The 68,629-nt window shown below is 41.3% G+C and overlaps 7 protein-coding genes and 3 non-coding genes across 11 annotated transcripts; 9 read left to right on the top strand and 1 right to left on the bottom strand.

The window, feature by feature from the left end:
- Positions 1–1,311: 1,311 nt before the first annotated feature.
- Positions 1,312–2,715, top strand: limd1b (LIM domains containing 1b). Its single transcript, XM_030742009.1, has 7 exons — positions 1,312–1,427; positions 1,549–1,650; positions 1,859–1,926; positions 2,021–2,083; positions 2,159–2,289; positions 2,438–2,489; positions 2,585–2,715. Exons 1-7 carry the CDS (start codon positions 1,394–1,396, stop codon positions 2,666–2,668), a joined length of 534 nt encoding a protein of 177 aa, XP_030597869.1. The 5' UTR covers positions 1,312–1,393; the 3' UTR covers positions 2,669–2,715.
- Positions 2,716–2,924: 209 nt separating this feature from the next.
- On the top strand, positions 2,925–7,906 carry nrm (nurim). The gene is made up of 4 exons (XM_030741527.1): positions 2,925–3,089; positions 3,945–4,138; positions 4,621–4,797; positions 6,883–7,906. The coding sequence occupies exons 1-4, from the start codon at positions 2,939–2,941 to the stop codon at positions 7,201–7,203; spliced, it is 843 nt and encodes a 280-aa protein (XP_030597387.1). The 5' UTR covers positions 2,925–2,938; the 3' UTR covers positions 7,204–7,906.
- On the top strand, positions 3,328–3,400 carry trnak-cuu (transfer RNA lysine (anticodon CUU)). Its single transcript has one exon. It is a non-coding gene; the product is annotated as a tRNA-Lys (tRNA).
- Positions 7,907–9,480: 1,574 nt separating the features above from the next.
- On the top strand, positions 9,481–20,636 carry ppp1r18 (protein phosphatase 1, regulatory subunit 18). 2 transcript variants are annotated; one of them, XM_030740965.1, is made up of 4 exons: positions 9,481–9,704; positions 9,991–14,064; positions 16,703–16,912; positions 19,676–20,636. In XM_030740965.1, the coding sequence occupies exons 2-4, from the start codon at positions 10,051–10,053 to the stop codon at positions 19,727–19,729; spliced, it is 4,278 nt and encodes a 1,425-aa protein (XP_030596825.1). In that variant the 5' UTR covers positions 9,481–9,704; positions 9,991–10,050; the 3' UTR covers positions 19,730–20,636. The 2 variants fall into 2 exon arrangements, with proteins under 2 accessions (XP_030596825.1, XP_030596826.1); XM_030740966.1 differs by having other exon boundaries at positions 16,703–16,916.
- A 3,327-nt stretch (positions 20,637–23,963) lies between these two features.
- cratb (carnitine O-acetyltransferase b) lies at positions 23,964–41,563 on the top strand. Its single transcript, XM_030741378.1, has 15 exons — positions 23,964–24,343; positions 24,650–24,874; positions 25,562–25,680; positions 26,293–26,346; positions 30,566–30,731; positions 33,414–33,588; positions 36,068–36,158; positions 36,392–36,479; positions 36,565–36,665; positions 36,794–36,913; positions 37,417–37,539; positions 38,479–38,614; positions 38,730–38,792; positions 38,883–39,020; positions 39,804–41,563. Exons 1-15 carry the CDS (start codon positions 24,041–24,043, stop codon positions 40,008–40,010), a joined length of 2,109 nt encoding a protein of 702 aa, XP_030597238.1. The 5' UTR covers positions 23,964–24,040; the 3' UTR covers positions 40,011–41,563.
- A 496-nt stretch (positions 41,564–42,059) lies between these two features.
- On the top strand, positions 42,060–50,101 carry ppt2b (palmitoyl-protein thioesterase 2b). The gene is made up of 8 exons (XM_030741796.1): positions 42,060–42,492; positions 43,559–43,712; positions 44,439–44,534; positions 45,070–45,177; positions 45,311–45,394; positions 46,824–46,908; positions 47,230–47,284; positions 48,391–50,101. Exons 1-8 carry the CDS (start codon positions 42,310–42,312, stop codon positions 48,532–48,534), a joined length of 909 nt encoding a protein of 302 aa, XP_030597656.1. The 5' UTR covers positions 42,060–42,309; the 3' UTR covers positions 48,535–50,101.
- Positions 50,102–53,092: 2,991 nt separating this feature from the next.
- Positions 53,093–56,670, top strand: rps5 (ribosomal protein S5). The gene is made up of 6 exons (XM_030740913.1): positions 53,093–53,194; positions 54,032–54,135; positions 54,754–54,963; positions 55,491–55,619; positions 56,323–56,421; positions 56,567–56,670. Coding segments are annotated over exons 1-6 (612 nt in total). The 5' UTR covers positions 53,093–53,193; the 3' UTR covers positions 56,636–56,670.
- Positions 54,541–54,672, top strand: LOC115788844 (small nucleolar RNA SNORA3/SNORA45 family). Its single transcript, XR_004020635.1, has one exon. It is a non-coding gene; the product is annotated as a small nucleolar RNA SNORA3/SNORA45 family (small nucleolar RNA).
- LOC115788842 (small nucleolar RNA SNORA3/SNORA45 family) lies at positions 56,113–56,244 on the top strand. The gene has a single exon (XR_004020633.1). It is a non-coding gene; the product is annotated as a small nucleolar RNA SNORA3/SNORA45 family (small nucleolar RNA).
- Positions 56,671–57,256: 586 nt separating the features above from the next.
- On the bottom strand, positions 57,257–67,038 carry ddah2 (DDAH family member 2, ADMA-independent). The gene is made up of 6 exons (XM_030740912.1): positions 66,917–67,038; positions 65,606–66,205; positions 63,198–63,386; positions 61,272–61,391; positions 59,538–59,681; positions 57,257–58,060 (listed from the first exon to the last, which is right to left on the bottom strand). Exons 2-6 carry the CDS (start codon positions 65,903–65,905, stop codon positions 57,941–57,943), a joined length of 873 nt encoding a protein of 290 aa, XP_030596772.1. The 5' UTR covers positions 65,906–66,205; positions 66,917–67,038; the 3' UTR covers positions 57,257–57,940.
- Between the last annotated feature and the right edge of the window lie 1,591 nt (positions 67,039–68,629).

The following is a 68,629-nucleotide window of genomic DNA, read 5'->3' as shown; positions in this document are numbered from 1 at the left end:
CTTAAGTTAAATGGAGGGAGGGGATTAAGGTCCTCATATTAAAGGTCAAAACTGTAAACAACCACTTAAAAAAAAATAATAAAACTCCTTAGTTGTTTGCTTACAGTCCGTCAGTGTTTACCTGGTGCAGGTATTTACTGTAAGACTGTCTGGGCGTGTCTGGTTTTAGTCACTGACTTATGAGAAAAAGGGCCCCAGGAGTCCACATGGGGGCGGTATCACATGACAGATGATCACTGAAACGGTTTCACAGCTCCTCTTCAATATTTTGAAAATCAGCATGTATGCTGAATATTATTAACACCAAATATTAAATTCACTTGAAAGTTGAGCTTGCTCTGAAGTTGCTTCTGAAGACATTTGTATTATTTTTCCTGGTTGTAAGTGAGAGCTCACATAAAAATTTTGATTCATTTATTCATTTTAAAAGTTCTAATTTAAGGAAGTTTTACCTTTTTATTAAGAAGGAAATATGAAACTCTTCACTTTCCTTTTATCAAAATCTTATTCAAGTAAAAATTGATATTTTTTTAACCAAGAGGTTAATAAGGGGGGCTCCTGTGGGTGTTAAATTATTATTAATAAGGCTGATGGATTGTTAGTCACAGTGGACCATATGCCTCCATCTCACCCTCTCCCCAACATCCTCCTTCACTACATCACTGAATCTTCTCTTCTCTTCCTCTTTTCCTCCTCAATGGCAGCTCCATATTCAACATCCTTTGTCGAGCATTAATGGATTGTTAGTACCCATATAATAACAGCTTTCTTTTCTTGTGGCTGATTAATTTGTCACTAACGTTTCTTTATTCTATCTCGTTTACTGGATGGTTTTCTGTCTGTAATTTGAATCTTCTGATATGATGATGTAGCCTGAGTTGTAAAGTATTTTTCTGCAGTGGAGTCAAATGTTTAAACCAATATCTGCAAAATGTAAGTGCTTTAGTAGGCTGAATGTGCTGCAGGTTCTTTTGCATCATTTCTTAGACATCTTTAGACTGTTTCCTCTGCTACTCTGACACATTTCATCTATCAGCTTACCCTAAAATACAGCTTATAAATAGAGAGCTGCTTGGAGCTGAGTGTCATCTGCACTAGTATGCTTTTTTTTTTTTTTAAAGATGCACTTTCTAGAAACAATCTTTCACTATTTCACAGCTACCACACTGATGAAAAAATAATATAATCTGATTGCAGATGCAGACCAGTAGTAGCCACCTCAGAGGAGTTGGAAAGTCTGAAGATTTGCTGCCTTCAGAGAGCAAAAGCAGCAAATAAAACACCCCTAAACCCAGAGAGCAGCTCCCCTTACAGCTGTCTGCACTACACATAAAATTAGACCCCCAGACAGCCATACTGAAGGCTCAGAGCACTGGGCAAACTGGTGTGGGAGATGGACCCCAGTTACAGTGACAGTGTTTACTTTGGTAAGAACATATTTTTTTAGTGATATAGTGTAGACCTTGATTATTATTCAAGTGTACTGCCAGTTGTTCCTGTGGGTTCACCTTTCACAGTTCTGTGCATTTATTCTTTGTGCTTTTTCAGGAACTTGTACAAGATGCAGTCAAGCAGTATACGGGGCAGGGAGAGCCTGTCAGGCCATGGGACATTTATTCCACAGCGCGTGCTTCACCTGCAGCGTTTGCAGTGAGTTCTCCGAATGTGAATATGGGCTCAGGGCTCTGCCACGGACAGACCTCCTGCTGTTCATCTTGTTCTATGATTCTGGCTGCACATTTGGGCTCATTGTCCTGCAGCAGAATGAATCATTTTGGACCCATCAGATACCTCTCTGATAGGTGTATAATGTATAATGGTCTACATGCTGTATTTAAGCTTTTGCGTATGTTTTCAGGTAAAACGCTCAGTGGCAAGCCTTTTTATACAGTGTCAGGACTGATATATTGTGAGGACGACTTTTTGGTAAGTATTTGATCTTTTCAAAGGTTGTAAAATGACAGAAAATCATGTTTTTTGTCCATATATTTGAGTGAATTGTTTCTATTATTTGCTGCAGTTCTCTGGTGTTCATCCATCCCCTGAAGTGTGTAACAGTTGTGGGTTTTTAATCACAGATGTGGTAAATATTCATTCATTTACATATGTGTATGTGTGGTGTCACATGCATGAAAGTAAAGTTACTTTGGATGATCAGGTCCTGCAGGCTCGTGGGAAACCGTACCACCCGTCCTGCTTTTGCTGTGTCGTCTGCAGACAGAGCCTGGAGGGTCAGCCTTTTGCTGTCGACGCACACTGCAGGGTCTACTGTGTCAGTGACTACCACAGGTGTGTGTCTTAGAACGACAATGGTCCTTATCAAGAGAAAAGGGGGGAAAATCCCTGCCAGACAGGCTGAACAGGAGAAAACTCACACCTTTGTTGACTTCGTGTTTCAGTTTCTGTGAACTTTCAGTGAAACCTTTTCTGGTTTCAGGGTCCAGGCCCCCCGCTGTGATGCCTGCAGGCTGCCGATACTCCCAACAGAAGTGAGCTTCACAAAAAATTCAACAAAAGGAATTAAAGTCTCTCCCGGAGTGGCTCTCTGAGAAATGTGTGTAAACCTATTTCTTTGTTATTTCAGGGGTCCACAGAGTCTATTCGAGTGACATCCTGTAACAGAAACTTCCATGTAGATTGCTACACTGCTGATGTTAACCTCATTTAAAAAGGACAGATACTGTGACACTTGCGCATATCTTAGTCTAATAAAGCCAATCAGTCCTAAATATTGCACTGTACTTTTATGTCTCCTCAGTTTTGCGTGATGAAGTGAGGTAATGGATTTTAAACTCATGCACTCATGCACAGGATTTCCCACCTCTGTCGCGCTTCTTCCTGAATGTAGCAGTGCCGCACAGTAGCACCTCCTTGTGCCTTAATCAGGCACTACAACCACTCCCCCAGCTCCCGGAACTGTTCGCGATAAGCGCTGATAATGGCGTCAGTCACAGTACGTGGCTTCGCTCTCTGCACCACGTCTTTGCTAAACTTTGCGTTTGTTTTCATATCCGGTGCAGACTTAATTCGGTTTGTCTCGTTTCGAGCCATTTACCACAACATCACGGGGGAGACGACACTCTGTCAAGGTAAGGTCCCGTACGTGGCAAGCGGCCAGGAGAGGTTCCCTAACATTGGTGAAGGAGTTTAATATAAAAGTTAGAAATACTTAACACACATTTTCACTATGGAAAAGTATCCTTAAAGGTTACTGTGTGTAAATATTTGGAATGTTTATCCCACACAATTAAGTGTAACTAAATAACTAAATATGAGCATTGTTTGGGTTACGCATTATATAATATTCAGCAGCTTTGCACCTTCAGCGCCCGGCTAGCTCAGTCGGTAGAGCATGAGACTCTTAATCTCAGGGTCGTGGGTTCGAGCCCCACGTTGGGCGAAAAATGTTTTTACTTTTTTTTTTCGGGGCAGTATTTATTTATCTTTTAAATCGTATTTCCTTTATTAACTAAAAAGAACACTATAACACAGGATTAAATGATCAGTTGTCAATCAGCAATCAACATGCTGGCTTATATTGCGTTTGTGTGGGGGTCATAGCTTGGTTTGAGCCCCATGTTTCTACAGTTTGACTTCCATCTGAGGACCATTTTTTGCTGTTGCATGTTCGATTGTGATTAGTAATTATAGTATTATGATTGCCCCATCACTACATTATTATCAGTACAGTATTTTTTTCCTTTGGGGATATAATGTATTGATACCCCTCTATTGTATAAGTGGGGTTGGTTTTGTGGGACACATTAGAAATGTAAGAAGGTTGTCTCAAGTCTTTACAGACCGCCTAATATCTTCTAATGTGGTTTTTAGGTATTATATCAATTATAAAACTCAAATGACCACTTCATAGAAGTCTAATAGCAAGAACTGACAACAGCCAATTTTAAAGTGACTTTTTTTCCCCTGATTTGCTCATGCCTAAGACTCCATTCCATGGACAGTGGCTCTGCGGGATGGCTCTGTCCTGGGGGCGCTTGCTGTGGATCTGGGGTTGCTGGCCCTCTTCATCGTGCAGCACAGTCTGCTGGCCTGGCTGCCTGTAAAACAGGCACTGCAGTCAGTGCTGGGGTCCCTCAACAGGACGGCATACAGCTTCACCACGGCACTCGCTCTGCAGGTACAGCAGCACACTTTCTCAAAGTATTAATTTGTCACAGAGAAGCTTAAAGACTCTTCTCACTGGAGTCACACACTGTATAACCTCCTGCCCTCTAGGAGGAGATACAGGAGTACCCGTGCCAGAACCACTCATCCCAGGAATAGCTTTTTCCCATTATCTGTTAGGCTACTGAAATCCTCAGTAACTACCCACTACACCGCACTACATCAGGACAATTACCGTCCACATTACACACACTGGACTAACTTCACACTCTGTTCACTGGACATTGTAAATATTATAACTTATTTAACCATCCTACATATTCTGCATTTATAAATATCCATAGACCACACACACACACACACACACACACACACACACACTCTTATTTACAATAATGTGATGCATAACTTATCATTCCCTCAGTGTTAATCACACGTTCATGCTTTTACCATCACACCTCTCAGTCTGCACCATTGCTTTGTTTCCTGTGTTAGATCTTGATGCGTTACTGGCAGCCAGTGACTAATGCCCCCTGTCTGTGGTCAGTGCGTCAGGCACCCTGGAGTGTCTGGTTCCCCCTGCTCTGCTTCTCGCTGCACTTCCTCTGCTGGGCCATCATCTGCAGCATCCTCATGATCTTTGACTACCCAGAACTACTGGGCATCAAGCAGGTAGGAAGCACAAGCAGAGGCATATGTTTTTGCTTTCAGACGTTAGAAAATCAGAGGTTCTTCAACTCAAAATGCTTTAACTCTATGAATACGGTTTACTGTATTCTATAAAAGTGGTTCTTGGTTATTCGTAGGTTAATTGGTGTTCCTAAACATTGCTTTTTAAATAAATGGTAAAATATTGTGTTGTTAATAATTCATTAAACCAACTAAAAAAAATCTGCACAACAAGCAAGAAATGGATATTTATTCTGTAAACACTCATTGGCCACTTTATTAGGTACAACTGTTCAACTGCTCGTTAACACAAATGTCTAATCAGCCGATCACATGGCAGCAATCAATGTATTTAGGAATGTAGACATGGTCAAAATGACCTACTGAAGTTCAAACCGAGCATCAGAATGGGGAAGAAATGTGACTTTAAAGTTTGCTTTGTGGCTTGATTCTGAAGTTTTAGCACCCGTCAGTATGATTCACTTCCCTTATTAGTGTTTTCAGTATTGTGGCTAATTGGTATCAAGAGATTTTAGAGTACATTAGAGCACTTTTTCAGTTTGAGTAACTGCAGTGAGAACTGAATTTCCATCCAGAAATCTAAAGCCTCTTTTCCAATAAAATGGTGCCAGTGTGGAGCCATACTGCTTCTGTGCTTTTTGAGAACCAGCCCGCATTTTGACAGGTCTTAGAACCACCTGTTACAGTGTTGCTGGCAGAAGGTTGGGTTATTTCCATGGAAAAATTAATCCGAGGGCTGCGTCTGTTACTCAGTAAATCTCTTCCATTAGCCTCTTGAATACCCACTGACATAAGGCTGCATGGCTAATCAAAATATTCTTCTTGCATTCATTGTCACTACGAAGTGCTGGTTTTGGACTGTGGGAGGAAGCTGGAGTAGGTGAAAAGAACCCACGCAGGCACAGTGAGTGCATGCAGACCCCAAGTGGAGGTCAGAGAGACCCCAGTTGGCCAGCAGGTTCAAACCGGGAACCTTCTCGCTGTGAGGCAACAGTGCCAACCACTACACCACCTTGAAACCCCAAAACTTATAAAATAGACTCAGTATATGTACAGTATGACCTGAAATGAGCAACTGAGCCCATGAAGCTGTCAGAAAGCTGTTTGAGGGCTGTTTTCTCCTAGACTTCTATAGGACAGGAAGGCTTTTTGCAACCAGAGGAGTCGCTTTGCCCAGAGGGCCATTAAATTCTTCCATCTTTTTTTTTGCACTGTCAGTGACTATAATACTGGCTGGGGCTCATGAGATAGAGCAGGTCACCTACCAATTGAAGGTCAGTGGCTGGCTCCTCCAGTCTGCCTGCCGAAGTATCCATAGGGAAGATTGTATGAATGTGATGGGGTGAAAGAGGCTTGTAGTAAAGAGTAAGTACCAGTCCAATTTAATACAAAACCTGTACTAAACAGGCAGCATGGTGGCGCAGTGGTTAGCACTGCTGCCTCACAGATGGAATACCATCTGGAAGGCCTGGGTTCGATTCCACCTTGGCCCTCTCTCTGTGTGGAGTTTGCATGTTCTCTCCGTGCTTGCGTGGGTTTCCTCCAGGTACTCCCACATTCCAAAGACATGCACTTACTGGGGTTAGGTTAATTGGCTATTCTAAATTGCCCGTGAGTGTGAAAGGTGTTAGCCCTGTGACAGGCTGGCGACCTGTTCAGGGTGTACCCTGCCTCTCGCCCTATGACAACTGGGATAGGCTCCAGCCCCCCCACGACCCTGAACAGGATAAGCGAATGGATGGATGGATCTGTACTAAACAGTGAGTTTAGTACAGGTTTCTCTCACCTAGTCTACTTTTTGCAGAAAGCTTGCTTGGGTCTCCTGCTGCTTGCCCTGTGGCTACAGCGCAGGTTTAACCAGGGTGTGCTGTCGCCTGGTGCGCTCTGCACCCCATCTACACCCACATAGTCCCTGCTTTAAAGTCAAAAGCACCTACTTACTTTAAAAATTATGATTTTTGACATAATCGAGCAGCCTAACTGTGCATCATCATAGTTAAACTTTGTTTGTTGACTTATTCGTTTAGTAGGTATCAAAATTTAATGCATAGCTCTCTCCTCCCTCAGGTGTATTATGACTGTCTCGGATTGGGGGATCCCCTCTCTCACAAGTCACCCCGCGCCCAGCGCCTCCTGTCCCACCTGCGCCACCCGGTGTGCCTGGAGCTGGTCGTGGTGCTGTGGCTTCTGCCGGCCTTATCCCTGGACAGGCTCCTGCTGGCGGGGGCACTGTCGGCCTACCTGGCCCTGGCGCACTCTCTGGACAAACAGGATTTAGCTTACCTCTGCATGCAGCTGAACAGCAAGATGCAGCGCTTTGCACAGCCACATGGAGGCAGCGCCGAAGCCACGGCTGACCAGGACGATGACGGCCACAAGAAGAAGTGAAGTCGAGGTCCGTGATCTCAATCTGTCCTCTTATGAGCTAGAAATATTAGTTTAAAACTGACTACAAAAGAGTTTCTGTAGGCCTCCAGAGCCTGATCTCTGCTGATTTTGTCATTTTGAATGTATTTCATTACAGTTTATTTCATCATGTGGACACACATACACCTCCCCTGCTGATAGACAGGAGTCTTTTCAAAACAGCTAATTTTAATGTAATTAGGATGAAAGATATTTGTTTCAAAATGCATTTATGCATTTTATACAGAATATTTTTTTTTACTAAACTGAATTGTTTTACTGTAAAGTGTTTTTCACAGACTGTTACAGCTCAGGTGCCACGTGTCTTAACACTGTGTTTCTCAGTTTAGATTGAATTTTCCTTTGGAAAACAAAGTCTCACTGAGATTTCACACTGACTTTATTTTCTGCTCGTGACAATGAATGAATGTATCCTCTTCATGCTTCTCTTTAACACTGATGTCAGACCGATTGTTTAAGACGTGAAGCTTGAATGCATTGAAGAAACTAAGTTGGTGTTTCATGACTCTTTACGTTTATCATGCTTGATAAATACGTTGTTATTAAGGCAGCCAATATTAGTATTAGTTAATTCTCAGAGTACTGGAATGTCTTATTCGATATGTTCTGTACACTAATATTTTCACGTTTGCCTTATGTAATGACAATGACAGCTTTCAGTATTTTTAAGAACATGTTAAATAAAAGTAGAAAGTTCATTTGCTCTTGTTAAATGTATCTTTTTTTATTAAAAGAGGATCAAGGATCAAATCAAAGAAATTTGAGGTTTAGATATTTGGTTTAACTTTGGTTTCATTATTACTATTATTTTTACACTTTAAAGCTCATATATCACAGGTAAACTACAGGCTAAATAACCCACCCTGAAAATAAATCGTTTTATTTTGACAGGGTACAGATGGATGTTTACACTCACTGGCCACTTTAGTAGGTTCACCTGAGTGATTCTGTAATTAGGGACACATTTTATATCAGCCACTATATAACATAGTTGGCAGTTTGTTCATGTTAGGCCCTTGTGCTAACTGCTAGATGCTAACACATTATCTCGAGGCCTTAATCAAGTTATATTTAAATAATATAATAATAGTTTCCTTCCCCTCTGTGTGGAGTTTCCTGTGTCTGATTCCTCAGTGTGACTGTCTCCCTGTGTTGTGTCAAGTCTGTGTTCTCTCTATGTGGTGTCAAGTATACGTTTGTATCATGTTTGGGTTCTTCCTGTTTTATTTTGACAGTCTCCTCTTCCCTGTGTGTTGTGTTCAGTGTTACGTCCCTTAGTCTAATTAGTGTCATTTTGTGCACCTGCTCTGCCTCAGCTGCCTCCACTTCCCTAATCACCCTCCTGTGTATTTACTGTCTCAGTCTGCCCCTTATCCGATCCTTGTTGCGCTCGCGTTCCCTATTTTTTTTTTCTTCTCTTCCCCCAGTTTCGGTTTTTTTTTTTTTGGGGGGGTGGTATGTATTTGATTGTGTTTAGCCACAATAAAGCTCGTTTTTGTTGTTCGCCTCTGCCTACTCCTGCGTCCTGCATTTGGGTCCTCACCACCTTCACACGCCACACGGTCAGCACTGTTTCAATATCTACATCCTTACGTCTACTTCCCGTTTTCCTAATCAAAATATAAATGAATCGTGGGTGACTGAGGACTTTTATGCAGGACTGTATATTTTTGTATCACTATACCCGTTTTCACTTCTCTTATTTTAAAAACGGGTTCCAAGTACGTTGAAGTACTTTAAATAACCTCCTGAGAACCGAGGGGAAAAGTATCTTTCACTTTAATTTTTTTGTGTGTGTCCCCACTACAGAGGACGTAAGGTCCCAGGAGGTAAACATACTTAAGTACTTGAATCTTCTGGAGTATTTCTGTTCTTTCCACTAGAGGGAGAATTTTGGCATAAAAAGCAAATAATCAGGACTGGAAATGTCCCGGTAGTTTTAGGGATGAGTTGATTATGCTGCTTGTTATGCTTCAAGTAAAGTCCCGCTGCAGCTCTGCATGCTGACACCACAGCCCGTTACACCGCCCTCCTCCTCCACCACCTTACCAATTAGCTCTGCGGGACGCGGCAGGGGTGAGCCGAGGCGGGGGAGGGTTGGTGGCCGGGCAGACGGCTGTGTGCTTTAAATGCCTTTTCTTAGGTCCGACAATATGGTGTGTGCCACTAAACTCTCCAGAGGGAATTGAATGTAATTATCGGATTAAAGCGCTGCAGCTCTCAAGCTGGAAATATTTACAACCGCACCGAGGACGGAGGCGTTTTCTGCTCTGATGCGCACTCGGGTCCCCGGGGTCGTTTGACTGGGTCGCTGATCGTTTTTAAAACTTGCATTTTGCCAGGACGGATTAATCTCTTCGTTACAGGCAGATTTTGCATCGTGGAGTGGAACACATTAAGCATAAGTGGAGATGTAAAGTCGACGTGGGTGCGTTGATATTTTTGCAAAAACAGGAGTTTGGGTGAGTTATATTTAAAAATGCATTATAAATATTACAATTACGGTTTTGCATAATGTGCTGCAAATTAATTAGATGACCTTTGTTATATTATTAATTTTTTTAAGATGTGCAGATAAATTGATTGCAAATGTGTGCTTTGATTTCTATCATGCTCTACGTTATTAAACTTTACAAATACATTACCATGATGTGTAGTTGCGCTTCAGTTATATGCGCCAAAAGTCTAATTTTTGCACATTTATTAGAAAGAAAATTTATGTTATTTTATCATTTTCTGTCTCTGCAGACGATTCCCAGAAACTCTGAAAAGGAACCATTTTGTTCAAAAGTGGGTACCTTTTCTGTTATGTCTGTTTCCTCTCTGCCAGAATGGAAACAACTCCTTCTGGAGAAAAAGAGGAGAGAGGAGGAGGAGCGAGAGAGGAGGGAAAAAGAGGAGGAGGAGAAGTTTGCCAGCATGCCAGCTTGGAAGCGAGGGATCATCCAGAGAAGGAAGGCAAAGCAGGAGAGTTTGGGTGACAGGGAGAGGGAGAGAGATGGCTGTCTGCTGCAGGTGGATGTCAGATCTACTTCTGATGGTCTGAGCGACACAGACAGCTCCGTAACAGTTAATCTGGGAAGCGAGCTGTCGTTCAGTCCAGATCCAGGGCAATGGCTAGATGCAGATCCCAAATCAGTGAGTCAGGTGTCTGTAGAAACAATAGTTCCAGTCCATGAAAACCCATTTATTCTTACACAGAGCGCATGGAGGAAGGTCAGGGATTCAGAAGTAGTAAATGAGCCAGAAGTTAAGGAGAGAGACAAATTAAGCCCCAAGAGTCAAGATGGGGAGTTGGGGAGAGGACGGGATATAGAGCTGAAAAAAGAGAGGTTTAGGGACAGGAGTGAGGGAAGGGAAAAAGACAGGAGCAGGGACAGGAGTCAAGGGAGAGACAGAGAGAATAGCAGGGAGGGATGCGAAAAAGACAAAAGTCAGCTTAAAGAGTTGGTTAAGGATGCAGTCAGGGAGCAGGAATTCCTTAAAGTTAGAAAAGACACAGAGGAAAAAGAAACCCCTTCACCAGCTTCTTCACTTTCCCCTATTGGTCCGTGTCTTCGGACCATCCGAGCTGACAACATCATCATCATTGAACAGGACAAGAAAGGCAGCGATGAGAGAAGGGGTAGATGGAGGGAGGCGGAGCGGGAGAAGATGGAAGAGGACTACCAGGGGAAGAAAGGCGTGAAGATGGACCTGAGGGAGATCTTGGCTGGAGGAGGGAGTGTCACAGAGATCCGAGCCTCTGAAGTTCTTATCATAAAGCCTTCAGCTTCCCCTGAAGAGAGAAGTGCAGGGGGGAAAGGGAGAGAGGACGGAGATATGAAGGGCAGCATGGACGCAAGAAGGGAGAGTATAGGCAGGGAGCTGAGAACAGACGTGTCCTGGCTGAGAGAGAAAGAGAGACCATGGGGCCAGGCGACAGTTATTAATAAAGATAGCAGGAAGGACAGCTTGGATGATAATGTTTTTGTGGAGAGAGGAGGGAGAGTCAGTCAGTTGCTGAGTAAATTTGGGGAGCACCCCAAGCCACCGTCCCGATCCAAAAGCTCTGATAATTTCCTTGAGCCAGGGAGGAGAAAATACTCAGGAGATCAGGATGAGCAACAATCCGAGGAGAGGAAAGCAGACGGAAAGAATACGCTGCTGAAAGGCGTGCCGAAGCGTTCGTTTAGCTTCTCTGATCGAGTCATCTGTGCTAAGGAGAACGGGATAGGTGAAGGTGAAGGATTTTATGAGAGGAAAATGCGTGAGAGGATCTATTCGGAGAGGAGCGTGGCACTGTGGGTAGATATAACCAGCTCAGGGAAGGAAACCACAGCGAAGATGGGGTGTGCACGTCTTTTAGAGAAAGACAAATTTGCAAAACACAGAATAAAAACTGAGGATGAGAAGGTCAGGAGAAATGAGTCGGAAATGTGTATCCAGCTTAAGAAAGTCGAGGCTGTTGACAAGAGGGCGGCAGAGAAGGTTGGCGATGCAGACGGGGACGTGGGGTTCACGGTGGCGTCAGTTAAAAACACAGAGGGAATATCATTTGCTAGAAGAGTGCCGATCAGGCAGGATGGGAAAGCAAGAGCTGATAGGGAGGTGATGCAACTAACAGGTGAGAAGAGTTTGGAAAGGGAGCTGAATGTAGACAAAGATTCAGAGGCAGGGGGAGAGACTGAGGTGAAAGTTTGTGAGAAAACAGATACTTCAAGTAAAGGTGGACTAGAAAGTACATCTGAAGCAAGTCATGTCGCTGCTGCACTAGATGCTGAGAGTCACTGCAGACATGATTCAGCTTTCACTGAGTGCTCCGGTCTAGGCTCTACAGTCCCAGACAGGGCCCTCCATAAAGGTGCAGAGTGGAGTGGTGCAAGACCACAAGGGCCTTACTTAACACAGTCTGTTTTCTCCCCACATGCTGAGGATCTTCTAAGTAAAATAGAAAAAATAGTAGACACATCTTCTTATAACAACGAGATAGGAGAAAGGGCTCTCAAGGCTGCTCAAGAAAAAACCAAAGAGGATGCACAACCAGGAGGATCAGAAAACCTCAGCCACGATTTAACCCCCAGATCTCCAAAAAGGAGCGCACCCAGTGGGATCCCTCCAGGCCCCGTGGAGATTCAGATCCCCAGGACTGTGTTTTACGTTGCAGAAGAAATGGAGAAAAAAAAGACTGGGGGTCAATGCACCAAGGGGCAAGACTGGGAGGGAGGTCAAGGGGTTGAGAGGAGGGATAGCTGGAGGATTGGGAAGCCCTTAAGCCGCATTGAGTCCCTGCGAGAAAAAATCAGACAGAGAGAGCTGGAGAAGCAGAGACAGAGTGAAGGAAGTGAGGCTGCAGAGATTAGTGATACTCAGACAGTGGGGGACCGGTACGAGGAGAGGGGAACTGAAATCGAAAAACAGTGGGAAGCTACAGGTCACGTGCAGAAGAGGCCGTCCGAAACAGAGCAGGGACAGGAAGAAGCAGCAGCGCAGACATCCGTGACTGCGTTTGACGTCACACAGGAAGTTGGCGTGTTGAAAACCTGCCCTCAGCTTCCTGTTTCTGTCCCACTGTCACAAGCTGTCAGAAGAGAGGAAGTGACAAGCAAGTATACCACTGCAGCCTCCGAAGCTACCTCTGAAGGCCTTCAGATATCCGAGGATGAAGACGACCCCCTGAAACATGTAGAAGCGCAACAGAGGTGCCACGGGGCCCGACACGAGAGCACGGAAGAAGAACAGGAGGAGGAAGGAAAGGAGCTCTCTGAGGAGGAGGCAGAGGAATACACATCAGCTCTCGATTTTGCACAGTCTCTCTCTCCTTCGCCGCCTCTTCCCAACTCCCTCGCAGCCATGAGCCGGATCTACAACTTGGAAACCGTGGGTTCGAGGTCAGGCTTGTATTTGAGGGAGAGGACAGTGGACATCTCATCATCTGTGCACCTTGTTAAGGTGAAGCCAATCATCTCGAACTCACAGCAGGGGGACAGCAAAGCGTTGGCGGGCGATGACATTTGTGGGGTTCAGACAATACAGCAGCAGATTGAGCAGTTTCAGCTGAAAGAGCAGGAAGCGCTGAAGTCTTCATCAAACACTTCTCTGAAGGACAGAGAGACGAAAGGACAGCAAAGCCCCAGAGGTGTGTTAAAGCAGCAGAAAAAAGGTGACGACCGGAGCCAGCTGATAAAGGACGATCTCAAAGCTCATCAGATAAAGGATGACATCAAGGCCCAGGAGAAGGATCAGGAAACACCAGATCCAAACCCCAGAGTCTCTCCTGATCGTGTTTGTTCCCCAACACCTCAGGGAAAACAAACTATCACCATCACCCCCTCATATCTCAGGAGCCAATCCCCAGACCATTCTAAAAGAGCCACAGATTGCGCCCCGACCCCGGCCTCCTCCCCAAGCTCAACATCTCCTGCCCAGTCTCCGAGTGTGTCTCCGTCACCCACTGCAATGCCTGTGCTCTTCTCCATCAGGAGTGCCTCTGGGGGCCAAGTGAAGCGAGGCACCACCATGACAATCACTCCAAAAAAGTCCTCCATAGGAGGGACAGCAGGGTCCACGGCACGGCCTGCGGTGTCAGTGTCGACCCCCGCAAAGACCCCAGCGCAGCAGACCCAGACGGTGTCCTCCTCTGCAAAGTCCCCATTACAGCAGCAGACCCAGACGGTGTCCTCCTCTGCAAAGTCCCCATTACAGCAGCAGACCCAAGCAGCCCCCGCTGTGGCCGAGCTGGGGAAGAAAAAGTACCCAACCGTGGAGGAAATTGAGGTGATTGGTGGATATCAGAATCTGGAGAAGTCTTGTCTGGTTAAGAATCGAGGGACCCCAAAAAGGGTGAGTGGAAACTCTGTAGTTATTTTGTTACTTTTAATTTTAACATGTCTCCATATGCTTTTAAAGTTCATCAGATACACCAAAGTTTATCACCTGTGTCACCTGCCTGATTTCACTGAGAGAACATCCCCTTTGACTGAGTAGAGTCACAGAGACTGACCTAAGCTGGTTAAGGCCTTATCAAGCACGACATCTTGATTCTTAGCCATAAAGTCCTCGAGTGATCTCCTTTACCATTTGCTTCTGCGGTCTCGTGCTGTGCAGACTTGTGACTTTTACCCTGTGATAACGACCTACCGCACTTTACATCTTTTACTCAAATTGTAGGTGTATGATTTTTTTTTTTTTTATAAAGAGACATACTAACCCACACATAGATAAAGCGAAGTGCTTGATGATTGGTGTTAACTGGAATAACTTAAGTACTTTATACTAGTCCTTTTAGGCGTCTGCAGAAAGGCTGCACAGGAAAGGAAAAAAAGCTGAATAGGAAGCCGCAGTTTTTTGTCTCATGTTCTCTACCTACATAACATGACATTTTCTCTCTGTGAACGCATGCAAGATCACATTTGTGTGCACTGTGGAACTGCAAATGAATGTTCCTGGAGTTCATGTTAAATGTTCTGTTTCCTCTTTTAGCTTCTGTGAATCCAGCAGTTGTTTGAGAGCAAGTGGGAGATGAGTTGGTATGACATAGAGTTGCTAAGCAGGGCAGAAATAAACCTTTTTTCACCGTCCTGTGAAGATAAACCTGTCTGCATTGACATCTTTCACTGACTATTAGAAGGCTGTGATTATTGGTAACCCCCTCTCAGTCTGCTTCCTTGTTCCCTTGTACCAGTTCGGTAATTTCTGTTGAGTCAGCCTCTCACACAAATCTCCCTTTGTGTCTTCTTGGCTGTTTCCTAGCAGGGGTTTGGGTTGTTAGACCAAAGTCTTGGCAGACAGTTTTTGACCACGCTGACCCTCCACTGTATACGGCTGACAGCAGCCCGCCAACTGCAAGCTCGGCATGCGTGAGACGGAAAAGAGAGCGAGAGAGAGTTTTACAGACAGATCAAAGAGTGCCTCATTGGCAGAGAAATTGCAATGAAGGAAAACTGACAGTCATACTGAGAGGATTAAAGGCCTGTTATTTGGTCTGACAGAAACTCCCTGTCACGCTGCATGTTTTTTGCTCACTTCCTCTTTCAAAACTTCCTCCAAACACGACACAGAGCCCGACAGGGAAGTGACGCAGTGCCCATTTTTAAGTTGCCAAATGCGACTCAGACACTAAACCTGTTGCAACACAGGACCACCTGTTACCTGTTAAGGGTGAAAAAGAAACCTATGTCCCCAGATAGCATAACTGTTACTTGCAATTAGATAAACAATAATTTATGTGAATACATCTCCATGATAATAATAACAATAAGTCCTTCATTTCACTCCCAGGACCACAGTCATGTAAATCTGTCTCCCTTCCTCCATCTATAAGCACCGCCTTCTTTAGCCACAGTGAGTGATGACCACTGAGTGATTCTCTGACCACCTGTTGCTCTCACGTTGTTACCCTACAGACGGTTTGACGTCAGGCCTCCTTCCCTCCCCCCTCTGAACCACGCCATCGTGTGGTTCAGAAGGGGGAGTTTTCTCTTCATATTTGCACCTCTTTTTGTTTTCTAGCATCAAATATATCCAGAAATGGTAGATGTCCTTCTTTATGTTGCCAAGCAATCCTCCATAGATTGTGTTTCTTTATGTTGGATGTGACCTTAAACACACTCATGTTTTATCAAATGCAGCAATGCACTAATTGATAAACTCCCCCCTTTCTGGCTCTTCTTCTTGCTCTTTTCCCTATCCCCGTGTCACTGGGTGTTTCTGCTGTCCTGCTGTGCCTGGGTTAATCAGGTTCAGGGAGGAAGGATTAGCCTACTGTGCCTTAGCATGCCAGCTTCTCTAACCCAGAGCTGTTATGCGCACACTCTCCACACCCAGGGCGAAGCAGCCTCCGTGCTGATTGTGTCTGCACCTCTGAGTGTGTTTACTACACATCTAGGCCTCAGAGCTGAGCTACTGTTATTATAAAACAAGCTGTGGGGATGTGCTGCTGTTTACACTACGCCGGCCGTCGAGTAAACAAACTCAAACACCTGTCAGGCCAGGTGGAGACGGGCTGAGCACCGCAGGGCCTTGTTCTCCTTTTCATCAGTGTAAGAGAAGTGGCAAACCAGAACTTCAGTTTCAGCCTCTCCTGCTGAATATGCATCAGAATCACTTATCACTGAGTGCACGAAAGGTTCAGTCAGTAAGTCCTTCTACAGACGGAGTATTTCTGCTGTGTTAAGCCCCGTGCTGTCAGTTAAAATTACACAGACAGCATCCAAACCTCACTGAGACCAAAACCATCTCCAGGTCTGCAGTGTGTGTTCTCATGTTTACCAAACAGGTATTAATCAATCATCATCATTAATTATCACTAAACAATTATCACAACACCCCTAAGGTGAAGGTTATTGCTATAATAATATATTTTTAAGAACATTTTGAAAAGTTGTATTTAACATAAAGCAACAAACACAAACCCTTAAAGATTAGTTGAAATGTAATTTATCAAAAGCATAACCATGTCTTTCTGTGTTTACTTCTGCAGGGGAAGGTGTGTTTCAGTGAGGTGGAGCAGGTATGCGAGTACCCATCAGAGGCCTCCATGCAGGCCTTCAAGCCCCACTCTCAGGACCTGGGGAGTGTGGAGAGGCTGCAGGGAGAGGAGGTGCAGGAGGAGCAGGGTGATGCGGAGGGAGGAGCGGTCGTGGTGAAGAACATGAAGAGTATGGGAACTGCAACAGGACCACGTATAAAAGTGGGTCAGTGTCACCCCCTTCTCAAAAAACACAAAGTTTAGTGAGATTGTATTCGGCCTTACAGATGTCTGCGTTCTCCTGAGAAACTCTGTGGGTTTGGATTTCACGCAGGATAAGATGTTGAATTTTGGTTTATGGTCAGAAGAAGGCTGAGTGCCTCCAGATAAGGCTCCTGGCCTTTTCTTATAGTTGGCAAATCCCATGAAAGAGATCCAAACCAACAATGTACTGATCCTAACAAGAAAGCCTGACAATATACTTCTTCATTGTTGTACCACTGACATATAATTTATGATGTTTCTTTAGTATGAAGAAAATGGGCACTGTACTTTTTCTGAGTGACTCCAAATGTGTACTAATCCTCAGATAAAATAGTTCTCAACAAATGTATCAATTAGTACTTTTTCTCAGAAATGTGTGCTAAAAACCCCCCACAGTGCCCAGCTTTTTAAAAAATCTCTGAAGCAAAATGTTGGTGACTTGCTGGTGGTGAATAAATAAATCTTCATTAATGAAAAGATGTCACATATAGATTGCTGTAGCCATCTTTATGTGACAAGTGAGAGGTAGATTTGACTTGTCAGTCACAGGTTGTTACCCACGAGTGTACACTAGATTCTCCTTTCCTGGAATGACCAAAATTAATAAAATCAACTTCATTTTTTATTCAGTATGATTCAAAATCGGTGACTGAGCCCATAAACCCATACAGGAAATTGTTTACTGAGATCAGAGCCATTTTCAGTGGCTGCAACCATCTTTTTACTCTCTTTGCATGGGAGACAAGCTAAAGCTAGTATGCACTAAAAAAATGTGCTGTGTACGTGCTGTTTGCATGCAAACATTTTGATGTAAAATAACATTTGGCTGGCGACTTTGTGTTGATCTAACGGTTGAAAAATAGTTCCAAAATTAAGGTTGAATCAACATCGTGGCTGTTACCCCAACGTTGGTTCGAGGTACTTCTTGACTTCTTGATGACTTTATTACTTTCTAACAAGAGAAAATTTGTAGTTTAAGTAGTTGCATCCTTATAATGCTGACATCTGGGACAGAACGATAATGGTTGTAACAGTCCAACATTATTCCTCATTCAACAAATGAGAGAGAATTTAGACATATTTAAACATATAAATGGCTTAAAAATGAAAACAGGCTATACATAGTCAAAATTTCAACAGATCTAACTTCAATTTTGAGTTAAGTCCAAAATTTAGCATGCATAACTTGGAAGCTTTGAAATATTAAGTCATAATTTCACCCAATATGGGGCGCCTGGGTGGCTTGGTGGTGGGGCCGGCAACCACATGTGTATGCCGCGTTGCGGTGCGGGCGGCGCGGGTTCGCGTCCCGACCCATTGCCAATTTGCCTGCGTGTCTTCCCCCTGTGTCTTTCCCCCATTTCCTGTCTCTCTCCACTGATGATGGAGGCCGCTGTGGCCAAAAATGAAAAAAAATAAATAAATAAAAATTTCACCCAGCATTAATCAAAATTTTGAGATGCTAGCCCAAAATTTTTACTTAGGGATTGCAAATCTATTTTTTTTTTTCAAGCTTTAACATCCATCCATCCATTTGCGGTTGAGTTTTTGCAGTCTTACCACGACTGATTTTGACCATAGAGATGACGTTATCATTTCGGCCATGTTTGCGGGGTTACTAGCACGTTGTTGCTAGTATTCACACAATTTTTTTCATTAAATAAGATTTATTAAGCAGCAAAAAACACTTTTTTTAAGTCAGTTAGCTGCTAGCTTTGCTGCTGAGGGGATAATGACATTTAAAATATATATATTTCTAAGCATCTTATAGATTTTGGCAGGTCACTGTTCTGTTTTGGAGAAGTTTATATTTTTCTGGGCACTGTTTTTTCCAGGATTAAACATTTCCTTAGTTATTGAAAAATAACTAGCTAGCACATGTGTTATCTTGGGTGCTAACTTGACAGTATGTTTTTTTTTTTTGTTTGTTTTTTTTAAATATGTCTTTGCTCTGCTGACTGTCTGCAAGTCAATACATCCTGTCAGGGTAGTTAATCCAACAAAAGAGAAGGTTAAATGGAGGTTAATTGCAGCAAAATAATATGTCTCTAGGCATTAATCTATGTTAGTATTGGTAACGATCTGCATGTCAAGATAGAAACAAACTGAAACATTATTTTAAGGTTTTAGTTTTTCATGCAGTTTTCTAACAACAGGAAAAATATAATAAATGAAAATATAACTTCACTGTATAAACTGACCAGAGCACCAGTTCGGATATTAGGGCAAGATTGATAAAATGAAAACGAACAATAAAAAGTGCTCTTATATAGCACTTTTCTACTCTACTTTGACCACTCAAAGCGCTTTATGCAACATGCCTCATTCATTCTTTCACATGCATTCATGTAAGCACTTTCTAAGCTTAAGTGCTTTTTTATGTAACATTCACACTCCGACGGTTGTATCGGAGAGCAACTTTGGGTTCAGTATCTTGCCCAAGGATAATTTGGCACGCAGACTGGTGCAGCCAGGGATAAAACCACCAACCTTCCAATTAGCAGATGACCTGTTCTACCTCCTGAACTACAGCCACCCCAAAATTAGATACTACTTTAAATACTGGAGAGCACATGGAAAGGTATGGTTGCATTTACGGCTCTCACAAAGCCATAAATGTCACTGTTGGTGAATGAGAATATCCCAAAATACAAAATGTAACAAGATGATAATCCTAGATTCACCGTATTTACCTTCCATCTCCGTGTCTCTGTTTTCCAGATGAGTCTTGCCCTCGGTAGAAGCCAGTCACCTTCGCCAAAATTGCCCATGTGATGAGGTCACCATCATTTTATTGAACAACTTTGTTGTTTGTTTTGATCATTTCTGAACTGTTTGTTAATATTTGTGGTGTTTTGTTTTCTGTAGCATCAGGAAGAATGAGGGACAAAATAAAGGAACATAATTGTGTTTACTGTGGGAAAAGAATCACCTAGTTTATTTTCAGGGAAACTGAGGGAAACTGATGTGAATGTATAAGTACATAACCCCTCAGTGGTGCACTGCTGGGTGATGAAGGATCACTTATCTATGCAATATAATGAAACAGATAAGAGTTATATTTTCTAGCTGATATATATATGTATAAATATATATTTGATAGTTTATTTTATGTTAATTATGTCTTTCTAAATTTAAGTCAGCATTGCCTCAGCACAGAAAAAAAAAAAGACTCTTGATGTTTATATCATCTGGTTTCATGTGCCTGCTGGATTTGCCCATACAGATGATATGAAGATCAGTTAATGTGTTTTGCTGAAAGCCTTTCAGAAAATACTCCTCTCAGCAGGTGTTACGTGTTACATGAATGGGTTTTGGTGCAATGTATGAGGTGATGAAGTTTTTGATTGTTTTTAAATTGGGGGTTTAATGGACTCTTATTGTTCTCAATTCTATAATAACAGGTCACCTGCTGTGCGTAAAAACCGGTTTTATTTGGTTATTTTTGTTGTGTTGAGGTGGAGACTGAGAGGAAGTCTCTGAGAGGATAAATAGCAAACAATGGAAACTTCATATTACAGCTGACATTTGACTTTGTGCAACATTTATAATCTTATATATACAGAGTATCTTTTGTAATTGAGTGTTTCAATTGGTAAAATAAGTTGCAAATTCTGTGATTCTGGGATTGAAGAAGCTGGCTTCAAAAGAAAAAAAATCTAATAAATATTCCTGAAAACTGTGTTGTCTTCTCTCTCTTTTTTTTTTTTTTTTTTCTGGATAGAAACTGAGGTTGTCCTCTGCTTTTCCTCCTCAAATGGGAGTGATCTATCTCAAAATGCTTTCAGGAAATCAATACTATGCAATATCCTGAGATTAAAACTTTGAGATTCAGCATTTCAGTTCAGCAAATAATCTCATCAGTGTGTTTCACTTTAGCTGGGCTGGAGTTTTCAGTTGTATCACATGAGCTTGATCACACTTTTAATAGTGTTGAAATTTTATTTTCTTTTGAATTGGACTCACTGGCTCCTTTAATATTAGCACTGCTGATGCTACTGGGTTGGGTCCTTTTTTGCCTTCAGAAGTGCGTTAAATCTTCACGGCATGAATTGAACAAGGTGATGGAAACGTTCCTCAGAGATTTTGTTCCATATTGACATGACAGCACCACACCGTTACTGCAGGTTTGTCAGTTGCACATCTATGATTTGAATCTCCTCTTCCACCACGCCCCAAAGGTTCACTTTAGGCCATTTGAGGTCAGTGAACTCATCGTCATGTTCAAGATACCAGTTTGAGATGACTTGAGCTTTGAGACATGGTGCGTTATCCTACTGGAAGCAGCCATCAGACGATGGGTACATTGAAGTCATGAAGGGATGACGTTATGTAAATGATGCTCAGTTGATACTAAAGGGCCCAAAGTGTAATTTAAGTGTTTGTTTTGGTCTTTTTTATTATTATTATAATATAGACAGTATTTGTCACCCCTCAGCCATACTCTCCATAATATAGTAATATTTAAAACAAACATCAACAGTGAAACTAATGAAAACCCATGGTACAAGTTAATCTCGGTTTCATTTGTCCAAAGATTTTTTTTCAAAGCTGATATTTTTCTGGAAAAGTCTAATCTGGTCCTCTTGTTCTAGAGTGTTACCTGTGCTTTGTACCTGTACACCTTATACGTCTGTATTTCCATTCATGAAGCCGTCTCTTGATAGTCGACCTTGACAATGACACTGACCTCCTTGAGAGTGTTCTTGACTTGGTCAGATGTTGTGAAGCCGTTTTTCTTAACCATGTCTTCTGTGGTCTTCCAGGCCTTTTGCTGTTGCTGATCTGGCCGGTACATTCCTTCTTTTTAAAAAATGTGATTTGGTCACTCCTAAAGTTTTTCTGTCTCTCTGATTGATTTTGGTTATTTATGGTGCTTTGACTTATTTTTGAGTTTTAGATTCTTTTCATGTAGCAGATATTTCCAGGTTGGTTTTTTCATGATTATATTCTCAGTTTAAACTTTAGGTTTTCTTAGTTTTAGTTTTTGCTGCCTTCTGCCACCGAGTCTCTCTTTATGGTTAAAGATATAGTTTATATTTAATTCCTTAACTTTCAGTTTATCCCACCTCCCCTGTGCTCCTTTTATCAAGTCTGTTGTATTAAGTCTTTGTCTCTGTTTCAGGTTTCCCCCAGTTATGCTGCTACCTGTTTTATTTTGGTTGTTGTTATCTTATGTGTCTTGTTCCTGGTTTTTACTTCCCTTGGCTTAGAGTTAACTTCATGTTTCCCATCTTCCTATTTACCTCTTGTGTATTTAAAGCCTGACTTTGGTTTTCTTTGTCCTGATGTACTGTGTGGTCTGTCCTTCCTGCTCATTCCTGTAGTGTATTCCTTGTGCCATATTTAGTTTAGTTTTTTTTTTCTCTCTCTCTTGGGATTTAATCAGCCTTAATAAACGGTTTTATTTGTGTGCATCAGTGCATTTGGGTTTGCACATCTTCATCCTCCAAACATAACAGAAAAGGCCTTGTTCATCCATGAAACTGCTTCTCAATCAACTGTTCACTTAATTTTAAGCCTCTGAAAATGCAGGACGATGTATAAAAATGCCTTTAATTCTTAAACAGATGCAACACTTTACTTAATCCCCTTGAATCGAAGCTGAAATTCTGCACTTTTGGTCACATCTTAATTGTTTGATTTAAAATTCTCTGTGGTGGTGCACAGAGACAAAATTACCAAAATGTGTCACTGTCAAAAAAACCTATAGAACTAACTTTATTATTATTTTTTTTTTATTGAATTTTTGATTTTATTGAAAGAATGAAAGTGAGTAGAAGCAAGACAGAATGCATGCTAATGAGAGGGAGAGAAGTGCTAACAGCAGAGCAGCAAGGAGTAGAGGTAGCAAAGGTAGATGAGTTTAAATACCTGAGCTCAACCATCCAAAGCAACAGACAGTGCACAAGAGAGATGAAGAAGAGCGTGCAGGCAGGGTGCAGCAGGTGGAGATGAGTGTCAGGGGGGATTTGTGACAGAAGAATAGCAGCAAGAGTGAATGAGAAGGTTTACATGATGGTAGTGAGACCTGCTATCATGTATGGAAAAGACAGGAGGCCGAGCTGGAGGCGGCAGAGCTGAAGATACACTATATTGCCAAAAGTATTCACTCACCCATCCAAATTGTTGAATTCAGGTGTTCCGATCACTTCCACGGCCTCAGGTGCATAACACCAAGCACCTAGGCCTGCACAGAGTCCTAACCTCAACCTGATAGAACACCTTTGGGATGAATTAGAGCAGAGACTGTGAGACCTCACAAATGTGCTTCTGAAAGAATGATCAAAAATTCCCATAAACACACTCCTAAACTTTGTGGAAAGCCTTCCCAGAAGAGTTGAAGCTGTTATAGCTGCAAATATCAAACCGATATATCAAACCCTATGGCTTAAGAATGGGTTGTGACTCAAGTTCATATGCATTGTGAAGGCAGACAAGCAAGTAAATTTGGCAAAATAGTGTATCACGATTTTAATTGGGCATGACCAGAATGGACAGGATTAGAAATAAGTATATCAGAGGGACAGCTCAGGTTGAACAGTTTGGAGACAAAGTTAGAGAGGCAAGGCTGAGATGATTTGAATATGTGCAGAGGTGGGACAAAGGATGCTGAATATGGAGCTGCCAGATAAGAGGAAAAAAGGAAGACCACAGAGAAGATTCATGGATGTAGTGAAGGAGGACATGCAGAGTGTTGGTGTGACAGAGAAGGATGTTAGGGATAGGGTGTGATGGTGGCAGATGATCCACTGTGGCGCCCACTGAAGGGAACAGCTGAAGAAGACTACAAAATAATGATTGAATTATTTTTTTTAAGTCTTATTTTTTATTTCAATTAACTAAAATGTTTTTCCCAGCTAGTTTTAGTTAACTGCAATAACCATACTTAAAGGTGTTCTCAGATTACAAAGTTGCCCCCACAGACAACCCCGTCCTTTGTGAAGTCATCTGGCCTAACAGCGACACCCTGCGGACAGAGGCGGCGCTGCGCCCTTTGTCTCGGTCACGTAGCTGTTTACGGAAACATTTTCACGTCTGCACGTGCGCAAGTTTGTCACTTCTGTACGGTACGTGAGTGTTTGCATGCTCACTGCTCGACGTGTGGGGGGGAAGGTTGTGCTTGTTTTGTGCTCCGAAATCCAAACGACTTTAAACTTGTGTGTGTCGAGCGATGAGGACTCTCATCTGCAGCCATCATGGAGAAGTAGGAGGAGGTCTGGGCTTCATTTTGGCCAACTGACCGCGCGGACTGTGCAGAACTTATCGCGAAATAAAGGCCCAACTACTTTTTGTGTCACACCTGCAACACGGAGCGGATTTCTGACGCGAAGGAAGATGATTTTTAGGAAAATTCACTCAGGGAGCTGCAGAGCGTGGCTGTGTCGGGTGAGTCGCCTTTTGTGTTCACACTCGCTGTCATGCTAAAGACCTGGAGTGTTGACACTGGCCTTAATTGTGCGTTGAGTTTATGGCAGCTGAAAGGGCTGTTAAACGAACAACAAACAGCGGGTGTTGTTCCAACAATCATATCTTTGACTCTTTCTTTTCTGATACGCCCTGTGGTCGCGCCCTGCAGTCACTGGCATTTGGTCAAACTCCAGAGGAAGTTGTTGCAGACATGCAGAGTTACTGCTGTTTAAGGTTTTAATATGAGGAACTATATTTCACCTTTTCACCTTCCACCTCCTGCAGGTTTCACTGAGGCAGGAGGTATGTTTCTTCTCCTCCGTGCCCCCCCAGCCGGTGCCTCCTCTGGCTCAAACCCTGCAGGGCTACCTAAGGGCCCTGGAGCCCCTGCTGCCCCCCGAGGAGCTGAGCCACACCCGCAGGATGGTGCACGACTTCGGCAGGCCGGGCGGGCTGGGTCCACAGTTGCAGGAGGGTCTGGAGAAGAGAGCCCGACTCACCAAGAACTGGGTAGGTGTGGGAATGAGGCATGTGTTGGAGGAGCGCACAGAAAAACAATCGGGTCAGTCAGTAAGTCCAGCATGACCCCCCTCAAATCAGCTGATTAGAGTAAGTCTATCTATTTAAACCCTGATAATTTCATGTGACTGCACCTTGAGTTTTTGATGTTAGGAGTGCTCAGATTTCTGGAAAAAATATTTACCCCTGTGCACTTTGAGGGCCTGTAACTCAGAATCTGTTTTCACAGTTTTTCCTCAATTAATCGAGAGAAAAAAAATATCAGTAAATTAAGCAATGAAAAAAAAAGGGGGGCTTTTCTGTGAGCTTAAATGTGTTATTTGTAAGATTATAAAGATTATAAGATTAGTAAGCTTATTCAGAAACTGAGGCTTATTCAGAAACTGAGACTCATTAGACCAAGCAGCATTGTGCCAATCTTTTATTGCCCAATTTTGGTGAGCCTGTGTGAATCACATGTTCCCCCAGTGTATTTCTGCAAAGTATTTCAAAATAAAAGTCTTTCCATCTATTTAAAAAAAAAAAAAGTGAAAGATGCATTTCTTTGTTATGTACTTGGCTCCTGTTCTGTTAAATGACACATTTAGATGACCTCTTGAGATATATATATATATATTTTTTTTTTTTGTTAAAATCCATTATTTCAAAATTTCAAAACTTCCTTTGGTCTCCCTGCAGATCTCGGACTGGTGGGTGCAGAGGGCGTACTTGGAGAGCAGGCAGCCTCTGCCCGTGCACTCGAACGCGGCTATCTCTCTGCCCCGCAGAGATTTTAATGACTGGAGGAGCCAGCTGGTGTGAGTCCACACATGCTGATGTAGAGAGACGGCAGAAAACAGCTATTTTGACGTGATGGTGCAGAAACGGGTTTCATTTCAACAGTCATAAGATAATCAGGCACTTGATGTCTTTGTCCTTAAATGAGTGATGAGATGCTGACTATGAATATTATTTTTTTTGAACACTCAAAGCCTCGCAGTTCAGAGTGTGTAGATCTCAACAACAGGTCCTTATATTACTTTGAGTGTGTAAACAGAAAACACAACAGACGTGTTAAAGAGAGGGCACAAAAGGCAGGGTTTAGTTACTTGTTGTGTTGTCATGCACTTAAGATCTGGATACTCACACCTGCTGTTTTTATTTTTATCATTTAAAACTTGTAACACGATGACCTGCTCCTCTGTGTGCCAAAGTCATACTACCTCTGTTGGCTTCTTTCAAAAGAGAGTCGCATAAACCGAAATAAGCTGCAGCTGTGAGACCGAAAAAGGCTCTGTTTTGGGCAAATCCAGTTATCAGCTGGGGGGGGGGGGGGCAAAACAAGAATCACAGCATTAATGATCCCTTAGGGTTAATTTTGTCCCCGTGATTTGTGTGTATTGAATTCCTATGTGTTTGTTTCCCTGCAGGTTCGCATCCAGACTGATAGCAGCCGTTCTGGACTTCAAGGCCAAAATCAACACGTGAGTCTTAATTTATGCAGCACATATGTGTGTGTTGCACACATGGCAGGAACTCCCTTTTCTGCTTTAAATGTTATGAGAGTGCTGGTATAAGTACAGCAATGTCTTAGCAGTCAAAGTAGTGAAAAGCTTTTGGCGAGATGTAATTAAAGCTTTACCTAAGTGTGCCCTCACCAGCCACTTTATTAGCTACGCCTTGCTAGTACCAGCTTAGACACCTTTTTGCCTTCAGAGCTGCCTTAATTCTTCATGGCACAGATTCAATAAGATGCTGGAAACATTCCTCAGAGATTTTGGTACACATCAACATGATGGCATTGCACAGCCTCTGCAGACTTGTCGGCTGCACATCCTGTTCCATCACATCCCAAAGGTGCTCTATTGGATTGAGATCTGGTGACTGTGGAAGTCATTTAAGAACAAACCAGTTTGAGAGGATGTCCGCTTTGTGACATGGTACTGTAGCAATCAGGAGATGGGATGGACCTGGTGAGCAACAATATTCAGGTAGACTGTGGCCTTCCTGTAAGCTTGAAGAAGTTTGGTCATTCTAGTGCCCCTCTGGCACCAACAACCGTGCCAAAGTCACTTAAATCACCCTTTTCCCCCATTCTGATGGTCAGTTTGAATTTCAGCAGGTTGTGTTGACCTTGTCTACATGCCTGAATGCATGAATTGCTGCAGTGTGACTGGCTGTTAATCAGCTGAACAGGTGTAACTAGTAAAGTGGTCGATATGTGTGTGTAGTTGAAGTGTTTTTGGTGCAGTTATTGCCAGTTAGATGAGTTAAACTTGGATAAGTGTTAGGGTGTTAGTTTCTACACAAAAAAACAATCATATAAAAAACAAATTCTATATAGATCTGAGTCCTTAAAATGATCTTGTTTTGACAGTAACTCAGCCTGTATTTTATTTTTAATAAAAAAATGTAGGGTCTGTGTCATGCTTTTTCTTAATGTCTTAAAGAAAAATAAAACTTAAAGTACTCTGTTTCAAACTGAAGTCCTCCTGTAAAAGAACAGTTCTTCTTTGGTCAAATCTCACAAACCAGAATCTGCAAAATGACTTTGACCCAGTTTCACAGAGGCTCGGAGGTTAGATCAAATGCCAGTTCTTCGGGTCACTCCCCTAGTCCGTGTTTCTGTGTTCCCCACCTGTCTCTACACTGTACTCGTCTGTAAAGGTCCAAAACAACTTAGCTGTAAGTACAGATGCCAGATTAAATTAGTGGAATAAAAACTAAACAATGTCACACTTTATAGTAGAGTTTAAGGTACTATAAAACTAGACCTAAGATAAATTTAATTCATATTTATTGGTGCTCTGTATTAATTTTCAGTCTCACTGCTCTGTGGGGATTTAAACCAGCTTCTGATGGAGCTGGTTATTACCCAGGGGAATCACAGGCTCTGTACTGCTGTCAGACTTAGCTTAAAAGCTGCAGTAATCCTCTGACAACGTTTAAGCTGTGGCGCTACAGTTGTTTTCATTTGCTTCTATTTTTGTGCTGCAGCCTTTGACCCGGCTGGCGTCGCCTTGTGTTTCTCTGCTGCATGAAGTTTATCTGCGTCTAAATTTATTTGCGTGCACATATTGTAACAGTATCTGCAGCTCAGTCCTGAAACATCTGCTGGTGTCTGCTTCCCTCAAGTGAAGCATTTAAACAGTGTTTCAGTATAAACGCCATGTCAGGATATTTAGTGTAGTTCTGTATCTTTGAGCTCTCTTCTAAAACTTTAATTATTTGTGGAGATCTTTTTTATTTTTCCTTTTTAATAGCCTGCCTCTGCTTTAGTCTCACTGCACAAACTCTGAGGTATTGAATGTTTAAAGTTTCTGCTCCTGTGCGTTTCTGATCTGAAAATATAAGAATTAGAGCATATATTATAGAAAAATCCCTAAAATTTCTCTAATTACTCTAATTGTATATTCACTACCCTTGTTACATGTGCAGATTTTACCATTATAGGGGAAAATGCCTGTAAATGGAAAGTGTCACAATCTGTGGAAATAATACGCAAAGTGTTGATTATATGCTTTTTATTTTGTTATTATACATCTTATTGGGCATCCTGTGAAGATGACTAATAAAATTGGATTAGTGGGCCTTGTGTTGATCCATGATGTAGACTTCAGCAGCAACAGTTTAAAGTCTGTCTGGGAGATAAGATTTGAATCAGGTGGAAGTGGAAAAATCTTAACCTGCAGAAAGCAGCTTATTTAGAAGCTGGGATCAACAAGACCAGAGGCCTGTACTGTGAAGCAGTGGTTCAGGCCTTTGGGCTTATCTGGGTAATTTCAGGGTTAATCCTGGGTTTTAAGTACTGAGGGCAGTTGATTTCTTACCTGGGTACATCATCGTGGTAACTTACCGTATTTTTCGGACTATAAGCCGCTACTTTTTTCCCACGTTTTGAACCATGCGGCTTATAGCCCGGTGCGGCGTTTCTGTGGATTTTTCTTTAACCACCAGGGGGCTCTTTAGCAGGATATGAATCATGGGACGTCAAAGTTGGAAATCAAAGAAGAAAGCGCCAACAAGTGCTAGCAGCAGGCACAAAAGAGATTTTTTTCAAACTCCCTCATCATGGAAACCACAAAAAGAACTTCCTATGATGCCGCTTTTAAGTTGAGGGCTATCGACCTGGCACTACAGGAGGGAAATAGAGCCGCTGCACGTAAGCTCGGCGTGAACGAATCAATGGTGAATTGACTTGTTATAACTCAAATTTGGGGTTGTCTGTCCCCCTCTGCTGAGTGCCGAGTAATTGTGGAAAACCGAGAGCGGCGGAGATACCAGCGGCTTATAGCCCGGTGCGGCTTATATATGTACGTTTCCAGTTTTTTCCAAAAAATTTGTAGGTGCGGCTTATAGTATGGTGCGCTCTATAGTCCGGAAAATACGGTATGTTGTGAACGTAACCTGCACTGGAGTGGGGCTTTTCTTAAGACACTGTTTCCTCAGTGAACATTAGTTAAAAAAAATCTTATGCAACCTTTTCTTCCCCGCCCCCTGCCAGCTGCAAACAGTTTTATTCTATGAGCACTAGTATATTATCATACACCATTTGTAAGCTACTTGTGGACTCACATTTCACATGTAGCTTAGTTTAAACCTACAAACACCACTGAGGCTGCAGCTGAAACAGTTAAAACTGTCTTTTAAACTTTAATTTCTTAGGCTGCATTTCTTTCAAATAGGCTAAACTTTATTAATACAGTAGCTCTCTGACAGTCTTAAGCGCACTTGCATTCATTCAGCAGTTTGGACATTAATATTTTATTATTCTGCCCTTGTCTGCGGCAGCTGTTATTTTCAGTCTGTATTTTGTGTTTAACCTCCTCATATCTGTACTGCTGCCTGTACACTTATCAACGTGTGTGTGACTGGTCAGATGCCCCCAGTACCACCCCTTTCATTTGAACACGCAGGAGAAACCGAGTTAACGTATCGACTTGATAACCAGCTTCATGCGACAGCTTATCCTGATTGCCAGTGTTAGGGGGAGTGAGTCCAGATAGAGGAAAGGTGGAAGCTGGACTGCTGCAGCTGATGTGGGGGGCCGATTCTTATTTTTCAGGAAGTCTGTCAGTTGTGAGGCAGCCACATGCAGGCAGTCATTAAGTGACTGTTTTGAAGAGAGGGCAGCTATAAGTATACGCTCACTGTCCAAAACACGGCTGTGCAGAAGGGGCAGATTGTGGGTTGTAGCTTTCTTGAAAAGCGCTCATCCAAACAAGAGAGGGTGACTGAGGAAAGCAGAGACAGATAAATAAATAAAACAGAGTTTGTGACTGTCAGTGATTCAAATTTGTAAAGATAAGAAGTTTTTGGACTGCTCTTTTTTTCCCCATTTTTTTTTTTTAAAGCCTTGTTTTAAAGGTTAAAACAGGGTGAACAGCGAAAGTTAGAATTGGGTTTTGGTTGAGTTAGGGTGACAGTTTGGTGCTTAGGAGTGATGGTTAGTCTTGGGTGTAAGAGACTTAGGAATTAATAATTAGTCCTGGCTTTGCCCGCATCCCCAGAAGCACACATACACGCACACCTTTCAAATTTATTATATAAATATTTATGGAGACAGGTGGGCTAAGATTTTTCTGGTTATTAATAAGATGAAAGCAGGATTTTGATGGTAAATTGTGTTGTAAATGTATCCACCTGAGATTGTCTTTGGTGCATGCATCTGTGGGCGTAATAATGAAGACGTTTCTCTCTCAGTGGGCAGCTGCCAGTCGAGTACATGCGAGGGAAGCCTCTGTGCAAGGAGCTCTACCCGCTCCTCTTCTCCTCCTGCAGGATCCCCGGCCCCAAACACGACTACATTGCCCACCACGGCCGCTCACGCCGCTCGCCAACGCACATCACAGTCGTCAGGAACTACCAGGTGAGTCGTGCCCGACAGGTGGCAGAGGACAGATTTAGGTCATCTCTTTTATTCTTTTCTTGTATTGCTGGTCATGTCAGGTCTTGTGCAGTCACAACTGAAGCTGTCTTTTGTGTTTCTTAAAGCCCAAGTCAGTTGTTGACACAGCAAGCTTTACAAACAGAAGTCACATGACCATACAGGAAGCTTTCCAGCACATTATTCCATGAGATGTCAGGCAGAGGAATGAAAACAAGTTGGTTTGAGTCATTTTAAATGATCACTGTTGGCTATATGTGGGTGCCTGGTGATGTTTCCTCTACTATTAAAATCAGATGTTTATTTAGTTTATAAATTATCTGCACATAGTCAACATAGTGGAGTTATGTTTTGGAATCAGCGGTTCCTTACTGAGATCAGCACGTCTCAATAGGTGCAGCTTTCAGAGTGTTTTTTTTTTTTTTTTCTCTCTCTGCAAAAATCAGTCCAAAATTAATAAGTATCCATATTACTACCAGAGCAAGATAACGGAAATAGCATTCACTCTCATTATATACTTTAACTCTTCATCCCTGGAGCCTCCTGCTGTGAATTCAGGTCATATCTGTTGTAGGAATTGCAACTGGGTCAATATTCCAAAGGTTGCCAAGTGTATCGGATTCACTGAAAAGGCCACCTGCAGCTAAAGTGACTGTAATCGATGTAAGATTTGTGATTCATTTAAGATGCATCAGATTTGAGGTGGCTCACAAGCTGCGTGCTGGAGGGAGTGTGGGGATGTCTGTGCGGACTGCTTTCATGTCTTTTAGGTCTGTCCGAATTTGAAGATTTTCTGGAATGTCATTAAGAAAGTAATCTCTGAAATTCTGGGTATAACTTTAGCTTTTTCTTTTACTACTATGTACCTTGGAGAAGTTTCTGAAGGTCTTAGTATAAGCGATACATATTTGCTGAGGATATTTATGATTGCAAGCAAGAAGGCAATTACTAAATGTTGGCTCCATCTAAGCCCTCCCACCCTGAACCTCTTTATGAATATTGTAAACCTGATTCATAACATGGAGATGTTGACTTTTTCAATACGTCTTCAGAGGGAGAAAGGAGAGAGACTTTGGGGAAAAATGGCGTTGTTATACGCTCAAAGACCTGGAATAGTTATCTGTTGTGAACTGGGAGTATCTTGCTTTTCTGGTTGATTTGTAACCTGTACCTAGTGTATATGTAGAATAGTAATGTGCCTGTAAAATATGATGAACAATCTGATCGCTTGTTGCCTGCCCTAGCCCTCTTGTTTATTTGTTTTGTCTGTTATTTTTCTGCATCAAAATAAATAAAAATAAAGTTTAAAAAAAAAAAAGATGCATCAGATTTGGCAGAGCTGCAGGTGAGACAACATAGAATAGGTTTATTAGCATCAGTGTTTATGTGGCTTTTAGTTGTGTCTAATTTGCAGTGTTTATCAGACACAAGTAAAAACATTGGATTTCACTCTGGACCGATGATGACACTAAGGAGACTTAGTGTATAGTAGGCAAAAGAAAGGCAAGTTTGTATTTTAAATGGATTTTATTGACAAAGGTAATAATCTATATATACACAAGACGTTTAATATGAGAGATGGCCTTCTCTGAACATGATGCAGTCAGCCATATGTGCATAGATTCAAATGTCTGGATCTATTGTTGAGGAATTGCTCTCCATTCCTAGATGAGTGCAGCCTGTAGCTGTGCAGTTGTCAATAGTTGTGGCTTCCTCTGATGAACATGTTGACCCAGCATGTCCCAGAAATGTTCAATAGCAGACACATCGGGACTAAATATTTGCCAAGGAAGTGTCCAGATATGCTCCTGATCCAGAAAGGTGGTGTGATTTACAGGCTGGAGCACCTTATCTTAGGACCTTTGTCTAGTCAGATATGAACCAAGAACTGTCAGGTCAGAGATAGTACTCTCATGGTTATGCTAGGCTGGAGCAACAGCTCGGACACACAGGAGTAGCTTGACATCGGTCAACTTCAGTCAGTCGCAGTGAAGTGGCAGTGATGACAGTGTTGTGGATGCGCTGATTCTGTGTTTAGACTGCTGCCTGAAGAATGCAGTAAACTGAATTAACTGTGAGGTGTACAAGTGAGTTCATTTATATACAATAATAAAGAAATGAGTGAAAACCCACCAATGACTACGACCAATCAACAGGAACCCAAGACTACTTTCTAAGATTTAAAGTTATGTAATGACAAACGGATTTAAAATAAAGCTTAAAAACACACATTTCACAGTACAGAATGTTTTTTTTTTTTTTTTTGGCTAGTATATTTCACAATTATCTTTCCATGGAGCCTCAGGTTTTTTCAGCTGTTCCTGACTGATTTCAAGGATGTGAAAATGTTTTTTTTTTTTTTTTTTTTTAAATTTCTGTTAAGCAATTAATCGACCTCACATCTCCTTTAAACTCAGCCAAGACATTTTATTGGGACATCTTGTTGTTTGGTGTGCGTGATAGTATATGTTGGTGTTTCTGTGGATTGGAGGATAGGAGGTTAAATCACTTAACAGGTTTCATGTGAGCACAGCAGACTGTAGGCTGTCTGTATTGTGGAAAAGCACAGGACTGTGCACGGGGCCTGATCGAAAGACGGCCCTGCTAGGAAGCTTTACCTTTCTGACAAGTTTTACATTTACACCATTTTTCTTCTGCTGCCAGTTCTTCCAGCTGGAGGTTTACAACAGCGATGGCTCGAGGATGACGGAGAGTCAGATCCACGGGCAGCTGCTGAGGATCAGGTCTCAGTCCTGGAAGACGGACAAGGAGCCGATGGGCATCCTGACTAGCGAGCACCGTCACACATGGGGAGAGGCCTACAACCGCCTGCTGAGAGGTAGACCACACGCGACTGCCAATGCTTACGACTATACTGCTATGGAACAAATTACCAGTGGTTTTGGTGTTTTAACCCATTACTTACAAGAGGGCAAACAAAACTGATGCATTAATGGCTCAGTTTAATTTCACTAAAGTATCATATTCAATTAGAAGAAAAAAACATATATAAGCCAGTGATCTAGCCACAAGCTTGGAGGTGAGAGAGGATTCTTGTGTTTTACGTGAATTTTTACCTCTTATGAGGTAGCCTCATTATGGATTTGAGATAATGAGGCTCCTATCTTATTGTTTTCTCCATCTGGGAGGCAAAAAATGAGAAATTCATCTTTTCTGCACTCCGCTGTCTAGAAATTTAACACATAAGAAATGCGAGAGATTATTGTGTACTTTACTGGAAGACTTCACATGTTTAGGCATAAAACCCATTTAATGATGAATTGATTACATGTTCCAAAGCAGTTTTAAGTGTTTTCTTATGCAATACTTGGATCAGAATCAGAATCAGAATCAGAAGGTTTTTATTGCCATATGGGTGAACAGGTTCACAGCATTAGGAAATTGCTGCGGTACTTCGTGCTTACAGAAAAAAAACAAATAAGTATAAAAACTATAAGACAATATACAAGTATACAAATTGCAAATATACAGAGATATTAGAGCTATAACTATAGCACAATATTACAAAATTACAAAATATACAGTGCAGAGACTAATTAAAAGATAAAAAAATGTAGACTATATTCCACTAATATGTACATCAGTGCAGTCAGACAGGTGCATAGACATAGGGTCATCAGCGTTTGTGGAGGGTGGTGGTAACAGTCTTAGGGTAATTGTTCATGAGTCCAACAGCAGAGGGGAAGAAACTGTTCTTATGGCGGGAGGTTCTGGTCCGTATGGACCGTAGCCTCCTGCCTGAGGGGAGAGGGTCAAAAAGTCTGTGCCCAGGGTGAGAGTGGTCGGCTGTGATCCGACCTGCACGCCCCAGTGTCCTGGAGGTGTACAGGTCCTGGAGAGATGGAGAGATGGGGATGAGCTGAAATGCAGGAATCAGTCCTGGCTGGGAAATCTGAAAAATTCAGTGATGAATGAACCGCTCAGACACTTAAAGTTGGACTCATTGTGCTTGTTTTCAGCTCCATATTTTTATTCTTAAACTCTGCCAAAGTAGCTTTGCATGATTCACGGTTCAAAATTATCCTAATTTTTCATATACTGCAGCCCCTCAGGGGGGATAAGTTTGATTTTTGAATATAGCCATTAAGTTATAAAACAGTTGTTTGCTTTCCAGCTTATACTGTATAATGCTGGATAACCAGTGGGGTAGTGCTGTAAAGAGTACAGCTTTGCACACTTGGCCATTGACTTTGAAATACTCTGGATGCTGTACTCCATCAGTATGCACTGTAAACTTTAAACCAAAGGAGAGGAAGAGATGGACAGCAGAGGCAGATCATGTACAGACAGTGCAGGAGCTGAGAAACATTGAAGAACAGTACGGGCTGGCGTAGGACCGGGAGGAGGGGGGTGATGCCCTGTGGTCGTGAGATACGTCACACCTCCTCCCAAAATAAGTAGAATGATTTGACAATTTTTTTCCTTTTTTAACACCTTATAAAATGTAAATCTGCCATCCATTCCTGCCCCTCACTACATGAAAGAAACCTCTTTAGCTTTTCTCCTTTTAAGGCAGCTTTTTCCTAATTGGCTGCCCCTCACAAACAGTTGCTTCCCCCTGATGGCTTCTTTGCCTTGTTGATAACAGCTACCCAGTGAGTTCACTGTAGTTGCAGACTGTTTTGTTCTTTCTCTGAGTAATCCACTGGCTTAGCTTTTACAGTAGGATGTTTAATCCCCAAGTGCCAAAGTAACTTTGAAGTCATCATTGCCTCATTGCTTCTCTCCACACACAAGATTTGGAGCATTAGCATCCCCAATAAAATCCCAGTAATTTTGCTTTCTTCTTCTTAGTCTTTCCATTATCTTCACTGCCCGTGGGCCTCTTTTAGGCAGCCCCAGTGTGGGGGAAAAACAACAACAACGACAACAAAAAAAGCTTGTGACCAAGAGGTGACAACATTGTTTTAATTGTGTTTAATTTTCTAATTTTTAGCCCTTTTCATAAAATGAAATTGGCTTATTGGACATTTTATTTTAAAATTAATAGAAATTTCAATGGGTCTAACAGTCTTCCGGCACTATTAATTTGCAGAATAATGAGCTCTGAAGGCTGTTAAACTGGAGAGGTCAAAGTGGCATCAAAGGGGAAAAACTCAAAGGATCACGTTGTGCTAACCTCTCATGTGATTTGTTGACTAGTTGGTTTAAAAAAGCAAAACCATGAAGTTACAATGTGAATAGTACAACAGGTTTCAGATATTTAGGAAATTTGTTGTGTGGCAGACAAATGGTAATTTCATGTGGGACATAAGGCAATCAGTTTAAACCAGATGGTCTTTTCCTGTGTGTCTCAGATAAACTAAACCAGGAATCAGTGCGGATGATAGAGACGGGACTTTTCTCCTTGTGCCTAGATTCTCCAGTCATGAGGATATCAGATGAGAAGTATGTGTATATGCGCGCGCACACACACACGCACACACAAAAATCAAGTATTTCTGTGTTTGCTAAGTCGATTGAGTAATCCTCTGTGCAGACATCATTGTTTTTTGCGCTATTGTCACTTCCTCAATTTGAACTGTTGGTACTTGTTACAATTAAAAATTGTGACACACACACTATGGGTTTTTGGGTGTGAAATCTTGAAAAGTCACTTGTGCAACTACTTGAATTGACAGGTATGCGAGCCGCAAGGCAGCCCAGGTCCTGCATGGCGGCGGGACGTTCTCCAACAGCGGAAACCGCTGGTTTGATAAAACGCTTCAGGTGGGAATGTCTGGCAGGAGAGGGTTTGTTTAGAGCAGCTGATGCAGCACCTGCAGCGTGTTGACTCGTGTCTGTGTTCAAACAGTTTGTGGTGGGCGAGGACGGCTCGTGGGGTCTTCTGTATGAGCAGGCCACAGCTGAGGGTCCGCCCGTAGCGACGCTGCTGGATCATGTTATCGAGTACTGGTGAGATGAGGTTACACACAGAAGTTGCAGATGTGCTGATTTTTGTCAGGAAAAATTAAGTCAAGATGGAAAATGACAGGATTTCTGCTCTGTTGTTGTTTATTTTTTTTATTTTTTCTTGTCTGCAGTGAGAAGCCTGATCCAAAGAGGGCACCGTTGCTTCCCCTGCCCATGCCCAAGAAGCTTTATTTTCATATAGACAGAGAAATCAAGAGAGACATAGAGCACGCCAAGCAGAACCTTGACATGTGAGCCTGCAGTTTTATTTTTTCCTTTTTTCTTCTTACATGAAACAAGTTGGAGTGAGTTTAACTGCAAGCTGTGCAGCATGCTGAGCTCTGCACGCGGTCAGCTGGATGTTTATTTTTTGCTTTGAACTCTAACAGAGCTAGAAGGAACTTGCTCTGAAAGCAAGCGGCAGGAGTGCAAACACATTTATCTTCTCTCTGTTTATGTAACCTTGATGAAAACAATTCCTCTGTGGATAACCCCTAAAGTCATTCATCATAATTTACTGCTCTCCTGGTCAGAAGCCAAGCCTTTATTATGGTTCTGTATAATTTCAGAGCCCTCTTAAATCATTCAGACACCAAAATATGACTGAGGAATAAAACTTTTACTTTAAACACAAAAGTCATGATTCCACCTCCATATACCGGTGTCCCAAAGCGTCTTTAAAGTTCTTAAGTGAACCTCGACTTTAAACATAACATTATCACAAAAGCATATGTCTGTCCTGAATTTCTTGCAGTCTGATCAACGATCTCGACGTCAATGTGTTCAACTTTAAGAGGTTTGGCAAGAATCTTCCAAAGCAGCACAAGATGAGTCCAAACTCCTTCATCCAGGTCGCCTTACAGCTCGCCTACTACAGGTCAGCGTCGACATCACCCTGCTGTTGGGACTACTTCTGTTAAAAAAATGTTGTTGTTGTTTGTGTTCTACCTTTAGAAAGTACCTCTTTGGTATGGTAGGTGTTAGACTGGATCAACCAGTTTGTAGTTGTTCGTTTGAGTAATTGCTTGGTTGGTTACTTTATTTAATTATCATTCAAATTAAGATTTTTACATGCAAAATGTTTGAAGAGTCATTTGGGTTCTGTTAATGATAGTTCTAGTTAAGACTGTATATGGGCGTACAGTTGGAATGCTTGTAAATTTGTTTCCTCCTTCATGAATTTTAATATTTTGAGGCGTGGTCTGCTGGTTAGAAGAACTGTAATGCTGTTCCATCTGACCTCTCAGAATATTTTGAGTTTGCAAAAAAAAAACACAATTCAGAGGTCTTATTTTGGCCACCAGCTTGGGAAAAAAACAAAAAAAACCCCAAACTTGGTCAAGTCCACAAGTGACCCATTCTCTTTAAACCGTAGTGATGGCTGTGTGAGAAGATCCCAGTAGATTGGTAGTTCTTGAAATACTCAAACCAGCCTGTCTGCTACCAACAACCACGTTCAGTTACTTAAATCACCTTTCTTCCTCATTCTGATGCTCAATTTGAACTTCAGTGGGTCATCTTGACCCTGTCTACATGCCTAAATGTATTGAATTGCTGCAATGTGATTGGCTGATTAGAGATTTGCGTGAATGAGCAGTTGAGTACCTAATGAAGTGTTGAGTACCTAATGAAGTGTAAATTGTACTAATTATCTACAAGAGTGAGAATCATTAAGTTAGGTTTTCTTCTAATATCTCGGTTCCAGAGAGAATTATTTTCTGGTGCACCTTTAAAGTGCACCACTTACTTGTGATGAACACATCTGCCTGTAATTAGCTGTGTTGTCTCTGATAGTCGGCTTTACTTTTGTCTGCAGAGTTCACAATGAGGTCTGTCCTGCCTGCGATATTGCCACACAGAGGATGTTTAGAGGTGGAAGGACCGAGTACATCCGTTCGCCCACGAATCAGGGGCTCCAGTTCATTCTTGCCTTTGATAATCCGTCCATATCGGTGAGAAACACAAACCCTGTGAGAAGATTCTTCCACTGTTTTTGAGGAGTTTTGTAGCTTGGAATCAAAAGCGTGTTTGTTTGATTTATTTATTTATTGATTTTTGGGGTTGCAGCGACAGGCAAAGCTGGAGCTGTTCAGAGAAGCTGTTGACGCCTACTCGGCTCTGACTGAAGCGGTAAATGCTAAAAAAAAAAAAACATTTTCAAAAAGCTGTTGATTATCTGATTAAACACTTAGACACAAGTTTTGTTTCTCTTGTGTTCAGGCACTTAATGGACACGGTATTGACCGCCACCTGCTGGGGCTCAAGCTGCAGGCCATCGAGGAGGGCAAGAGCATTCCCAAAATCTTCATGGACACAGCTTACGGACTAGCAACACACTTCAAGCTCCGGACAGGACAGGTAGGCATGTGTGTGTGTGTGTGTCTTCAGAGATTTGTTTTAGATACGATTTATGCTGTTGCTCAGTAGGAAATCAGGACTTTGTTGTTGTTTCATGGAAGAGTGGATATATGAGAGGGAATTTTCTGTCAGATGTTCTCCTGTGATGTTCCTGTAACTTTCTGCATGCTGGGAATTTTCCTTGAATCAAGCTGCTTCTCTTCCTCATTTCAAGTGTTGATCGTCAGGTGTATGTACTCTTTGGCTTCAGCTCTTGACTGCTTGTGGTTTTCCTGACCTGCTGTAATTTCCCAATCACAGTTTGTGTCAAAGCACTTTTACAGTAAATCTGAATACTCCTGTTTAAAGGAGAGTTTTTATTTTGGGACTCAAAGAATTTTAGCCCACTTTAAGGTCAGCCATTTTGAATTGCTGGGCTGTCTGTTGACTGTATGTAAAGGCTGAGTGAATTCCCAGCTCTTACTCATGTGATTTTTTGTTTTTTATTGAAATCTTTTACAAAATACCCCTGTCTAGAGTTAAGCTGGGGGAAACTAAAATATCTGGCTGTTAAGGTTTTGTGAAGTTTCCACATACTTCAGGGCCCAGTTAGCAGCTGGTTTTTGTCTTTTGATTGTCCTGCGTGACCAGGATGTGAGTTTGAACACTGGCACCTGCATCGATCATGTGATATACCTAGAAGCTTGGTGTTCTCAGTATCAAGAGTGAACTTTGAGACTCAGATTTGAGCACCGACATGAGCCCAGCTCTGGCATTGATCTCCCTCATGTCTTGTCCCTTCAGATGCCTGCGAACAACACGGACAGCGTGATGTGTTTCGGGCCTCTCGTTCCCGACGGCTACGCCGTATGTTACAACCCTCAGGCAGACCACATCCATTTTAGCATCACTGCCTTCAACTGCTGCGATGAGACCAACGCAGAAAGACTGGCTCGCTCTCTGAAGGATACCATGTGTCATCTACAGGAGCTGCTGCAGCCTACTGTGTAGAGCTTCTGCTACAGCGTCCAGCACCCTTCAGCACAAAGAAACTCTTCTGAGAACATTTTGTACGAGTCTTGGAGAGGCTTTTTTTTGTTTGTTTTTTTTTTTTGTTGTTCTGCATGCCACTCAGAGCTTCACCTGAGCATTTAATTGTGAGAGAGCCTGAAAACTGACCTCAGCAGCTCTCTGGTTCTTTTGTATATTTTTCTAAGCAGATTCATTATCACCGTTACACTTGGAAGCATTTAGCAGTGAAAGCAAAATAAACCAGTGTGACACTCCAGCATTAACCAGAAAAAGTCCAAGCGTGCACTCCTATTACAAGTCATGAGATGACCTGTAACCTTCTGCCATCAACCTTTCAGATTTCACTCTGTCACCAGAATTAATGGGAAATGTTTGTTGTTTTGTTAGGTGATTTGAATGGACCAAAGGATGGGAATGATTGAGGGTGTCTTGTTGTTTTTGTGTCTCTGAGCTTGCACAACCTGATCTTCAGATAAATTTTGATTGAGGATTTTTTTTTTTTTTTTTTTGGGATCCCTCAGGGGTGTGTTCTGTTCTCAGCCTGCAGGACTGGTTAATAAAGCATGTGGTCACATGATTTCTCATTCAAATTCTTTGTGTATGTGAAAGAAAGCAAGCTGGCTTCGAGGAAAGGTCAAGGCCGATGTTTTCTAATAAAATCTGACAGTTTTTTCAGCTAAGCAGAACATAAGATTACCTCTGTGAAACTCTGGGCAGGACAATCCAAGTTTGTTTCTACCAAAATCATACAGACTTGCTCTGCTCCAGAGGATGGCTGTGGCTCCAGCTGTAAGGCACTAGAGGTCGCTGGGGTTGGAGCCTGAGTGTATGAACTGTACAGTCAGCTTTGACATGGGTGTTATTGGATAAACTTACTGAGCAACAAAAAACATTCACACTCTGTTATGTGCAGCTGTTCTTGCACTCACATGGAGATTGTCCACAAGACAGAAATTATAAATTAGAAAGTAGCTGAAAGACCTGCTAAAGTTACATGCAAGAGTCATTCCTGCATAATTAATAAAGTTACTCACTGGGTCACCTGTGCAAGCTACATCTGCTTTAAACCACATGAACCGGTAAATGTAATTATAACCATAAACTCAAGCTATGCATTTTCTATTTCTCTTCATTCTTACGTTGTGGTGACAAAAGTTCAAAGGTCAAACTGGACAAACATGCCTGGAAACTGCAACTTGACACATTGTCAGGGGAAACTGTAAGATAGTAATTCCAGTTTACAACTGAATGAATGCACCAAAGGAACACACACCATAAAAAAGGGACTATTTACATCAACATCTTATGACTAGTACGAGCAGAAAGCTCTGGATTTCCCCGTGCTTCTTACAGTGTTCAAAGTTTTATACTTAATGTTACATATAATGAAACATTTACCCAGTTCTAGCTTCATATTAACTACCAAAGTGGTGGTGTGTTTTGTATTACTGAAACTTTGTAATTTGCTGCAGAAAAAAGTATTAAACTTTTTCAGTGATGTAATTATAATAATTACAAAAACCTTGACTTGTTTACATCAGTTTGAATAAATGAACTTAAAAAAGCTCTAGCCTTAATTTATTTTCCTATTTAACTCACTGTACACATGTAAATACAGTAAATAATACAGTCACATAGACTTGATAAATTAAAATTTGCAAAGTCTTTAAAATAAAATTTCCCACACATTTACTCTTTAGAAGACAGCAGTTCCTCCCTTTCTTCATTTCTATTACTGCTTAAATAAACATGTTAACGGCAATAAATAAATTGTATATTTAAAAAAGATTTTATGGTTACACAGTCTGACATTACATGAATTCCATATAATCTGTGAGACACGGTGAAAGTTGCAAGTATAAATGAACAGGAAAATAAAACTTATGATACATACCTGCGTCACAATGTAACTGATATCGTATCCGCGCGTGACCCTGTGAAGAAGAACGCTGCTCCCCGCTGATTGGACGATCGGACACAGGAAATGACGTCAGTAACAGCCTTTTCACCTGTAATTTAAAACCGGAATAAACAGAAGCAAAAAGCAGTTGTGGAGTGTGTGTTTTTTAATTTTTTCACACACACACACACGGAGAGCGGTGGCTGAAACGGCATCGTTTAAAGGACCGCTGCTCATCTCCACCACAGCTAGAAATGGAGCTGCAGATGATGGCACATTAGCAAAGAAACAGAAACTCACAGTTTTATGGGTTTGGTTTCTTTTACCAAGTGTTTATTTTCCCTTCTCACCTTTAAGCTTTTATTACTTTAAGTTGTGATGAGGGGCTTCGGTTCTGCCAGGTTCAGGATGAAGAGCAGCAGCGGGATGGCCGGGCTGCTGTGGCCGCTGCTCGGTGCGTGTCTCTGGGCTACGGTGGTCGGGTACAAGCCGGTGATCATCGTGCACGGTTTGTTCGACAGCTCAGAGGATTTTAAAAAATTAGAGCGGTTCATCAACGAGGTGAGTGCCGGGTATAAAAACATGTATTTTACAGTAAATCCTGCAGGCTTTACAGATTATGTCACCACATGTTATCAGCAAAACGTGGACCCGCATCATGTAATAAGCTGCTACTGTATTAGTCACCTTTATGGTGAGGTTACTACATTATTTATGCTTTATTGCTATATAGTACTCTTAACAATAATAGCATTTATATACTTAACGGAGCCATTATAGATACTTATACTAGATTATATTTTTGTTTCTCACGCCTTGTTTTAATTTTTTTTTTTTTTAAGTGTTGGTTAACTAAAATAACCTTGTTCTGGACTGCGTGTATAATGTTCTTCACACAATGTACACAAAAGCAGACAGTGTATCTTGAGGTTTTGTGATAAAGTTTTGACTTTATGAAAAGACAGTAAAATGTGCCAATCTCTCTCCAAACTCTCACCAATAGACCTGGCTGTGGAGGCTTGTTTCTGCCACAGAAAAAAAAGCCATCCATAAGTCATCATTTTGAGTTAGTATTTCAAAATTTCAACTTAATAACTCTTTTTAAGTTATTCTCTTGGATGTTTGAGTTAGTAAGTTGAAATTTTGAAATAATAACCTGAAATTTTGACTTACTGATGGCAAAAAGTGTTTTTTTGTTTTGTTATTTCTGTGGTGGGTACGAGCTTCCATACCTGGCTGATGTGAAGATGTGGTGGTGTTTCTGGAGTTTCTGTGGACTCTCAGGAAACGTTTACGAGGTTAAAACAAACATTAAGTTCCTTTTTTTTTTTTTTAAACTACAAATGAGACCTTTATGGTGCACTAAAAATACTGAAAGTGGAAGTTGAAGCCCTGTTATTTTCTGCTTGAGTTAATTTGTACTTCCGCATCAGCAGCAGCTTAATGATTCACAAGCTTAAACATCCTCAAATCTAATTGACAGCACAGGCGCCTGAAGTCTCTGAGGACTCTGTGCTGAGTCTTGTAGCTGTTTAATGGAATAATATGACAAATCACCAAGGCAGAGTGCTTTCCGTGAGTGTTCCTGTTAAATGAGGCAAAACCATCTCCTTCTTCTCTCCTGCAGTCTCATCAGGGGACGAACGTGACCATCATTGACTTGTTTGACAAGGGCTTCAGCCTGGAGCCCATGTGGAAACAAGTGGAGGGATTCAAGGCAGCTATTTATCCAATAATGCAAAACTCAGCAGACGGAGTCCACTTTATCTGCTACTCACAAGGTGAGTGAGTGCAAATCTGCTATTTGCACAAGATTATAATGCAGTCTTGTGTCCATAGTTACAGATATTCTCGCTGAGGGTGATATCAGAGTGACACTGTTTACTGTGAAAGAGCTTAGGATTTCTGCATCAGTCAGCAGCTGGAAATTCCCACCACACCATATTATGCAAGCAGATACTCAGACCTGACTGTAGTTCTGGATAGCACTATCATCTCACAGCAAGAAGGGCCTGGGGTTTAAATCCATCGGCTGACTGGGAGCTTCCTGTGTGGATGTCCTTCCTGGGTACTCTGGCTTCCTCTTACAGTCCAAAGATGCGCGTGTTCGGTTAACTATGCTCAACTGACGCATTAATTTGCGAAGAGTTTTTGCATTGAAGTATGAAAGACTTCCTGATGAGATCTTGTCTGAAATGTGAAAGTGCCAAATGTAAGGTAGTTTCACCTTCTAAACTCTTAGGAGTTTCTTCAGGTTTGTTTGACAAATTAATGATCAAATATGGACTCAGTGGATTATTTGGTAATGAAAATAACTGGATATAATACCTCTGAGCACTGACAAATCAGCACACACAGTCACCTGACCAATTATCCGCCTATCATTGCCCTGTGAGGCAATTATCATCCTAAGCAGGTAGTACAACATTCAATAAGAAGGTGGGGAACTCAATGGTGTCTACAAAGCTACACACACATCACCTGTACCTCTGCTGGTGTTTCTCCAGGTGGCCTGGTTTGCAGAGGGATCCTCTCCACTCTGTCAGACCACAACGTCCACTCCTTCATCTCCCTGTCCTCGCCTCAAGCCGGGCAGTATGGAGGTGGGTCCAACTTTGAGAGCTTAGCTAATTGCTGCATTTAAAGTGCCTACAGTCAGGAGTTTTATAATGAGAATGTATTGAACCCATGTTAACACCTGACTGCTGAAAAAGGAATATTCTCGGGCTTTAATGATGAAAGACTCTGGAAAATGCTGAAGTTGCCTCAGCAAAACTGTAAGGAAGTAAATAACCTAACAGTGAGTCAATAAGAGTGATGTTACTGTTTTTATAGAAACATTCCTGATACAGGGACCTCGAGGTGGAGGAGTACATATGTTTTAAGTGAGTTTTAGCTTACAGCTTTACTGTTTCATATCCCTCTTGTGGCTCTGGTGGCATCATTTCTGGCCACAGCTTGCAGCTATTTTCAGCATCACTCAGCAAACTGACACAGTTCGCAGCTAGCTGGGGAGCAAAGTGAAGACAGATATACTGGACACATGCATGAACAAAAATACTCCGGGTTTTATCATGTTATGGACTGATTTATTCTCTGGCTTGGTCTTCATCCTTGGTTCTCCGTCTTTCCTCTCAGACACAGACTACTTAAAGTACCTCTTCCCTCAGTTTGTGAAATCAAACCTCTACCACCTGTGCTACACCGCAATAGGACAGAAGATATCCATCTGCAACTACTGGAACGGTGAGACTCCAGAAATAAATTTCTCTCACAGATTAAGTTGTAAAATGTATATTTCTTATATGTCCTAGCTCATCAAGCTTTAAAATCATAAACAAGTGTTTTGACATCTGTTTTGCTTCTCCTCTGTCTGCAGACCCCCACCACAGAGACCTGTATGTGAACAGCAGTGATTATCTGGCTTTGATCAATAGTGAGAGACCCAATCCAAATTCAACAGGTCAGGAAAAAAACGGGTCCAAAGATTTTATCCATGCAAACTGTGATCGAGCGTGTTTTCCTCACTGTCTGTAACAGTGACCAGTGTTGACCTCGTGACCCCTAAAAAGTACTTTCAGAAGTCTGGAGACAATGAAAGGTCAAAGAGTGCTTTCATCCTCTAGCCTTTCATAAAACTGCACATGGCTGTGCCCCAACCACAACTCTTAGCAACATGTAAAGCTAAAAATCAGGTAGTTGGGTCAGATAAATGAAGAGCGACCCATAACTTAATTCCCATAGCTTTCATTTATTACTTCAGACTACTTTTTGGAAATTTAAATATTTCATAATGAATGTTGTAGGGTATTTTTAAACACTGACCTCTTCAGCCTTCAGAATGAGTTGCACTGTGTCTTTGTGGATCTCGATGTTGGCATGTACAACTAGGTGCCAAGAGAGAAGGAATGGCAGAGAAGCATGTGAGGGTGGCGTAGGACATGTATGAGGACAGTGGTGAGGTGTGCTGTGGGAATGACAGATGGGTTCAAGGTAGTGGTGGGATTACATCTCTGAGCTGTTTGCAGTGGTGATGGACAGGCTGACGAATGAGGTCAGGCAGGAGTCTCTGTGGACTGTGATGTTTGCAGATGATATTTTGATGTGTAGTGAGAGTTGGCAGCAGTTGGAAGAGAGCCTGGAGAGGTGGAGGTATCTGCTGGAGAGGAATGAAAGTCAGTAGGAGCAAGACATGAATGAGAAGGAAACAGGTGGAAAGATGAAGCGAGGAGAATGTTAGGGATAGGGTGAGATGGAGGCAGATGATCTGCTATGGTAACCCTTAAAGGGAACAGCTGAAAGCACTTTCCTCCGTATTATTATAATTAAAAATGACTAAAATGAATAAAAAAATTAAACTAAACATTTACAAACAACAGACACAAAACTGACAACAACAAACGCACTCTGTAAACTATAATTGCTGCCAATATAATGCAGATAATCTGTTGTACAATAAAAATGACTGCTTCAGCCTTTCTGCAGTACCTTGTTTGCCCACTAGGGGGTCAAAAAAAAAAAAAAAAAAAAAAAAAACTAATACAAAAGCCAGAGTGTTTAATTTTATTCAGTGACACAATATATCAGGGAAATCAATCTAAGTATAAGAAAAGATTTCAGGAATACAAAACAGTTACACAAGGCACATATCCAACAAACAGATAGATGTAACTTCCTGTCTTTAATGAGTAAAAATAACATAATCATCACTTACTGACACGTATTAATAACAAATTTTAGTACTGCTGTTTTCACCTTACCTCGAAGTTCAGCACTGGGTCACTTAAGGCACACTTTAGCACATAAATTATGTTACCTGAAGTTCATCAGGGGTTGTTGATGACTGATTTCAGTGTGCAGCAGTCACGAGGTGTCTTTTATTTCCCATCCAGAGTGGAAGAAGAACTTCATCAAAATCAAAAAGCTGGTGTTGATTGGAGGACCGGACGATGGAGTCATCACACCCTGGCAGTCGAGGTGACGTCATCTTCTAATCTGAAACCTCACACACATGCGGATTTCTTTAAAATACAATTTATTTTTGGACTATAATTATAAAATGATGTACATTTTTGGAAAATGTACATCATAGTTTGGATGAACATTTTTCATATGTGGTGCATTTAAATTGATTCTGGTGCTAAAATAAGACTTAGGATGAAACCACGAGGCTGCATAATTTTTGCTGCTTTAATTTCAGTTTTTTCTTTGTGGTCACAGCTTCTGAGATGTTGTTTTGATGACTCTCATGTGATGCTCACACATTTTTATCACTGAGTCTCTCTCACGTTTTTACAGCCAGTTTGGATTTTATGACGACAATGAGACGGTTGTTGAAATGCAGCACCAGGATGTGAGTAAAAGTCAGACTACAGACACACAACAGCACTTGATTTAAGTTTATTTCAGTTCCACTTTGATTAATACCAATACTTTATCTTTTCTTTGGTTTACTTTTTTTTTTAATCTGTGTTGAGTTTCTTTGATTCAATTAAATTTTAGTTATAGCACAAAGTCAAAATAGCTATTATCCAGCAGAACTACTTATCTACTTTTTACATACAATGTTACATTATAAAGAAGCATCTGTGATTTGTCCTAATCCTACCAGAAGAACTCGTGAGAAATTAAAATGTTTCTGAAAAGTATCGCCCTTAAATCTTCAGCCACATTAAGAATGTGTAATCACTGTATCAATTATTTAAAAGATGTTTAAAATGCTTAAAATTAAAGTTCTACTTCCATAATGTAGGGTTGTGTTTGCTGTTTACATTACAGTGGTTAGCACTGTTGCCTCACAGTTAGAATACCATCTGGAAGGCCTGGGTTCGATTCCACCTTGGCCTCTCTCTCTGTGTGGAGTTTGCATGTCCTCCCCGTGTCTGCGTGGGTTTTCTCCGGGTACTCCGGTTTCCTCCCACAGTCCAAAGACACGCACTTTCTGGAGTTAGGTTAATTGTGATTGAGAGCATGAGTGTGGATGTTGTCTGTCTCTCTGTGTTGGCCCTGCAACAGGCTGGCGACCTGTAGAGGGTGTACCCTGCCTCTTGCCCTATGCTGGGATAGGCTCCACCCCCCCACACGACCCCAAACAGGATAAGCGGAAGTGGATAATTATCATAATTAATAATTATGTGTTAATTACCTTGTGGTTGCATCCTGCCAAGATAGAAACGAATAAAATGCTGGGACGGTTTTCCCACTCTCTTTCTTCTTAGGCAAACATGTTTGTTCCTCGAGTTTTTCCACTTCTTTGAAGTGGAGGAATCAATGTTACCACACAGGCCAATCACAACTGAAGTGTGAAGTGTCATTACATTTCCAGGGATGTGTAAGTCAGGTTACAGCGTAGGTTTTCAGGAAGGTCTGCAGTTTAACACAAATATGTAAATCCCCTGTTAGTGAGCCCCTGCAGTCGAATTATTAATGACTAACTCGTGCTCCGTTTTCCTTTTCCAGTTGTACTTGAGAGATGTTTTCGGGCTGAAGACGCTGGCGGCTCGCGGAGATCTGATCCTCTGCTCTGTTCCCGGCGTTGAGCACGTCTGGTGGCACTCCAATGAGACCGTGTTCCACACATGCATGGAGAAGTGGCTGGACTAGCACAGAGCCACTTCACAGCACACATGTGCAGACAAACACACAAAAAAGGTCTTGATTTCTAAAATCCACCTCAGTATAGTATCTTCTGTAGGATGTAATCTCATTTTTTTTGGGGGGGGGGGGGGTTTACAGCTCCTACAGGTGATATCAGGATTTATTTCTTTACCGTCTTTTGGTTCTGGTATAACTGCTCATTTGCTTTTTAAAGAGAAAGTTTAACATTTGGGGAAAAGTTTCTGATCTCATGCTGAGAGTTTTTAAACCTCTCTCATATCTGTACAAATACATGTGAGGCTGGTTAGCTTAGCTTAGCACAAAGACTGAAAACAAAGGGAAACAGCTAGCCCACTTGTGTCTGAAGAGGACAAAACCAGCATGTTTAACTTTACTAGCTGACTTGTTTAGTTTACCTGTACAAAAAAAATAAGAGTAAAATGATGCTGGCTACTACTGGCATAGATAGATATTTTATTAATCTCACAACGGATCAAAGCAGCAGGCTTAAAAAAATAAAGTCTACAATGTACAGTCTATAATAAACAAACAACATAGTTAAAGTTAAAGTGTCACAGGCACATAGTGAGAGCTTTATACTGTGAGAATTTGCAAAATGTAAAAAATTTTGCATATACAACAGTGAAAAAAACAAAGGAAATAAAAGTTAAAAAAATATATGTAATAATATGTACATTAAATCTAAGAAAGAGCTGTGAGAAGGTCTAAGTTGCAGTTATTTCTTAGGCTCTAGCTGTCAACATAATGTTGCCAGCATTTAAAAAAAAAAAAAAAAAAAATTCAGCCCCATAGTTTGGTTTTTGTGTAGATTAACCAAAAACATGTAACATGTTATTAGGTAGGCTTAAAATTGCTGGTAGGCAGATTTTATTTATTTTTTAACCTTAACACAGAGCCGGGCTAATAGCCTTCAGCTGCTATGCTGAGCTAACCCCCTCCATTTATTCACTCTGATGACGCCCTTGCAAACAGCACAATCCTGGGCCTCAGTGTCATAGTACACAGTATAAAAGATGGACGTAGCGACCATGACCTCCTTCACTGGTTTCCAAGGTCATTTAAAACTACATGTTACAAAAAAATTTTAGTTAGGACCAGAAGCTTTTTTGCAACCACAGCTATCGCCATTTGGTGGCCTCCAGATAGAATGCAGGTTTAAGACACTTCTGCACTGGCTTTATTTTTCCAACCTGGAAGCCACGTCCATGCTTTATACTGTCTGCGGTGCCACGAGTGCATGATCGTCATATCAGTTATGCACAAATACAGTACAGGGCCTTAGAGATTCCCAGATCGTGTGTGTGTGTGTGTGTGTGTGTGTGTGTGTGTGTGTGTGTGTGTGTGTGTGTGTGTGTGTGTGTGTGTGTGAGTGTGAGACTTCTTGGACTTCGCATCGTCAGCCCTGATGTGAAGGCTTAGTCTGAGTGACGACACCTAGGGTTCAGGAGACTACTGCAGCGAGTCTAGCTGTGTGATGACTTCACGTCAACCCTAATCGTATCAAAGTATCTAAGTCTTGATCCCAAATTGAGAGAGGAGAAAAAAAAAAAAAGCATATTCCCCAAAATGTTACACTTCTCGTTTAAATATTTATTTTAGAAACCATGCTGTTACTTTTGGAGAAATCCAGCACATCGCTGTCTGTTTGCTGATGGCTGCCAGAAACCTCCGCAAAGAGGTTGTAATGGCTTTTCTGATTTTAAAGGAGCACTCCTAACAATTTTTCACTGTAACATTAACAAGGGACAAGTAACAAGTAATCACTGTAGCAGAGGCTGCAGGATATGTTGAATTTTATTACAAGCGTGAGTCACGTTTGTCTGTGGAACTGTTTGTCATTAGACTCTTCCTTCCTGTCTGATGGTGAACTTCGCACCTCCAGTTTTAATGTGCCCTTTAAGATGAGGGTGAACTGTGGTAGTACAGTTGAGGTCACCAGTGTTGCTGTATCAGCAAAAATCCATTGCGGGCCCCTCTAATTTGATTTTAAAAAATGTGTTTATCACTTTAAAATACATACAGTGTATCAGACGACATGCGTCTGCTTTATCAACCATACCTCAAGCCTACCACACGAACACAACAGTGCCTAAGTGACGTTCAGTCGCCTCCGTGTACAGACTCACTGCCCTGCTCGTCTCACGATGAGTCATTTGTACATTTTCATTCCTATATCTTTAACCCCAGTGTTTATTTAGAGTATACATCTGATCTTATCATCGGTTTATTGTCACTATCATGCAGTGCTTTGGAGCTTTACTCCATCGCTTTCATAGATGAAGCCTTAATTTATTCCCCCACATGCCCATTACCAAAGTGCTACGACACACTGCCTTTAGTGAGGGTGCTAAAAATAATGATATGGAGGGGTGGCAACGAGCTCCGAAAGACTAGAAAGTGGCAGTGCTATATTAGTGTTTACTGGTCCACCGAACCTCTCATCACATTTAGATACCTCAGGCGTTTTAGCGACCTTCACGTTCGTTCGTCTCTGTTGCAAAAGGGATTCATTTGTAACAGTTTTAATTTCTGCTTGTCGTTCTTATATTTCTTGACAGGACAAAAGTGGAAGCATGTATTTGTGAGCGAAAACAAGAAGGGAACTCACAAGAGTTAAGCATACATTGCACAATATAAAGAGAAGTAATTTTGTAGAGACAGGGATGATTTTAATTGTATTGAAGCTACTATTTTAATATTGTTGCATCTGTTGTTCATGTATGCTGGTACCAATTCAGAGCTGAACTAACTGCTGAACTAAATGTGGATTTAAGGGATGTCCTGCTCTGCTCAGTTTTCATATTGAACAAACCATAAATGTGGATATGGACACTTTTTTAAAAACAAAGTACTATTTTGACAGTTTCTACAATGTTTGTCTTGTAAATGAGCTGCTGTCAAATGCTGTCAGTTCTTCAATAAAAGACAGTTTTGAGACTTTGTGTCAAATGTTTTGTCCTGTTAAAACACACTTTCACCAATGAACACATATTATTAGTGCTGATACAAATTTCACTGATTTCAAATATACTGATCCACCATAGGGCTATATTACATACAATACTGTGCAAAAGTGTTGATCCACCCCTTATTTCTTTATATTTTACTTCCAATCAGCCAGACTTTCTTGTAATTTTTTAGAGTGGTCTTAAGCTATAGAGTTCAGCTTTCTAAAGTCTATAGCTCAAGTCTTTCTTAAAGCTTTTCTTGGGACATTGGCTGCTTTTTGACTCATTTAAAATCCAGTCCTTACAGTTGACCATTTTCAGAGGAATGCTTTCATTTGTTAAGCAATTTAATACTGACGTATGAATTGTTCAAGCATGGAAAAAGGCACCTAACTCAAGGGATGAACCAGTGTCGTGTCTACACATAACAAAGCAAAGAATCACTTTCAGATTGAATCTTTAGGCACTTTGTTACTAGCAGACTGTCGCAAAACCTAGAATTTGTTTCTGTAGTTAAATCGATAGAAAATGCCAAAGATAAGACAGTTTGGAGGACATAAAAGAATATTTTTGCACAAACAAGGTGATTCCCAAAAAGCTATTAGCTTAAAACTCAGCACGGTGTGTACTGTGTCCTTTAAAAAACTTAAGAAACTGGACAAGTGGAGGACAAAAGAAGAAGTGACAGTCCTAAAAACAATCTACAACAGATGAACAGCATCTGAAAGTCATGTCTTTAAGAAATAGGAAAAAATCCAGCAGAGATCTGACATGGGACCTGAATGATGCCTCTGACCCTTCAGTTCATCTACTGTTCACTGAAGCCTCATCAGAAATGGTCTCAGTGGAAGGGTGGCTTGTTGAAACTGTATCAACTGTTTTTGTCTTGTATGTCCGTGTATGTTTCAATAAATCACTGCACCTGTTTTCCATTTTCCTAGCAAAGTATTAAGTTCTGTAGATGACTGTAAGTCAACTGAAGATAATAAAAACTAAAATTAACAGTTTTTGGACAATAAAAACTTAACTGAAACAAGCAACCCCACTTTTGAAACTAACTGAAACTAAATGATATTACATAAAAATATAAATGCATAAGTTTTAACAGCTACTGTAAAAGAAAGATAGGAATGCACAGTTTAAAAGGCCAGAAAAGTATAAAAATTTGTATTTTTCATGTATGCTTATCAGAAGTTGGAGAATTGAATTCAAATAAAGTGCACTGTTACATGATCCATACCAAACTTTAACCTGCCTGTTTTGGGAAATTTTCCTTCCCACTGACGCCAAGTGCTTGCTCATAAAGGGTCGTTTTTAATTGTTGGGTTTTCTCTGTAATTATTGTATGGCCTTTACCTTGCAATACAAAGTGCCCTGAGGCAACTGTTTGTTGTGATTTGGCGTTATATAAATAAAATTGAATTGAATGTTTTGTCTGTTTAATTTCTAAGTTAGATCAAAATTTCAAACGCCCTCCCAGCTTTAGCTAATATCTTAACTTGCGGACGGATAAAAAATCTTCAGTGGTGGAAACAAGCTTTCACGTCCTTTGGTGAAGTGACATGAAAGAAGACTACAATTCCCACGATGCTTTGAGCCCCGGAAGTAGTCAACCGCCGGGCCGGATATCTGAACGCGGCGCCCCGAAAAGGCCCTTTTCCGTCTCAGAGAAGTGTGGTGCAGAACGGCAGAAATAAGTGAGTCAAAAATTCACTTTTTACTTCCTTCATACGCTATGAAAAACCTTCCAGCACATATTTAGAATCAGTTTGGATTTTCATCGTCCTATAAATTCGTACGGAACACTCTGGTTTTCTCGAAAAGGTGGTTTTATTCCCTCCGAATGTTTCCGTATGAGCACAACAGCGCTGAGCGTTAGCATGCGGCTAGCTCATGTAGCACATGTGGATCCTGTGCGTTTATTAGCGGCTCCGACAAGCGTCACGTTCACTACACCATTTCACAAAAAATGTAAATATCAAACGGTACTCTTTTCACAGTATAATCAACAAACGCTAATTTTAAAATGCGCTCTACCCCAGGTTTTAGACGTTTGTAAATTTGGTAGCTGCTGTGGCGCAAGTTTGCTACTGCTGGCTTGATGCAGGCTCCATCTCCGGCCTCGCCGTTCCTGTGTGACTGTCTTTAGCTCTGCCAAGTCTGACCATACAACCTGTTTTTTAAAAATTATATATTTCCATTAATGACCCTGCTTCAAAATAAAGTATCAAATCGTGGGGGTTTGTACAGTAACATGAGTTTGCTGCAACGTAACATGGAGCAGCGGCTCAGTGAAGCTACAGTAACGTTCAGGTCATTTGTTATGCACAGATTTGTTTAATATATCACGTGTTTTCGGCTTATGTCTTCTCACAAGTTATTTAAAAAGATTCACCGTTATAAACTGATGGGACCCCGTCTTAAATTGAACACGGAATGTAGATTTAAAAACAATAGATACATTTGTCATTTATCGTGCCCTTGATTTATAAATTGTAAAACAGCTTGGCAGTAATGTTTTGGTGTTTCCTCAGTGACCGACTGGGAGACTGCCCCCGCTGTGGCTGAGACCCCAGAGATCAAGCTCTTTGGCAAGTGGAGCACCGATGATGTCCAGATCAATGACATCTCCCTGCAGGTGGGCAGCGTGAAAGATTAGCTGTTGTCACCTTTTTGGTGGTGGTAAGGAGGGTAGAGTCACGCCTGGACACTCACCTGTTGTCCAGGTATGCTACAGTGCTCGCAGTGACTGATAGAAATACCCCCTTTTCACTTTGTGGAAGGGGGCATGAAGGGTTTGAGACCCACAGCCATACATGGGGCAGTCTTATTTTTGACCACTTCATTAACCTCTCCACTAAGTAAATGAATACTGTTTAAAAAAAAAAAAAAAGTGTCCTCTTTTTGGCTTTTGTGGGGCCCAAAATTCCTTCTATGCAGAAAACAACCCCAGGTATTAGTCCAACAGTACATTCATCAGTTTTAGCATGTAAGTTAGAAAAGGCTCAATGTTTTTGAATGTAGTTGTGCATTTTATGTGTTAAGCGAGGCTAGAGTCACGCCTGGATATGTCCTGTTGTCTTGGTGTGCTAGAGTGCTCGCAGAATAATCGTCTTTGCTTATTCATTGGCTGTAGTCTAATGTGGCCCAGTCAATCACCGGCTCAGATACACTGCCTAGCTTTAACGATGCTGTTTCCCAACAACAACCAAAACAAAAAAAGGGTGATGCTTAAAGATGCCACTTTTCACTACAGGATTACATTGCTGTGAAAGAGAAATATGCCAAGTACCTGCCACACTCTGGAGGCCGTTATGCCGCCAAGCGTTTCCGCAAGGCCCAGTGCCCCATCGTGGAGCGTCTGACCAACTCCATGATGATGCACGGCCGCAACAACGGCAAGAAGCTGATGACCGTTCGCATCGTCAAGCACGCCTTTGAGATCATTCATCTGCTGACTGGAGAGGTACTTTTGCTTCACTACTATAGTGTGTATTGATTAATTGTTGTGATTTAGATCTGACACTGAACTTTTTTTTTTTTTTAACTACAACTATAGAAAATAAATGATTGTTTCCTCTGAAAAATGATTTTTATCTGTTTAAGTATCTGAGCAGAAGTTGTTTTAAATTTGGTCCTTTGCACTTCACTACAGATTACCTGATCTCACTGTGGTCTGAGCAGATCAGAGTCAGTTTTCAATAATATCTGTAATATATAAACAATTTTATTCAGATACCCAGAGTACTGATGATTTACTATTTTTAGACAGGCTTGCTGTTCTGTGTTTTTCATGTCTTTATGCTAAGCAGACAAGCTTCTGGACTTTAATATACATATTTAAGGGTAAATATGGCATGGCACGGGTAGGAAAATGACATTAGCAGTACATTGTGTCAGCTTTCACGAAGTCTCCAGACCTATGTGTATGTCATGTTACTACATGTTGTGTATTGATTTTAAAAAACTTTTTTTTTGATGTTTTGTTCCCAGAATCCCCTGCAGGTCCTGGTCAACGCCATCATCAACAGTGGACCCCGTGAGGACTCCACCCGTATTGGTCGTGCTGGTACCGTCAGGAGGCAGGCTGTGGATGTGTCACCCCTCCGTAGAGTCAACCAGGTAACAAACACACCCCACAGTCATTAATAGCACTGTCTATTGTGATGAGATGAATTTCCTGCATCTTTTAGAACATTTAAAGTTGTTGCATGTTCAGTTTTGCAGTGGGCCTTTTGAACTCAGGTCTGCATACAAGACTGGTTCTCAAACTGTGGGATCAACACAGCAAAATATGAAGGGAAATTAAACAGAATTTTTTAGTTTGCTTTTTTATGAACATTTAAAATTTTCGTGGTGTCCGTTATTAGTGACTAATAAAAATTGTGAGGTACAGACATTTTTCACCTTGTAAAAGGGGGTGTGAAAGGTAAAGTCTCTCCTGCATTGTGGCTTTCTGGCATTTTGACTACTTCATTAACCTGTCCACTGTATCTAAGTACATTAATACTGTTTAAAAAATTTTTTAAAAACCCCGGTATTGGTCCAACAGTACATTTATCAGTTTTGGCATGTAAATTTGAAGCGGTTCAATGTTTTTGAATGTCGTGTGTTAAGCGAGGCTAGAGTCACGCCTGGATATGTCCTGTTGTCTTGGTGTGCTAGAGTGCTCGCAGAATAATCGTCTTTGCTTATTCATTGGCTGTAGTCTAATGTGGCCCAGCCAATCACCAACTCAGACACATTTCACCCCTGGCCTGTGTTCACACCACTGAAGTTTGAAATCGTTACACCTCAATAATGTCCGCTCTCCATCATCTTGCAGGCCATCTGGCTTTTGTGCACAGGAGCAAGAGAAGCTGCTTTCAGGAACATCAAGACCATTGCTGAGTGTCTTGCTGATGAGCTGATCAATGCAGCTAAGGTAACAGACTTAGTGGACCCTGATTACATCCTGTCAATTATGTTAGAAATGTTTGGAGATCAGAGCTGATGTGAAACTGCACCCATTCTGTTATCAGTGTGTGTTCTGACTGAGGTGTTAATCTCAAGTTTCTCACTCTTTGCAGGGTTCATCTAACTCTTATGCCATCAAGAAGAAGGACGAGTTGGAGAGAGTCGCTAAATCCAACCGTTAAACATGTCTAACAAAATAAATCAAGATTTCTGTTAAGAGTTTGAGTGTTTTATTGGACTTCACACATACAAGGTTTTGATTATTTGGAAAGCTGGCTTCTGAAAAAGATCCACTCAGTTTAAGCACAAGCAAATTATTAAAGCCTCTTAAAGCAGTGCTGCAATAAACACTCAAAGCCTGTAATATTTTGATTTTGTGGTTTGTGATGCTAGAATAAATACAATTCAAGCACCATAAAGTTAAAATCTTTGGACTTATTGCAGAACTGTTGGGTAACCGTGGTTAGGACTGCTGCCTCACATAAGGTGCTAGGTTTGAGTCCAGCAGCCAGCTTGGGGGGGGCTTTCAGTCAATGTCCTAACTGACCCAGTTGGTTTCCCCTCGTACTCCCAACTTCCTCCCAAAACATGTACCGTAGGTTAATGGGTGATTCTAAATTGGCTGTAGGTGTAAATGTGAGTGAATTGTTGCAGTTAACCCTGTGACAGACTGATGATAGGCTCCAACCCTGAACCGGTTAAGCAGCAGAAAATTCACTGACTATTGGAATTAAACTGCATTTAGTTTAACCTGATGTACCTAATAAACTGGCAGTTAAATTACACAGGAACATGGAGTACCATTAAGTTTACAGCTGGTCTTTAATAGTTCTACACTTGCATCAAATTCATACACTGTAAAGCTAAATTATATCTGAATTTCTACATTTAGCAGCTACAGATGTCCAGTAATTAAAACAAAAACAGCTAATACATAAGTACTGAAAATAATACAAACCTAACACATTGGGGATATGAAGGCTGTACACTGTAGCAAAGGGTATCTGAGTGTAGTCATCTTTAAATGTTTACCATGCCTACCATAAGCAGTAATATTACAAGAGACCTTCAGCCTTCTGGAAAGTGGACATAATGTCCCTTTACTGGATCAAGATTGTATGTGGTGAAAAAAAAAAAACATGCTCAACTGAATGGTGCCTTTGGCTTTTCCTTCATACATTGGTCCAAAAAAAAAAAAAGTATTGAACATATACAGGATTTTTTTTGGGGGGGGGGCTTCCTGTAGGGTGACTTTTAGTGGTCTCTGAAAAAGCTGTCACAATTGAAACAGTGCAAAACTACAGCTTCATTTAGTGGCTTTATGAATGGAGTTATGACACCATGCAGCGCTGTTCGTTCAGCAGAGGGGGCAGTGGTGCAGTGAATCAGGTGCCTCATTCTGTCTCATACAAATACTGCGTGTTAGTGTCACCATCCCCACCACTATGAACACCTGCACATAAATGCTGCGTAGCGCGGGCGTGTTTTCAGAAATATGTATGCTTTCTGTTGATGAGTAGGCAGAGCGAGGACAGAGATGCTCCCAGCTTGGAGGCCTCGCTGCAGGCTGTCGGCAGGAGGGTGTAGTCCTGCAGTTTCTGGAAGGCCTGCAGAGAGGAGAGAGAAAAACACTTCAGTCATCCAGACCTCATCCAGCTGTTAAAGACTACACTAGACACTGCTGCAGGGACAACTCAAAGGAGAGGAGGAAGGAAAATCTGCTTCAGTGGTTGAAAATTAGATCCACAATTCCAGTTATTTCAAGCCTGATCAGTTTCCCTGTTTGGATGTTATGCTAAAAACTGCATTTATATTGTCTCTCTGTGCACCACATCACAATGGAAACTCTACACACACTGGAAACACAACAAGACTAAACAACATGATTACTAAAACTGTCTGCTGACTTGGGTACGGTTTTCACTTTGAGGGATTCTGCTTGTGTGTTTGTGATACCTACTGTAGAGGAGTTTACTGTCTTTTAGTAGCATCATTTCAGGACATCATAATCAGTCTCCTCACCATGAAAAATCAATGTCTCCAAACAAACTTTAAAATTAGCACCTAATTGTACATTTGGTTTGAAATCTTTATATCCATTTGCCTCAATCCTGATGTAAAACTACAGAAGTATCTGAAAATATTTATTCATGCTCGCTATGCTGGACTCAGCTTCTGTCCTGCCACCTACTTGCATATTTAACGGGTCAACGATGGCACTGTGGGCAGGAGATCAACTTCACAAGACTACTGGAGCCAGAAACACAGCTGTTACCTTAAAATGGTCACAGTGAGATGACTCAAAATAAACCTGTTCAGATCTTTAGAGCGCTCTCTATTCCACAGGTCTGTCATCCAGCCTTTGTCTAAGGCTCAGTTCAGAGCGAGCCAGTCAAAGACACACCTTCAGTACTGTCTGCCATTCTTAACAAATGCAAGAGTCTTACTTCCAGGAGGTGAAACAACAGAAAACAGAGGTAACATCTGAATTACAGAGACATTAGGGTTTAAAAGGGATAATCTTCTAACAACAGGCAAAGATGAATAAATCATAAGAGGACTCAGCTTACATACAGAGCCACACTGGACAACAATCATATGAAGGGGTGGACATACGCAGTTTGATGTAAAATGCATAAACCCCCCACAGTCTGAACTAGTCCCAAAAAAAAGTCCAGTAGGGGGCGCATCACTGTGCAGACTAGAGTTAAAACCAACTGGGCAAAAAATTGTTGAGAATTTGAAGTTATAAAGTAGGCCAGATTAAAATTATTATAAAAGCCTGGTGGTTGATTTTGACATGATATGAAATAAGACTTTTGTTTATACTGAGACAACATGCAAAGGAAGAGCATGCCTGCTTAATATTAGTGAACATAGGATTCAGTGTTTATGTATCCTAACCAACACAAGGAAGTAAGAGTCAGAAAAACCTAATTTGCCATAATTGTAGACACACTTAAATCTGACTAACTTTGAGGTAATGAGAATTAGCACCAATTTATTTCTATTAACACACATTAACATGACATGACACTCCAATCATCTGCAATAAAAACAAAGTAATTCCTCGGTGGTACTCACGGAAGTGCTGTCAGGGCATTCATCTGCTGGTCGGTGCAGCAGGAAGTCCCGTTTAGACGGACCTTTGATGTAGATGCAGTTTGCTGCTGACTCCTCTGGGACGGTGAGCACATCGTAGTGGTGATCAGTCAGCTGTTCCATCATCTGCAGGCGAACACGCACACACGCAGCATTACACACAGTCTCCGAGCTCCAAGCCAACACTAATGACATCAACAGATGTGTGCAGTTCAAGTGAGGACGGAGAGATTATATATTTATGACTCATAATAAAAAACAGTATTGACTGGAGAGCGATGTTGGGCCCTGCCTAACGATGTTTTCTAATGAATTTTCTAACTAAAAATGTCTCATTTTAATAATGTGTCCTCATGCTGTATTACTTTTTTCATTATATTTGAATAAAATGAACTGAAAACTTCATCACCTTCAACTGGAGTCTAAGTTTATAAATCTTAAAATATTTACCATTAAAGTGGAAACTTTCAGCTCTGTGGTTTATGGTTTTGGTCATTACTGAGATCAAGATTATTTATTATGATTTCTCAGAGACTTTGGAAAAACTGTTTAATTAAAAAAGAAAGAAGAAACGTGAATTTTACATTTAAATTTAAATTAAATATGAACTGATCTTAATCTGCCACAGTCAGGTGCAAAGTGAGTCTGGACTATTATGGAGAGGCAAGAGCAAAGCAAAATGACAGCTAAACATAAAGCAGCACAATCATCGCTTTATCCCAATTATCTTTTTAATAAATGTTGGAAGCTAAAATTGTAATCAAAATTAAAACATGATTAATTGCACCGCCCCACTTTACTGTTGCCTGCAGCCACCCTCACCAAGTATAGCATCTTGCATATAGTTTGTATCCATCACTTAAACTCAGTACTTTGTTATAACACTGGCCTTGAATTTTCATCTTTTTTATAGGTGCAGCTGTTGCAGAGGATTGTGGGTGGAAATATGACTAGAAACAGCAGGACACTGGTGTTTTCAATCACACTGGATGTGTCATATTAAATAGTACGATGGTACAGAAACATCCTTTGTTTTCTGATTAAAAGTTGGTGCCTGGAATGACCGTCTCACTGCCAGCATTAGGGATGTCCACCCAGTGACACTGAACACCCTTCATATATAACTGTACAAGCTGTTCCTTGCAGCCAATTCTGCTCCTTTTAGGCAGAGCCTCCACCTTGTTTGTTATAAACTCTCCAGCACAGGCACATGCTAAATGGAAAGCTATGCAGCCTGTGTAAACAAACTGGCATGAATAGATGAACATGCAGGACCAGCTGGCAGTCTGTCACACATGGATTTCTATAAAGCAGTTAGCAAAATGACAGGAAAAAAAAACTTTAACATGATTAAAACATGAAATATTATGCTCATTTCCAGCTGCATATTTTTATTGCATGGTTCACAGTTCAGAAGACAGTATTAGCAAACTCGTTTTTTCCCTAAAGTCACATTGATTCACTTTAGTATTGCTTCATATTTTTTTAGCTACTTGCCCCAACTCCTGTGGCTCTGTGTACATACTGAGAACAAGTTTCAGAATGATAACCATTTGAGTGCAAGAAAATAGGAAAAAAGGAGAAACCTGCAAAAATCCTGTTTTTAATGAAAGCTATAGGAAGCTTTTTCTCCCTGATATTTGCTCCTCTTTTCCCTCAATTGCTATAATGCCACAATATCAATTAATAGAAAATACTGCACAAACACACTCTTACCCGGAGTGTCTTCTTGGCCCCATCACTGTTGCTAAAAATGATGGTGTTCGGGCCTCCCATGGAGCAGATGTTTTTCAGTCGGGCTCCATCACAGACGGGTACAGTGGACACTGCAAAGTCCTGAACAGATGTGGGGGTAAAAACTTTACTCACACACAGTCCTACTAGGTTGCTAGTAAAATTACAGTCATCCAGAAGTGTCCAAACAAGTTTGTTTTATCATCACAGAAAAAACACATCGTAACTAATAACATTAATACTGGTTTTTCACATGTCCCAGTAACCAGTACGAGGACTCGTGTTGACTCATAACTTACTTTGAGAAGAGAATACATGGCATCCATCTATACTGTACACACTGTAAGGGTAATATTTATGAATCAAAGTTAAATGGAACCAGAGTGACTCCTCTGAAACACAACACTCAGGATAGCTGATGAAATCATCTGCTGGTTTTCCCCCATTTGTCCCCTGAGCTGACCACTTAAATCCTCCCGCCCACTGACACCATTTCATACCACTCACCCACATAAACACCCGTACACACACACACACGCACGCACACACACACACAGCAAATTCAGCTTGAGAATATGCAGTCTGTGTGCACTTCAAAGAGAAATGTGTCAAAAGCTCTTAAAAGAACCCAGGGAGTTGATACTAATGGGCAGCTCGAGTCAAGCCAGAGGGAGCGTGCTGTGCAGTCGTCATTATTTGGCCAGTGGAACGGCCTCATTCGTCACCGTTTACAGACAAGAGTTCCCCAAATACGATTCAGCCAATGGCCACCTGCTCTCCTTGGCACCTGGTTCCTTTTCTGACTGTACTCTTGGCATCAAGGCCATTTTTGTTGCACAGACTAAAAACAAACTTTATAGATTAGTTAGTTGTTTACTGATTACCTTCAGTTGGGCTTTTATAGAGAAGCACTGACACACAGAGGTTCATATCATAACAAGTAAAGACAATCTTGCAAAGACAAAGTTAATAACATACAGTAGTCTTATATAACTTTATCAGGAGTGAAGAGAGGGGAGTGGCAGAAAGAAATGCTCAGTGCATCATGGGAAATCCCCCAGCAGCCTGAGCTATAGCAGCATAACTCGGGGATATGAGCTATAAGCTTTATTAAAAAGCAAAGTTTTAATCTTAAAAGCAGACAGTGTCTGAGTGTCTGTGTACTTTTCTGCACTAAAAGGATGATGCAGAGAGGACTCAAGTTGGCAAGTTTCTCTGATGCATGCCACCCATCTATATGCATTTTTCCATTTGTATGCAAAAATCCATCATAATACACTATGTTAAAGGATGCCTCAATTCCTAAAACGCATCTGGAGAACAGAGGCGAGAGGGGAGGCTTGAATGATGAGCTATAATCATGGATGCACAAGTAGAAGTATTTTTTATTTTATTTTTTACCTTCAATGTATAAAAGACATGACTGGAACACACAAATCTCTAGTGAGGAGGACTCTATATTTAAGTGTTTTGTATTTGTAAGTAGTTTCAGATATTTAAAATAATCCACTGCCCATCACCACTGGTGTGATTAAAAGTAGTCCTAAATAGAAAAGCTGTCACGAAGGCTTATGTTTAAATGACATCTGACATGATAAAACACAGCAGCAGGCTGCAAACAAAGACGCTGCGGCTGTGCCACGTCAAAATGTTGATTGGCATCCCTTCTGAAATGACGACTCTGAGGCAAAGATGTCAGATTTTGTTAAAAGCCTGCTGTCTCGACTCCTCAAATCAAAGATGTATACACACACACACACACACACACACACACACACACACACACACACACACACACACACACACACACCTTCATGACAAGTAGCCCTAAGCCACCAAAAGTTTGAAGTAGTACTCTGTCTGCTTCCCTCTGCTCCATGTACCCTTTCCCCCCCACGTAGCCCTTACCCTGAAGGTGTCCGCCAGCACTTCTGCCCCTCTGTGATTGGTGTGGGAGGAGATGCCGATGAAGAACTCCCTCCCTGTGAAGAGGACATCGCTGCCCTCAAGCGTGGCCCCTCCAGAGTCGCCCTGCTCACCGTCTATCTCAACCACAGTCAGGCTGAGCTCTGACATCACCCTCCTCACCGCCTGCACCTGAGAAAGGAATAAACTAAACTCAGTATGAGAGTCGGGGAAACAAAAAACAAACCAAAAAACAGCTCAGACAGGTGGTCAGTGTGCTCTGCAAGTCTGCATGCACCTTCATTACTTCTGGTTCCACCAACAATTAATAATTGAATGGAAATTTTCTACTTTTTGTACAATTCACAGTAACTCATGATATGATAGAGTATTTACATCACGATTATTTAATGTGGTAAATTGACTTTAAAACATCAAGGATTCGTTAAACTTTAAAGAGAAACTTTTTGTTTTTCCTCTTGAAACCAAAGTGTTTAGAAACAGCTGAACTGGTTTTCCTCCTCTCAATAATCCAATACAGGCTTCCTGTCATCTTGGCTTAAGTGGAAGTGAAACTGTCGCTGTAAGCAGTGAAGGCGGACAGGAAGAACCACAGCAAAAAGACTTCAAAATAATTTCTTAGCCATCCTTTTTTTAGAAAATATTTTTGGAAGCTACAGTTGCAAATAAATTAGTAAGTAAGTAAGTAAGTAAAACTTTATTTATATAGCACCTCTCGAGGCAGCTGCCACGAAGTGCTTCACAACAGTAAAACAAAGTACAAAGAAAACATTAAGCAAATGCAATATTAAAAAGATGAGTTTTTAACTGTCCTTTAAAAGATGCCACCGAATCCACCGCTCTCAGGGAGACAGGGAGAGAATTCCACAGACGGGGTGCCACAGAGGCAAAAGCTCTGTCTCCTTTCATTTTGAGTCTTGAGGGATGTATAGCCAGGAGACCCTGGTCACATGATCTCAATGATCTGATGGGAGTATATGGATGCAGGAGTTCACTGATGTAAGAAGGTGCTTGTCCATGGAGGGCTCTAAAAGTAAGAACTAAAATTTTAAACTGGATTCTGAATTTCACGGGGAGCCAATGAAGCTTGATCAGAAGCGGGGTAATATGAGAATACTTAGAGGATTTCATAAGAAGCCTTGCCGCTGCATTTTGAACAACTTGTAAACGTTCTAAAGAACTTTTGCTAAGACAATTGAAGTTTAGATTAAAACAAAACTATCATTACACTCTTTCCACAATAATCATGTTATGGTGACACATTCTGAAATACTTTATACACTGCAGCACAATGGGGTGGCGGTGGTAGAGCATCTAGAGTCTGGTAGGGTGTGTACCAACTGGAAGATTGATAGACTGATCCCTGAGTCCTCCAGTCTGCCAGCTGAAGTATCCTTGGCCAAGATACTGAACCCTGAACTGCCCCTGATGCATCCATTGGTGTGTGTGTGTGTTAGAAAGTGCTTAGGCTTAGATAAAAGTGCTATATGAATGTGCGTGATTGGGTGAAACAGACCTGTAGCAGAAAGCTCACTGAGTGCTTAACCGAGTAAAAAGGTGCTATAAGAACCCAGTCCATTTAGCATTTACAACCAGAGAGAATGCATTATATCTGTATAAGTGAAGAAAAAAATTAATTCCAAAAAGAAAGAACTGTGCATTTACCTGGAGCCTTTGGATGTCAGCATGTATCTATTGTGATAATATGTTAATAATGTTATTTTAATTAACTCTCCGAGTTCCTTCCTGGCTTTCCTAACATGCTCTCGTTCATTGTAAGTCAGTTCATTTCCATTCCATGAAACATAACAGAGCATTAAAAAACTGTAATATAGTGTTAAACTTATTAACTGGACATGAATCATTTGAACTGCCTCATTATTGAGCTAACAGTTTCCCTAAAGCTCTTTCCAGCAAACTTCCAAGGAATTAGGAAAATACAAACCCAGGATTTTTCCCTGCATACAACCCCCCCCCCCCCCCCCCCCCCCAAAAAAAAAAAAAAAGTAACATCATTTTGGTTGCCCCCAACAGAAACAACACCACCACCTTATTTATCAAATGGCCAAAAATAACTTTTTTTTTCCCCTTAGACTTGGAGCCAGAAAAAACCTTGAGACCTACTTGGGCACCTACAAAATACATTAATAAAATCACTGTTGTAATAGAAATACTGTTTTCAGAAGTCTACACTCAAGTGTCTGAAACAGGAGTTTCTAAAAGGCCACTGATCGCACCACTAAGGAACAACAAAGATCAGTAAGACCATGTGCCAAAGTATGACGGTATGGGCTACAAGTTGGTTCATATGATTATGGTAGAAAAATTATTACCTAAGGCTAAACACAAGATTAAGAGCCCTATGAAAGGCTTCTTCTCTGCTGCATTACCTCGCTCCGTCGCTGCTGTTTGAAGGGCCTGGTGATGAGCGCTGTGTCTCCCTGGATGACTGCCACATCCTCTATCCTCCAGCTTTCTGGCAGCTCAGGGTCAGGGGGGATCTCGATCAGCTGCAGGCCCACCTTCTGCCTCAACGCTCCTGTCAGGCAACCAAATTGACGCTGAGCTTTGGCCAGGTCCACCGAGACCTCCCCGTTCTCCTGGCCATCCCCTGCTGTCTTCCCAAAGGTCTCTGGAATCCCCCTCACCACGGCGTGGGTAAAACGGCCATAAGGGCACATATTTGCCATGGTTTCAATAATGCGGTAGCAAATATTGGTGCACTGCCAAAATATCACTAAGTTGGCTCTGCCAGGAAACAATTAAGAGGCAATAAAAGGATGTGAATGTGTATGTGTTTGCAGTCTTCTCTCTCAAAGTCTAGGTCTTACTAAAACACCAGAGGAAAAGGCTCTAAATGAAGCTAAGCCTGTGAATAAGTAGATCCAGAAGGAGAACCGGGGAGCATCTTCATCCTTGTGTCTGCCTCTTCTTTTGTTAGAACACTCCACGATCTACTCTCCCAAAAAGTAGAAACAAATAGTCCCAGCCTAAGAAAGAAAAAGATGGATACATTAAGACCAAAGCCGGAACATACAAAACTAACAAGCCATCAATTTGTTTAAAAAAAAAAAAGAAAAAAAAAGTTTACCCCCATTAAAACATCCAAGGACAGCTGAAATAACACACAGACAAAGAGCACAGCTAAAAGGAGACAAAGCAGCTTTGTTCAAGGTCAGATTATAAGGCATCATTATTCAACAGCCCCGCAATATGCTGCAAAGCCCTTTCATATCTGGGAAGTGGGTTAGTTTTGGGACAATTGCCCTTTTATCATCTTCCCTGTAACTGGCAGGAGTATCCCACTGCGAGGCTGCACACAGGATGTTTCCTAAATCTGCTTCATGACTTAAGCAACAAGTGCTGGGCTTTGATGTACACTTCATTTTGTTTTTAAAGACAGCACTGGATACCTCCACAATTTACATTATAATCACTAGCTACATGTTCAAATATTCTGTTTCGTATAGCTTTTGTCTGAGTTTGTCCAGCTGCATTAATCAGTATAAACTTCAGACACAAGGAGAACAAAACATCCTGAGGCTCTGGGGCTGCATGACTGCACCGCCCAGCAGATCAACGCTCTTCCCAAATACTTTTCATGATGTTCCACATCTTCCTAAAACCGGCAAAAATTCACCAACACCCCCACCACGGGTCGCACAATTAATAAATACAGCTTCACAGGTAAGTCTGCTTACCTGCGTTAGGTGTCCGGTATCCGGTTTCGTTCGTGTTTTTCCTCTATTTTAATTTAATTTCCAAAGCAGCCGAATTCCCGTTACTCTCCAGCTCCTCTTTCTCTCTGCAGACTAGCTATCGTGTCAAGACGGCTAATGTGAATGTGTACGTTTCCGGCGGCGAATTTCAAAATAAGACAGTGTTGCTTTGCTTAAAATCCGTCATGCTCTTTTTACCACATCGCACTTTGTTGTATGTCATATGTAAAGCGATAAAGCTAAAAGACATAGCAGGGGGGAGCTAGTATTCATAAGCTGTACCTAAAAATGATAATTTGGCAACCATTGTGCTCTTAGTTTTTAAAGCTACCCACAAAGAACTTCTGGTCTTATTTTCGACCATGGACGCAGCTCTCCGACGCTTCACCCCCCTCACCCCTCCCCCACACGTCCTGCCAGGATTCAATCAGCGGTGATTTATGGCAGCCGCTCGAAATCATTAGGGCAGCTGCAAAATGACTACTGGTTTTGTTTAGTTTAGACTGTCTTCAAGTTTATTAACAAAGCGCGAGATTTTCCAGAATTGAATTTGTATTAAGTTGATCCAAAAATGTTCTTAATTTATGGGGAAAATTATACGTATTGTTAGCCCTCAGCACTGTTCAGCCTAGATAATAACTACTAAATTTGGAATACTTCTTAAAACTAACTGGTGTTACTAATAAGTCGTTTAGATTGGTTTAATTTAACATTAGCTGGCTACCTTATTAAAATAATATTGGCCTCTACTCAGAAATTCCCCGTTTCTGCTACATTGGTGCTCTTCCTTCGCATTAAAGCACTGAATTAAAGCTGGATTCAGATTTTTCCAGGATTATGGACTCCTTTTCCCATCCCTGCTGTAATCCTAATGAATTGTTTATGAAGGGTCAGGCTTGAGCTTTATATACAAATATAAATGTGGGCACAGGGAGTGAATGAAAGATTTATATGCTGAATTACTGAGCCATCTTTGTTTTTATCCTCCTGACATGGCAAAAAAAAAACCCAAAAAACATAAAAAATAATAATTTGGCTTTCCTGAAAAGTGGGTCAAATGATGTGATTGCTAGATAATCAGATTGTCTCATCAGATGCCAAAAAAAGATAATGATTGTGTTTATAATTAATAATCCTGTATTACCAAACAAATGGGTGATATTTATAGATGATGTAAACACACACAACTTCTGCATACATGTGACTTTTCTGACTAAGAAGGAAGGCTGCACAATATTTCCTTCTAGTGACTAGATCAAGTTACTGCAGGAGGAAGAACAGGAGCCAGATTTTCCAGTGCAGCAAAGAGGACGAGGGAAGGTGCAGGAGCTCCTCTATTAAGTGAAGAAGTGGCTGAAATAGAGGAACTGGATGTAATGGCAGAGGGAATATTTGTGAAAGGGTGGAGGATGGGAGCTAGAGGGCACAGACAGACAGGATTAAAGAACACCATCTGTCCACTGAGATCCTTCAGCTAGGATACCAAAAACCCAAACATCCCCATCAAATACAGGATAAACACTGTCTGCACAAATCCCTGCTTCTGTTAGGAATATAGAGTTAGAGTGAATCGACTCACGGTGAAGTTCGCATTCGTGCTCCAAATAGATTTAAGAAAACGAGTGGCTTTAGGCTTGTGTTTTTAAGTTCTAAAACATAAATGCTAATTCATGTTGCTAAAAAAGGAGGACTTCT

Source organism: Archocentrus centrarchus, chromosome 11, assembly GCF_007364275.1.
Source record: "Archocentrus centrarchus isolate MPI-CPG fArcCen1 chromosome 11, fArcCen1, whole genome shotgun sequence".
NCBI lineage: Eukaryota > Metazoa > Chordata > Actinopteri > Cichliformes > Cichlidae > Archocentrus > Archocentrus centrarchus.
This window is presented reverse-complemented; position numbering and strand designations above follow the sequence as displayed.

Bases quoted from the DNA above. Each gene is read 5' to 3' on its own strand.
- limd1b (XM_030742009.1), top strand. From the start codon at position 1,394: ATGGACCCCAGTTACAGTGACAGTGTTTACTTTG. The intron at 1,651-1,858 runs GTGAGTTCTCCG...GTATGTTTTCAG, and splicing joins CTTCACCTGCAGCGTTTGCA to GTAAAACGCTCAGTGGCAAG. The intron at 2,490-2,584 runs GTGAGCTTCACA...TTGTTATTTCAG, and splicing joins TGCCGATACTCCCAACAGAA to GGGTCCACAGAGTCTATTCG.
- nrm (XM_030741527.1), top strand. From the start codon at position 2,939: ATGGCGTCAGTCACAGTACGTGGCTTCGCTCTCTGCACCACGTCTTTG. The intron at 4,139-4,620 runs GTACAGCAGCAC...TTCCTGTGTTAG, and splicing joins CCACGGCACTCGCTCTGCAG to ATCTTGATGCGTTACTGGCA. The intron at 4,798-6,882 runs GTAGGAAGCACA...CTCCTCCCTCAG, and splicing joins AACTACTGGGCATCAAGCAG to GTGTATTATGACTGTCTCGG.
- ppp1r18 (XM_030740965.1), top strand. From the start codon at position 10,051: ATGTCTGTTTCCTCTCTGCCAGAATGGAAACAACTCCTTCTGGAGAAA. The intron at 14,065-16,702 runs GTGAGTGGAAAC...TTACTTCTGCAG, and splicing joins ATCGAGGGACCCCAAAAAGG to GGGAAGGTGTGTTTCAGTGA. The intron at 16,913-19,675 runs GTGGGTCAGTGT...TCTGTTTTCCAG, and splicing joins CAACAGGACCACGTATAAAA to ATGAGTCTTGCCCTCGGTAG.
- cratb (XM_030741378.1), top strand. From the start codon at position 24,041: ATGCTCACTGCTCGACGTGTGGGGGGGAAGGTTGTGCTTGTTTTGTGC. The intron at 24,875-25,561 runs GTAGGTGTGGGA...GTCTCCCTGCAG, and splicing joins CCCGACTCACCAAGAACTGG to ATCTCGGACTGGTGGGTGCA. The intron at 36,480-36,564 runs GTGGGAATGTCT...GTGTTCAAACAG, and splicing joins GGTTTGATAAAACGCTTCAG to TTTGTGGTGGGCGAGGACGG.
- ppt2b (XM_030741796.1), top strand. From the start codon at position 42,310: ATGAGGGGCTTCGGTTCTGCCAGGTTCAGGATGAAGAGCAGCAGCGGG. The intron at 46,909-47,229 runs GTGACGTCATCT...ACGTTTTTACAG, and splicing joins ATCACACCCTGGCAGTCGAG to CCAGTTTGGATTTTATGACG. The intron at 47,285-48,390 runs GTGAGTAAAAGT...TTCCTTTTCCAG, and splicing joins TTGAAATGCAGCACCAGGAT to TTGTACTTGAGAGATGTTTT.
- rps5 (XM_030740913.1), top strand. The intron at 54,964-55,490 runs GTACTTTTGCTT...TTTTGTTCCCAG, and splicing joins TTCATCTGCTGACTGGAGAG to AATCCCCTGCAGGTCCTGGT. The intron at 55,620-56,322 runs GTAACAAACACA...ATCATCTTGCAG, and splicing joins CCCTCCGTAGAGTCAACCAG to GCCATCTGGCTTTTGTGCAC.
- ddah2 (XM_030740912.1), bottom strand. From the start codon at position 65,905: ATGGCAAATATGTGCCCTTATGGCCGTTTTACCCACGCCGTGGTGAGG. The intron at 59,682-61,271 runs GTAAGAGTGTGT...GTTCGCCTGCAG, and splicing joins GGGCCAAGAAGACACTCCGG to ATGATGGAACAGCTGACTGA. The intron at 58,061-59,537 runs GTGAGTACCACC...TCCTCTCTGCAG, and splicing joins AATGCCCTGACAGCACTTCC to GCCTTCCAGAAACTGCAGGA.